The sequence below is a fragment of the Gossypium raimondii genome, chromosome 12 (genome assembly GCF_025698545.1).
Source record: "Gossypium raimondii isolate GPD5lz chromosome 12, ASM2569854v1, whole genome shotgun sequence".
Taxonomy (NCBI): Eukaryota; Viridiplantae; Streptophyta; class Magnoliopsida; order Malvales; family Malvaceae; genus Gossypium; species Gossypium raimondii.
Window position 1 is genome coordinate 50809401 of NC_068576.1, and position 71255 is coordinate 50880655.

Genomic DNA, 71255 nt, shown 5'->3' on the forward strand with positions numbered 1-71255 from the left:
CCCCGACGGCCCCCATGCGACCCTCCTCGGTGATGGCCTAGTTATCGGTGGTCCGCTCGGCATTACAGGAAATGGAGCTGATCCAGGCATTTGGCTCCAACCTGCCATAGGATTCGGAAAAGGATACATGTATGGGTTAGGGTACATATAAGGGCTAGGAAACATACCTGGCATCATAGGGAAAGGCGATTGCGTGGGTATCATCTGTTGAATTGCTGCATCAGGTGACTGCGTTGGTGCTCTCGTTGGGGACGCTGCTTCCATGGCCGCTGATGATGAGTCGACTGAATGTCTGGGCCTTGTTGATGGGCTGCCCTCGTATTGTTGTCCCCTTGGATTTAGAGGCCCGCGCCTTTCCCTTCCGACACGTAATTGCCGTTGCCTCTCCTCTGGCGTAAGTAAATACGACTTCCCATGGATCCTAAACCATGGCATGTATTCTAGAACGCACGCTAACTTGGGAACGATGATTTGTTCCCGAGCAGATAGATAGTCATGCCGATTTTCCCACATTTCCGTGTAGTCTGACCAGTATCTAGGCCAATCCGTACCTAATAGCCGAAGGTCGATTTTGTGGTGCTCGTCAACCACCTCAGGGTCCGCAGGGATCGGTTGTCTACATCCAAACTGTCGTAGGACTCTGTCTGTCTGGTGGGGCTCCACAGTTGCGTAGTTGATCAACACCACTTTCATGTGCCAAGAGTTAGGGTTTTGTAAAAACTCTTCCGGGATTACTGCCCGGATTGCCGGATCCTCGTATGGTGTTGAAACTACATGAACATGATAGAAATATTACTTATATACATAACCCTAAATATCAATCCACTAGCGAATGTATGGAAATATCTATTTGCAATAATACTTAGTTCTGCTTCCGACTGTTGGTCCAATAGAAGTCGTATATCTTCAAGTTCAGACGGTAATCCAGGATAACTCGCCTGATGGTTCCACCTAATTAAATAAATTTTTAGCATACTTTTATTCTTACAAAATCTACATAACAATTTCAAAATGTAATATAAAATTTACCTCGTTACGAGTGGGAATGTATATGGGTGGTTCACTCGAGGACGAGAAATGGAAATCAAACCGTGCCCATGATTGCAGAGTGATGGCATCCTCCGATTTTTGCTCTCCTCGGTTTGGTCGCCCAAGACATCTCCCGATATAATGTTGCCAAGACGGCAGACCCCAACTAAATTCGCGGCCCTCTAAAATCAACGAGTTTTAGCAGACCACCTTAGATGTACACTCTCGTGACGTGTCGGCCATGAGATAGCCTCCAATTATTTGAAGAATGTATGCTCGAGCATATCGGATTCTTTCAATTTCGGATGAATTTTCATTCAGATCGGGAAGGTCGCACGTAATCAAATTTCATCTCCACCTTACCTCCATCCATTTTATCCTAACGGCGCCCAAAGCTCGTAGCACACCGCCTCCCAATTGCTAGATTGGGCGGACTGGCCACTGGGTGCCCGCCCACCGCAATCCCAAATGCAGATGGACATCTTCTAGAGTGATAGTGCACTCTCCACATGGAAGATGAAATGTAAAGCGCTCGGGTCTCCACCTCTCGATCAACGACCGATCGGCTTGGCTCCAACTTGCATCCCCGGCCTACCATCGCCACGTGCAAAATCCCGCTTCCTGAGGTAGTTCTCTACTAACGGTGATGGAGGAGCATGCATATTCAATATTGCATTCCAATACGCGATCTTTAGCCTTTTATAACAAAAAATAAATTAATAAATATCTAAAATATATAAATAAAAATATCTTAAATAAAATATAAAATTTAAATTTAATACTTACCATGTTCATTTGCTCCACCGATATGTGATTCAGATCAAGACGAATCAATGATCCTACCATTGTTGAAAATATTAAAATTATTTTTAAAAAATAAAAATTGTAAAATTTTCTTTAAAAATGAAATTTAATGGAAAATAAATTTAATATGGATTTGGAGATTTTTGAAGGAAATTGAGAGGATTTTGGAAGGAATTTGAGAGTTTGAGAGAATTTTGGAAGGAAATTGAGAGAATTTTTTAAGGGAATTGAGAGAATTTTTGAAGAAAATTGAGAGAATTTGTTTGTGAAAATAAAAGGGTGGGGGTTTATATAGTTTAAAAAATTTTACCGTTAGGGGGCAACGGTCAATTTTTTGACCGTTGAAACCGTTTCACGCTAAGGGTAATCGCTTCCGTCGTCAAGCGACTGCCGACGTGGAAGGAAATCGCTTCTCAAGGACGCGATTTCCTTCCACGTCGGCAGTCGCTACCGACGTGACGCGATCTCCTGTCAAGTTCCCCGACATCACGCTGACGTGGACGCGATTTCGCGGAAAATGACCCATTCCAGTAAATAATTAAAAAATCGACCTATTTCTGTAATTTAAAAACAAAAAAGCTTTTTTTGGTAATTTGGCCGTATTCTTTAATGTAATCCACAGCAATTAATATACTCGACGCGACTCTTATTAGCATAGCTTTACTTTTACCTCGCTCTCGCAAAATTTCTGAGAGTTTTTTTTCAAATATATCCCTCCAATCAATTACTTTATTCATTTAATTTGCTAATTAGTTTAATCTTTAGCTAGCACAATCCAAAGACATCATTTGCTTTTCTATTGAATTTTGTCAAGAACCAAAACAAGCAAATCTCAACTGGTAAGACCAGATTCAATATGTCTAAAGCTTCGTCGACGGTTCCCTCTGAAACTCCCAAAGACGGTGACCGTGCAAATCTGTCTCGTACTTTGAAGTACTTATTGGGTTCGTTATTTCAACTTTTAATTCTTTCCCTTTTTATTTATAATTGTAACGCTAGTTAGTTGTGTTTATCTGTTTTTCCTTTTCTAATTTTTTTGGGTTGAATTTCGTTTGGGTGATTTAGCTACACAGTTTTTGTCAAGAGGAATCCCATTCATATTCAATTCATGGATAGTGAGGCACCTCACCCAGGAGGACTATGCGGTAGCAGCAACTAATGCTCTTCCCTTCATTTCTCAATCATTAGAATTCACCTTCACTTCACTATAGATTGATTTCTTCTTCTTTTGTAGGTGTATGCTGTTCAGTTCCATCTATTTGTGACGTGTATTTTGTTTCTTAGCCGCGAAGGATTCCGGCGAGCCTGCATGCGTGCTGATATTAAATTGTGGTTTCTCTCTCCTTTTTCATTGATTTCAGTATATGTTCTTTCGTTTATTTGCTTCGTTATAGTAAATTTTGCTTGTTTGTTATATTCTTCATATAATGCTTCATATGCAGGCAGTGGGCAGTAACTTAGGTCTTATGGCTTTACATGATGTTATATAAGAAGTAATAAGGTCATTGTTCTCTATTTAAGATTTTTTTTTACCCCTTTTGTTTAAGCATCAAATTTTAGTTTGTCTAATTTGTATGAACCCTTGTAATAATCTTATTAAGGACAGGGATCAATTAAGAGTCATAGCAAAATGCAATTAATTGAAATACAAGTAAATCAATCAAATGCTTTTAAAATTTTGATAATATGAGAGCAATTTGATCATCTTTTATTGTCTATATAGGCTTGATTTTATATCAAACTATATTGGGTTCAGGAGAGATTAGCTCTTGGGTCTCATCTCATCCTTTTGATACACTGCGAACTTCAGTGATCTTTTAGCTTTATGTATTCTAGCTGTTTGTTTACGCCCAGAATCCTTGTCTTTATCTACAGTGAAGGTGCTTCAGCAAAAGACAATGCTGCATTGTTGAAAGTGGCCTGGATGAGTTTCCCACTTGGTGTGGTTATCACAATTGCAGGATGTGTCTTTGTCTTCTGGTGGCAAGGGTTACAGCATTCTGACCCTTATGCTCAAGCTATTTTGATTAATGGTATTTCTTATAACTGCTTCCAAACTTTCTACTAGTTCTTGTGGCTTTCTAAGTGCTATTCATTGTGAAAAATGTCAATTCTTTTCACTTGTCTCTCACTTTTTATTACTTGTGAAATTGCTATTTATAGCAAATTTCTTTTGTTGATGACCTTCAGTTTTATGCTTTTGGCTTGTTTAGATATAGCCAGTATAGAATTAGCTCTGTGCTTGCGAATGTTTGCTCTTTCAGTATATTCCAGTGCTGCAACTTCTAGTGACTTTAAAAATGTAAACCTCATTGCAAGTATTTTGTTGAAAAAGAAGTGAAAAGGATTTTCCCTTCTATGGATCACTGCTTTTGCCCAAATCTGTCTGAAAGCAGAGTATTACATCTTAAATGAACCACGGAATTTCGTTTGGAGTCTGCATGAGATCAACTTAATTGTAATCAGCTGATTATTCTGTTCACTACTGGAAACATTCCTTTTAGAACAATTTCATTCACTAGCTTATTTTTCTTTGGCAGGTTTTGCATGTATATTAGAGCTCTTGGCGGAACCTCTATATATCCTTTCTCAGACATTGTTTCTACTCAAACTGCGCTTGGTGGTTGAAACTCTAGCTACGTTTTCACGCTGTGTAACAATGTACATTCTAATTGTGAACCTCACTAACATGGTAAAGCTTTTAAGGGAATTATGTTGCGAGTACTAGTATATTCATGTTGTGGATCTGCCTATTGGCAAGGTGTGTTTTGTGTCTGTTTTTAATGGTTGCATATAAGTTTAATGATTCTTGGGTTAACTTTCTTAGATGAAATATATTGTTCTGTTCTGGTGTTCTAATTTTACCAAGCATGTAGTGTTCTTGTGAATGATGGTTAGCCGCTAAAATGTTGTTGCTTCTGCTTGTGATGCATGTGGTTGACTGCTTCTGAGGTTTATGGTGATTAGGCCTTTGATTATGAACTGATGCACTTAATGTGAGGAGCTTTCATGTTTACATATATTATGAATTGTCCTTTTCTGCTTCTCTAATGTGTCTCTGGTTTTCTTTATATGCATATACTTTTTTATTGTTTTCATAGATTTTGTCAGTTTTCTTTTGATTTATGTGGGTTTGCTATGAGATCTTCTTTTGTAACTTTTTCATGAATATGTTTGAACCTGATTCTTACAGGAGAAGGGAATTGTCTTTGCGTTGTCTCAAGCAGCATATGGAGCCTGCATATTTCTGGGCTATTGGAGCTATTTTCTTCTTTTTCGTGCATATAGGAGTTCTGATCTTATTCCTTTCAGGTACTGGTCCTTTTATGCTTGACCCCATTCTTTTGGGGTAATATGTATGCTTGAATTGTTAGTCCTCCTTTCCCTTATTTGTGGATAAAATTTAAAGAAGACTTGAATTAATGGTAAATAAGTATACCCATCCACTTTTCTCGACATTGACCTGATGGAAATTTAGGTTTCCACATATAAATTAACATCCTGATGCTACCTTAGAGCTGTCGTCGTAACGGCTTTATCCGAGTACCATGAGAATCCTATCCATGTATTGGACTTCAACCCTGTTTGTCTGATTCTATACATATATCATTGATTCTCCTAAATACATCTCTTTTATTTTATTTTTTTATGTCTAAAGAACACATTTATTTCCTGAATTGTTTGGTAGCTACTTGCTCTGCCTTTTAATTACTTTCTCCAGATTATCCATAAATAACGCACAACTTTTGCAGACTAGGACATATGATGAATTTTGATAAGCAGCTCTCAAACATGTGTATGTTGTTTACCCTTCAATCCTTTCGAAAGTTGATCCTTCAAGAAGGAGAAAAGATCGTCCTTGTATGGTTGGATACACCATATAACCAAGCCGTATATGGACTCGTGGACAAACTAGGTGAGTAATCAGCACACTTGCTTCATACTTTATAAAGTTTTAGTTGGTAGGTTTCTAATGCTGGACTGTTTTGTTGGATATAATGCAATGCCTCTTATAATTTTCCACTACGATCGAGAAGATGCGATTATTTTTTCAAGGGCTAATCTAAATCATTCTTTTTTTCTTTTTTTTTAATTTAGGGAGCTTGGTGGTCAGGTTGGTGTTTCTTCCTTTTGAAGAAAGTTCATATTCTACATTTGCCAGGTCTGCATCAGGTTTATTACTGTCCTTTTCTTCAGTTGATTTTGTGAGGTGTTTAAACTTGTTTCTTAGGATTCACATATCTGGTTAACATTAATTTTTGACTACTTTTCTTTGTATTTGCTGACCCAACTCTCAGAATTGTGTCCATATTTTTGTTTTACATCAAGTATAGCTCCCATATGAATAGGATGAAGTCAGATTGCTATAGGATGTCCTTCAATTAAATTAAACAGGCACTTTTTCTTGAAGAGAGAGAGATAAAGGATAGGTGGATGTTAGGCGGTGGAAAAGAAAGTAGCACTCTCCATTGTCCATAAATTACAAGAAAATTTCCTTTTTGTTCAGCATTTGTACAGTGAATATGATTGCATGTGTTTGGGAGCTTGGATTAATTTAATGCTGCTGGCACAATATACGACAGATGTATTCTTCCCTGTAGCTTGGTGGTTTTTGTCTATGTTGTGCATGAAACGAACATCATATTATATGTTTGAATCACATTTTATGTTACTAATCCAATTGTTTTCTGGGAGTTATTTCATGGGAGTTAGTGTGAAGGTGGTAATTTATGGTGAATCTTCAGCCTGTTAATCTAGCTTCCCCTATCCCTGTTTTTTTTATATTCATATGTTGCATCCTAAGGCCTAAACTAATTAGTGATCTTTTTATTATTATTATTATTGTTATTATTGTGAAAAATGTTTATCCACGCACTAGAACTCAGCTTCCTTTTCCTTCAGACAACCTGCTTCTTGCTTCCATGAAGATTTAACTTTCTAAATGAGATATTTTGTTAATTAGTTGCCTTTGAATGTTTATGCACACAGATGCTCATTCTCCATAATTAAGATGGTGCTTCCTAACTTGTATCATATTGATAAAATATCTCTGGACAGGACAGTCTCCAAATAAAAGCAAGAACTTAGGAAGGCGCCTTACTGAGGCCATGAAGCTTGTTTTACTAATCGGTATGTTCTAAAGTTTTTTGTACTTCTTGATGTTTCCCTCTTTTCCTAGGATCAGTTTTCTAGGCATTGCCAACAATATTGTAATATAATGAAATTCTTAATTGGTTCTGGAAGTAATATAGGAATAATATCATAATTTTGGGACTTACAATAGTAATACAATAGTTCTAAAATTAGAGACTATGATTTCTATTGGCTGATTTAGAATGCTTCTTAGTTTGAGTGATGATAGAGTACAGTACATTTTAATCTAAGGAATTAATTTTGTTCTAATGATAATCTCTGTTTTGTTTATTTTTATACTAATTGGCACAACCTGCTTCCTTTCGATCAGTTTGATATGCCTTGGCATACCACTATGTTCTTGAAAATCTTTTTTCTTTTAAAACATAATGCTCTTTTTATGTTTTCCTCAAGGTGCTACTTATTTTGTAGGTCTCTTATTTTTGGCTTTTGGCCCAAGCTACTCCTATTGCCTAATCAGACTGTTGTATGGTCAAAAATGGAGTGATGGAGAAGCTTCCACAGCCCTTCGTTACTATTGTCTTTACATCATTGTTTTGGCTATGAATGGTTAGTAAATTTGGGTTTTTTTGCTTGTTAATATGTATGGGGCTGCCTAACATTTTCCTCAAGTGTCATATTGAGCACAATCAGTTTCGTCATATTCTTTCTCTTTTTACTTGTTTCCTCAAAACCTGGTATATTTGCGAAGGTGCTATGACATCACACTGAAGTGGCACAATTCTGGATTTTTTACCTCTTGTTATTAACGTAAAACTATATGACTTTACTGGATGAAAGTTACATGCTTGATGTGACATTATTGTATAAACCTCCTGCTGATGATTGAGTTGCTATTGCTGGATTTTATTCTTATATTTGGTTTTGCGTCAGGGACCTCTGAAGCATTTCTTCATGCAGTTGCAACTGAGAACCAACTCAAACGCTCAAACAACTCATTGCTTGTATTTTCATTGATATATGTAGCATTGAATGTCCTACTGATACGATCTGTTGGTGCCATTGGTTTGATTCTTGCAAATTCTTTGAGTATCCTTATCATATTAAGGCGAATTTCCTAGCTATGAGCCTTTGGTTTCAGTGATTTAATCAACTAGGTGCCATAGAACATCTTAAAATTTTGAGAAGTACTGCTGTTGAGCTATATGGAGAAAGAGATGAATATATTCGATTTATGCTAAAGCAGTGACATTACTGTAAAGGCAAAAAAATGTTTGTCTTGAGCAATTATCTTTTCAGCAATGTCTGATATAAGCTTTTACAAGTTGATTCCCGTCCTTTGTGTCAGATATGTTACTGGCTGGCCTTGTAACAGACATCCTTATAGACCTTCTCAAATATGTCTCTTTCTAGCAATAAGGATCATGTTAGATTAAATTCATTGGTTGGGTTTACTTAACAATTAAACAGATATGATTTTGAGGATTATCTACTCAGCAATTTTCATCAAACACTTTTTTCAGGTATGACTTAAGCTTGTACAAGTTAATCACGATGTTGTACTAATTTCAACTTTATACTGAATCACATTTCCTTGTTTTCCACAGGAGTCTTCCTCATTTTCTTTCTGCAGCTGTTTACCTTCAGGGTGGACAATCCTGTTGCTTTCGGGTGTAGCTACTCTTATTTCAGAAAAAGTATTTCTTGACCGTGAAAATTTTTGGTCATCCTTTTTTATTCATTTTTGCATTGGGTTCGCTTTCTTCTGCACCTCAGCCTTTGTCATGTAAGTATCATCCTATCCTATGCTTTCAAGTTCCCTAAACTTCTTAAAACTATTATCTGTTACAAACTATTGGTTTATACCATATCCTGGCATGCATGCTTATCATTTATAATATGTTTTATTTTATCTCCGTGAGTAGTTATCGGCGTGAGAGGCCTTTTATCAACAAAATTATCCGTTTCCGCGACCATTCAGACTGAAATCAAGAAGGGCCATAACTGCATTTTGAAATTGAAGGTGGGATTATCTCCCTTTACCTTATTTCTAATATTCCCCTTATGTATCATCTATTGAACGAGTTGTGACGGGATTTGTGGTGGTGATTATGAAATTCATTCAATTGACAAAATTTAAAGGAAATTCTTCCTAGCAATACAAAAATAGTAGAATAGAGTTGTCAGAAACAGGAGTTGTACCTTATAGGTATAGTGAAGGAGAACTTCAAGAATTTTGTATTGTTCTGAATGTTAAACCAGGATAAAGCTGAAGATATATACAGCAGTTACAGTGTTTTCAGGCCAGAATATTCTTGACTTGGTGCTTTTGAATGACATTTACCTTTTTTTTTTGTTCTTTTAAAATTTTGAATTGTGTCCATTGAACTATTCCTCTTCAAAAAGTTCAAACTTTTGAAGTTATTATTACTGACAATTCCTGTTGATGTCCCCGAAGGTAACAATATTCGATTAGCCATGAAAATTAATAGACAAGTGAGGAACTGTGTTTAAAACTGATAGATTAGAAATTTCTGCAGATTCAATGCCAGTGTGTTCACTCTTTTCTTTGCAGTTTTATCCGTGCCTCTTCCAAGGAATCACCAAAGCTTTTATTCCTTTCTGCTAATAAGTAGAATGGGCCTACAGTTCAATTTCTGATGGACCTAGAGGACAAGACAATATAATGTATGTGTGTGTGTGTACTTTTTTTCTTTTTCTCTTTTGGAGAAAGGGTTTAATAAAACAATTCTTTTTGTGTTTTTTATCCTTGAAAATTTTCTTCATAAGAATCATTGTGAAATTTTTCCGGTTAAATTTTGTGAGAATTATTTGATATATTAGGAGTGAAGTTGTTAGACTTTTAAAAAAATTGAAGTGATACGTATCTAATTTAAGGTGTAATAAAAAATAAAATAAGTACTAAAATTAAGATATTACTGTATTTGAAATTTACTTGAGGTAAAATATTACACCGATAAGATATGATATTTTTGGTGATGTATGAAATACTAAAACCATTTGTCTTTGCTTTTACAAAAATGCGATAAGAGAGAGAAAAGGGTTATAAACGTTTAAGAAAAAACCATAATAACCATTTGTGATGAGATGAGGCCCCATTATTGTAAGCAAAAGTAAATTTGATATGATTATATATTAATACTAAGCGTGTTTTGAAATGTTTTCTACAACCACATAATTAAAAAGAAAAGGACAATTTATTTTGTATATTGTTAAAATAATATAATTGAAGGAAATTAAGGCATATAGGAGGCAAAAAGAAGAAAGTGATGATTCATATAGGAAAGCTACGGGGGGGGGGGGGGTTCATGGGCTGTCCTCCTCCATGAACAGGAGGCTACCACATCCGCCACCACCACCTTGTAACTTGCAATTATAAGATTTGAAAAGCTTGAACCAAACCAAAGAAAAAAAAAAGGGAGAAAAAAGCGGGAGAAACAAATAGGAAATTGATGATGATGGAGTAGACCAATATGATTTTAGGAGTGCAAGTATCCAATTCCAACAACCCCCCCTCCCCCAAAAGAAAAAAGAAAAATCAGCTTTGAGTAGTTCAGTTGGCATTTCATTCACATTATCTTCTAAAACAAAATGATGGTGATTTTTTGAGTTTTTGATACATAGGAGGCACTTGGATTCCATCCACTTTCCTAGTGGAATTCATTTTTCATGCTTACCCTCCCTTTTGCTTCAGCATGCAGTAATGCTTAATTGATTGCCCCCAACCCCCCCCCCCCCAAAGAAAAAAACCCTTCTTATTCATATAAAAAACAAAACACATATAAAAACAGAATGTGAAACAGCTTCAGAGTGAGTGCAAACCAACATCACTCCAATCCCCAATGTTATTGCATTTCCTTAACAAAAACATTTTGAGTATCACATTAACCATATAGCTAATATTCATGACTGAATCCATTTTTGAAGGGAAGAGAAAACCCCATTACCCATAGCCAATTTGACCACCAAAGCTCTTTTTGCATTTATATTCATTTGAGTTTCTAATTTGGTCAAAAAGCTTTCTGTCATTAATATATTTTTAATTATAGAGAAAGTTGAAAAAAGTGAAGTCCGTTGAGAGAACTGCCTTAATTAGTCAAATGGGTTTTGAACTAAGTTTTGGTTTGGCATCTCCCTAGGACCTGCAAATTAGGGGGTCACAGCAACTTCAGAATTCAAAAGTTTATGTTCCTAAAATCATGCTTCAAAAATAATAATAAATAACAATCGAACCTAACCTAATAACCACAGGACAGCAATATTCCTTTTCATTTGTTTGTTTCTCCAATAACCTTCAGATATATGTTACCAAGTCACTCATTCCATTTAGTATAATCTAATCTCCCTTCTTCCTCTAAAACTAACTTCACACATGTATGTATGTATGTACTTACAAACTACTTTTTATATATCATAGCAATTAATTTTAGGGAAAATTCACAAAATTTCAGTTCCAATATTACAACATTTTCTTCCTTCGGAAGGTCTGAATCATTAGGTTGTCTATTCTTACGTCGCCCCTCAAAATAAGTAGCGGTGCTCTCTCATATTAATTAAAGCACCTTTTATTTATATAAAAAAACAAAGCAGAACGTGAGATGTAATGATAATACATGGGACAGCTGCGCCAGTCCCGTTTCAAAATCCTCTTTGCTATGTACCCCCCACCACTTTTAATTATTCAATTTCACATCTCAATTATCTTCTTTTAAGTTTTAACCAACTTTCTCCTATTTACCTTTTTAAGTTTTAGTCCCTACCCTCTGCCTCTTTCTTCATCGTCATAAATAAAACAACCAACCTAATCCCATTCCTCTAATACATACAAATATCAATCTCACTACCACTTCAATCCAAATTTTGAGTTGCCTATTGAAAAGCTTCACGCATGTGTAATTTGAACTCCTGACAGCAAGTATAGTGTTACGGATTATTTACGGGCTTACCCATTCTAACATCCAAAACATCCTTAACAAAATTGAAAAAAAAAAAAAACATTTCTATCTAACATGCGATCAAAATCAGACATGATGGCAACACACGTCTTGTGTTAATGGAGACGTTTGAGCTTAATTAAGGGAGTGATTAAGTGTAATTATTAGTAAAGTATTGATGAGTTGCGAGTAAGATAGATGAGGTCTCACTCTCACATGCCGATACTTCAAACATCCATAATTTTGTTGTCCACTTTGGGACACGAGACATATATTGTTATTATGTTTGATGTGGAAAATAAAGGCCCCCATCCAATCCCAGCAAGAGGTTACTGTGAATTAGTCAAATGCAAAAGATGGGTGCCAAAGCCACTGTTCTTCTTTTTACAAAAATAGCTCCTTACTTTTTCTCCTCACACAATCTTAATTAATACGGTCATTTCAATTCTTTCATCATTCCCTTGTGGAACCCTTCTTCCTTTCTCATTACAGCAGATATTTTGGATCAGTCCTCGTACACTCCTATACCTATCTGCATTCTCATTCGTTTGCTTCCTAACTACATATCTCTCTTTACACCATTCATATTCATCCATCAACATGTATTTGTGTCTCAATTAAAATATTATACTCCACTTTTAATTTATTTTAATATTTTAAAATATATTGTATTTTTTTATTAATACTAAATTTTAAACAATCAGTTAAATTTGAATTTTTGATATATATGGGGAGGGATCTGCTTACATAGATGTAAAAATTCAAGTGGTTTTACACTAGTTCATAATCATTTTATGATTAAAATTTTAATATTTCATTTTCCATTCATGTAGATCATGCATGTCAAGTCATCATATATTAAAGTTTTCTAACTATACGCTTTATGTAAAAATAATATTAAACTGTTCAATATATATTAATACTGATTATATTTTTCACCAACATAATAAAATATTTTTAGCTTTAACCCAAATTTTATAATTTTATCTCAATTTAAAAAAAATTCTAACTTCCCTAACTTACAACTCTCCTTGCATCTTTTCTCATGCATCCTTCATCTAATCAATAGTCGAGATTCATTTACCTCTCTATAAAGTGCCTAACTTATTATCAAGTATTTATTATTTTGAGGATCATGGTACCTTTAGAGGGTCAGCTTAAAATAATATAAAATTCGAAATATTTTTTTAATTCAAAATTCAAATATTATCTTAAATCAATAATTTTTTACTTAAACCGAAATAATAAATAACGAATTAAATTCTTCATTTCTTAATATAATTTTAAGTAAGTTGTTGTCTATTATATTATGTTTTATCTTATTTCATTATGCATCAAATGTTACATTTATAGTAAATTTACTATTCCTTGCTTATAATTTTAGTCAAATTGCCCTTAAATCATAACAAGTAACTTGTTTTAATAAAAAAATGTAATTTTCTTTCTTTTTCGTTTTACATTAATAAAATAGAAAAACTAACTACTTATTATTTTTCTCCAATTTAATTAATTTATTAGAGAAATACATTATTTTATCCATAAAATAAAATACTATAAGATTAAAACATAAAAATAGAAACAAAATGTATAAAATAATTTAGTAAAATGTGGTTTTAATTAATTTTACAATCTATTCACTAAATAGTAAAATGTTACATCATGTAATATACTGCATAAAATGTAAAGTAATCTTATATTATTACTAAAAATATTTCAAACATGAATATCACCAAATCTTTTAATATTTTGTTCAATTTATAATCTGACAATCTCGTCGTGTTATATGCCAGCAATGAAATTTTAACTGAAAAAATTATAATTATGATTTTGACGATGCAAATGGGAAGTGCCTTTCGTAAAGGCTCTCGGAACTTGGGCACTACAAGTTGCAGGCAAAAGGGGAATGAGAACAGTAATTAATTCATTCTTGTTCCAATTTTCGTATACTCCATTTGGTAATAAAATTTGAATGAGAGCACATGTATGAAATTCCTCAATCCCTAGTCCCTACACAATACCTTACCCATACGCACCACTATATATTAACTTACATTACTATGCTTACTTGTTTTTTTAATTAAATTATAGATTAACTTTTAAATATATTTTAACTCTTTTTACTCTTTATACATTTAGAATTAAACTCTTATATTTTTACTTTTCAGAATTTAGTCTCTCTATTTTTGAATTTAAAATTCAACCCCAATAATTAACACCAATAAATTTTTCTGTTAAATTCGTTGAGCAACATTTTAATTTTTTTTAAAGAATACTTACATGGTAATCATGTAAAAAAAACACATTGCAAAGGACGTGAATTTAATAGATAATTCTAATGGTGTTAACGACTCTTAAAATTACATCATCATTTTAATCAAAAGGCTTATATGTAAAGAAAAAAAAGCCCTTAAAAATTGCAAAAATATCAATTAAGCCCCAGTATTAAATTTTCACACAATTAAACCCCTATTGTTAACTAAATAATCAATTAAGCCCCTTCGTTAACAGTTTCCGTCATTGACCATTTCAACAGTTAAAATAAATTGATAGACCAATCAAATGGTGACACATGGCAACTTCTGGTCTAATATAATATTTTTCCCATGATTAAAAATCATAAAAATAGAAAAAAAATAAAGATTAAAAAGTATTTAAAACATTAAAATTTATATAAACTTATTAAAATTATAAAAAAATATTAAAAACTTATAAATATTAAAAAACTCTAAAAAATATAATAAATTCAAAAAATTATAAAAAAATTAATTAAACTTATTTAATATGTTTAAAATTAAAAAAACGTATTAAAAATCTTAAAAAATAAAATAAATATTAAAATTGAAATAAACTTATACAAATTACAAAAAAATTAATAAAAACTTGAATTGGACCGGTTTGCTTGAAATCGGTAAGGGTACCAATCCGAGGAAAGCCATTAGATCAGTTGACTTGGGAATCGGGCAGTTGAACCGATTTTTTTTATTTTTTTAATATTTTTGTCAAACCAAAATTCTATTATCCAACCATTAGCATGTGCCAAAATGAAATATTCTAACTAAGGTTTTCAAAATCATACTGGTGGTCAAATCGCTCAGATTACCAATTTGCCAGTTCGAATGATTCGTCTAGTTCAATTAAATAATACATTAAAAAATATAAAAAAAAACGGTTCAACCATCCGGTTCCTAGGTCAACAGGTCTAACGACTTACTTTGGATCAGTACCCTTGCCAATTTCAATCTAATTGATTCAACCGTCTAATCTGATCCACTTCAAGTTTTTATGATTTTATTTTTATTTTTATAAGTTTATATCAATTTTAATACTTTTTATAATTTTTTTATGATTTTATATAATTTTAATATGCTTTTTAAAATTTAAATATATTTTATTAATTTTATATTTTTATAATTTATTTGATTTTTATATTTTATAATTTTTATAAGTGTATATTAATTTTTATTTTTATATTTTATATTTTATTAATATTTTTATTTTTTGATAATTTTATGAATTTTAATCTTTTTATTGGAAAAATATTAGATTAAATTAAAATTTGTCACGTGCCACCTTTTAATTGGTTATTTTAATAGTCAATGTGGTTAATGATAAAAATAGGGGCTTAATTGATTATTGTAGTTAATGGTAGGGCTTAATTGGGTGTAAATTTAATACATGTGCTTAATTTTATTTTATTTTATTTTGTATTTTCTTAAGGGTTTTTGACATATAAGCCTAATCAAAATAAAGCATTTAGCCTAATCAATGACCTAATAAAGTTAAGGTGCCAAATTATGTCGAGAAGTTAAAGTATAAAGATTAAATCTTAAATTTGAGCATTTTATAGAGACCAAAATTGAAACTTGGTCATTGTTATATAATCTATAGAAAAAATACGTGTCATGCCACTTTGCCACGTTCATAATTTTTTTTCCAAGACATATTTATAAATAGTTGTAAACAATCACCTTTAGCCTTTCAACTACAAGTAACTTTTTTATTCTTAGAAACTTGTCAACGTACAAAGGATATGATAGTATAATAAAAATATATAACTAGTATGTATAAGTATGCAAATTATTTGGACTAGTTAATGCATTGTAAAAGTAAAGGACTAAATTATGTAAAATTAATATATATATATATATATATATTAAATATCATATGTGAACATAGTAGAGACATCGAAACTGCAATTTTACTATTATATTATAATGACTAAAAAGGGAAAAATCATGTCATTAGTTAGTCCAAATAATTAGCAATGTTAATAATTTTAGTAGTTGATGCGGATTTAAAAAAATTTATTTCAACTCATCAAGCCAAAATGTTTTTTGTTAGAATAGTATTTTGTTTAAAAAATTTACGCCAAAAAGTTTATCAAAGTAATAAAAATATTAATTATTTGGACTAAACATTATAAAAGAAAAATAGGACCAAATTTTTGTAGTAATACAAGTATAAATATTCTTAATTTTAGGTCTAGTAGAGGGACTAAAAGTGATATTTGATCAATTTTATGTAAAATGCAAAGAAGAGAGAATGACTGAACATTTGTGAAGTAGAGGGCGAAAAGTGATATTTGACCAATATTGTATAAAATGCAAAGAGAAAAAGAAACTGAACAGGTGTCAAGGTCCTTTTAAATATGTTTACTTATGGTTCTAAAATGCAGTTTTGAAAAATAATGAAAAATAAATCCATAGTATATAGATCAGGACAGCTCTAAAAACTTGTTTTTTAAGCATTTAAAGAATTTATTTTGATTTTAAAATCTAATTAACATACAAATAAAAGTAAAAAAGAAGAAGTAGTTAGTTTAAAGTGTGAATATTAACATTTGTCATTATACTTTCAGAATATAGGTAAAATATATGAATAAATTTTGCTACTAAACTTTAAATTTTAGTTGATTTTGTTAATTAAAACTTCACTCCTCAATATTGGTTTTCATGATTTGAAAATAAAATTTAACAACAAAATACTCATTCAAATATTTAATTTTAATAGTTAACATCAAGCTCACTTATAGTCGCCGGTTGAACCCTATCTTAATTGACATTACTGCTATTACGATTACATGAAGGATGTGGCTTCAAATGTACCTATACATGTTTTTCCTCCGATTTAATAATATGAGGTTATGAGTAGATGAGCACTTGTATAAACAAATTTTGTTTAAAAAATTAAAAATGATAAATCAACATGAAATGTTTATTTAATGAAAGAAAGACTTGAAAAATAAAATACATTAAAAAGAAAATACCAAAATTTTATTTTATTAAAAAGTTTTATTAGTTTTTAATATTATAGTGATTAATTTATTATTACCAATTAAAATAAAATATTAAAAATAATTTTTAATTCAATTTTGCCTTCAAATTCTTTTAAATTAAATTTGAATAGTAAAATTCAATTAAATATCAAACTTTAGTGGAGAGTTTGTTGCAACACAAAGTTTGGGGGTGATTTGTTATGACGGCCCCCGCTATGACAGATGCGAAGAGCTACTAAAATGAGGACAGTTCACACCTTAAAGAATATAGAAAGGGAAGTTGGACATAGACCCTAACCATTGAGTTCCCTACCCCAAGGGTGCCATAATAAGATGGCCGGTGTTAGCTTAAGGCATTATTGGAGTCGACTTGAAGAGATTAGATATGGCATCTTTTAATTGTAATGAATTGATAAATGTCATCACGTGCTCTTCTCAATATATTTTCTACAGATTGTGAGGACCTGTTAAGTGTGATATCTAAGTGAGACTATAAAGGTGAGTTTTCTCAGGGAACCTATGGCAAGGTTATTTGTCGCATGTTCTTCGTAATTTTCAATTGTTTTGGTGAGAGAGTTTAAGGCAAAAGTTTAATTAAGTTAAAATATAGTGGTAAATTTACTTTATTTCGAAAACAAAATGAAAAATAAAAATAAAATATAATGAGAATTTTTACCTAAAGTATAATGACAAACTTGCATATCAACCTTCAAAATAGTAAACCCAAAATTATAAGTCAAAAAATATAAAGCCTTAAAACCTATTCTTAAACAAAATCCAAAACTTTAAATTTTAATCTAAACCTTCAACATCAACATCGAGCCAAAGCTATGAACCTTAAATTCTCAAACAATAAATCTTAAGATATACTTTTAACTTCAAGACCTAAAGCTCAAATCGTTAAACCTTGAGTCTTAATACCTTAAGCCCTAAATTTAAACCAAAATTCTAAATTAATATCCTCTTGAGTTTTATATGTTTGCTTTTGTTTATGTACCAACCTCAAGCCAAAACATTAAACCCTAACCTTCTAAATAATAAACCCTAAGATCTCAAACCTTAAATCATAATCCAAATTGTTTAACTCCTAAGTCGTAAAAACTTAAATTCTAAATCTTAAGAGTATATTTAGATGAGGAATTTAGAGGAGGAATTTCAATTCTATAAAAAATTTAAAATTTAAAAATGAAATTACTTGTGAATTTTTAAATTTGCAAGGAATTCCAAAGATGATCTTCTTGTACATACTACTCTACTCCCTTATACTATTGGCTTAAAAGAAGATTTGAATAACTTAAATTCTTTATTCAAATTCCAACTAAAAATTTGGGTTTCTAATATTTCGCAAAATCTTATTCCATTTAATGGTCTCATTATAAAATACAAACCTAATGATCCATTTACATCATTTCTACGCTATTTACTTTAATATTATTTTTCTTTTATATGTTTTTTACTCATGAAATTCTAATAACCTAAATTTCTCAAAAAATATTCAAAAATATTAGTATTTTGAAAACGATGCATTTTAAAATTGTAATTGCATTTTGATAAATAATTTTTAGAAATAAATTTTCATTATTGGAATTTGATAAAATAATTACAAGAGAAATAATCAAATATAGCATGAAGAAATAATTTTTGATTTTCTAAAATGAGTTTTGCAATTATAATTGACAAAAAAATCCAATAAAGAAAAATTATAATAAATGCTAATATGTTAAAAAAATTAAGGACTTTCAAACTTCTAATTTAAACGCATGCACCCTTATCCAAAACACCTTAAATCTTAATAACAATCTTAAATTGTAAAATTTTAAGTAGTAAACCTTAAAATCCTAAGCAAAGTATAAATCTCAAACCCTAACTCAAATTTAACACTAACTATAAACCCTAAATTTTAGGATTGGTTAATTTTTATTTAATTATTTAACACAATATTTAGAAAAAATTAAAGTTAAAATATTGTGAAAGAAAATTAAGGTTAAATTGGCGAGGCTATGATATTAATTAAAAATAGTTAAAAAATATATAGTGTGATTTATGAAATCACAACGAAAAATTGATTTTTAAAGATCCTCGGACTTCCCTCAATTTCTTAACAAATCAACCCCTATTCCTCACAATATCCGTCATTTACTTGTTTGACCAAAATTTTTTATCCATATTTACTTGTTTAACCAATTACTTCCTGAAATTTATGGGTAAATTTTTTGAGAATCACGTACTGATATAATATGTTCTTTCCTCTAAATAAATGGTTCCCAATATATTTTAGAAACAGACCAAGAAGCACGAGACTGTTTGCCAATAGGCAAATGAGTGAAGAGGGTATTAATTATTATGAAGATAATAGAAATATGATTACGGAAAACAGCATCAATTAATGGGAATCCAGAGTAGATATTACAAATGGTTGGCTGCCCAATCTGCATGTTCAACTTAAACAGACAAGGGATGGTTTTCCGTACGAAATAAATGGGGAAAACCGTATGGGGAAAAGGCAAAGAGTTAAAAAAAGAGAGTATTAAATGTTTCAAACTTTAAAAAATAAAAAAGAAAAAGTCATTAACCTTGAACCAAGTTAGCGCATAATTGAGATGATGAATTTGGCGCAAAAGCAAGGCATGCATAATCCTCATCATCGTCATGCCACAAAATAGGTTGCACTCTGGTGGTAGGAGGATCATTTCATGCCTTTCACGCCAAACCCCGGCCTTCCCCCGCCCACCTCTGCACATGACAGGCACGTGACCCCCTCTACTACGTAATGCCCAATGGGAATGTCATGACTAGCCATTTGCCATCCATCCATAGGCCATAGCCTTCCCTTTTACGAATGACTGGTATGAGGGGGACAAAGTGGAAAAGGGATTTGGACCCCACCCACCATTCCCTGGCGTGCCCTGGCCAAGCCAGGCCGCCATTGCAATGTTGCTGCTGCTCCTCTCTCTCTGAGTCTCAGGCCTCAGCTCTGCCTTCTTTTGAGAGAAGCTGAGAACTGTAATGTTGTTGGGACCCCATTAGGGGTTGTATTGTGCCCATCAGCAATCATCAGCCTAATGTAGCCTTTTTCTTTTAATTTTTTTTGTGTACCTTTGTTTTCTTTCCCTAATGTTTTTTTTTTCTTTCCATTTTTTCAAATGTTTAAATGTTTTTGTGCGGCACTTGTATACGTGTACTGTATTATACCCACAGTCTTGTAAATGGGTATTTTTGTACTTTGACTTATCATTTGATTATTTCTTTTTGTCGGGATTCCAATAATCCATGATTTTTCTTTTTATTGGTTTAAAACCATCATCACAAATCCATGTCTTTATGAACGTACAGGATATACCCAAACAATGATACCAAGTCCCTTTCGAAATTCAATATCTAGAATGCTATTTAACATTTTTTGAACTACATTAATTAAATAGAGAAAATAGATTTCAAATATGCAAAAAAAAATATAGGGACCGAGAGAGAAATTAGACCTAATATCTATTGCGCCTGCCTGTTCAGCTTCGGGTGCCATTGATCAAAGGCTCATTTTGCAAATATAAAGTCGTAAACTTATTATTACGAAATGCAATATATATACATATAGCAAAGCAATTTAATTTTCTTTTAAGCAACAACTTTATCATTATCAATAGTTTTAATTAAAATAAATTATAAAAGCAAGAAGTGAACAACTCATTCAATAATTAATTAGAATAAATATTTAGAGGAACTTACATATCTATACAAAATAAAACTGAAATGAAATTTTTAAAATTTCTATTTCAAATCTAATCTTAAGTAAAAGCGTGAGTAGCATTTATTTTAATTAATTAAATAATTAGCTAAACCCTAAATTATAACGAAGGATGGGATTTAATTTTAAAAAATCAAAATAAAGTGATAGATGCAGCGTGGAACATAAAAAGACAAAGCAAATGGGAGGAGGAAGGCATGCGCGCGGTGCAAAGAAGGAAAAATGATAGAGAATGCGACTACTCCTACGTACATAATTCATATATTTTTTCCTACCTTATACACTGCAACCAAACGAATCCACGGTCCACTCACTTTAATTCTATTTTTTTGGTCCACTTTTATTTTGGGTTTTTTTTTTCATCTCATTTAATTTGGATTAATATTTTATTATACTGAACATTTCTGTAGGGAATGAAGCTGGGATGCCGGTTTTATTGTTGGGTGACGAAAGCTTTGCTTTCGCTTTTGCTTTGCTTGCCTTGTAGTTCTCGAAACTGTGGAACTGTCGTTCTCGTGTTTTGCTGTGCGTGTATGTGTTGCGAATTCAATATATAACTTTTTTTTCTTCTTTCGTTTTTGTTTTTACTTGCTGTGCATTAAATTATTATTCTTTTTCAATGTTCAAATAGATTGGCTGATTACCAGTTTCGCTACATAAAATTTAACACATTCCACTTCACTTAAAATGAAATGAGTTTCATGGAAACGACAAATTTGCACTTTTACAGACTTCTAGTGATTTATCTACTTAAATTCATAATAATAAATATGAAAATAAACAATTGTATTCATCATTTTCAACTTTGTTTCCTTTTTATGTGTATATATATACTCTTTTCTCTTTGTATTTTTAGGGTATGAAGAAATTCCTGCTATCAATAAAGTTTTAACATTTGTTGAAGGTAGCTTAGTTTTTAAGAGAATTTATAAAGTCTTTATAGTGAGACTCAAACTTGAAATTTCAAATATCATAAGGCATCAATTTTACCATTAAATCAAAATTTATTGATTAAGCCTAATTTTTATATAGTTTTAAATTTATCTATAAATCTCTTCAAATCTTTAAATTTAAAGTTTTAGATGATTGATGTTAATTATCGAAAAAATTGATTGAGTCTGAGTTCAATTAATATTGACAACATTATTAGAAGAAAAGAGCATGAATTTGATTACAAATAAAAGAAAATTATAAGTAAATAGAAAAAAGTGAAATAGAATATTGCAAAAATCCAGAATAAATAAATGAAAGGAAACGGAACGTGGGAGTGTTGCAAAAATTAAATAAATGAAGGGAAAGGAAACGGAATGTGGGGATGATTCATGAATCATGATTGTGTTCCTAATCTTAATAAATGCTTTACCAGCATTAATTATAGAAAGTAAATATGGGGATGATGGAGAAACGCTTTATCAAAGTCAAACTCAGTTCACAAATTGAAATTTTAAATATATATTCATCGTACGTATACATTTACTTTATTGAGGAGAATTTTGGGTGAAACATTTTAATAGTTTAGAGATGGTCCCGGTTTTCACAATATTTTTATACTTTTCGTTTTATTTACAATTTTAATTTTGAATTTAATTTTAAAAATAAAAGTCCAACTTCCATTTGATCTAGGTATGATATAAAGAAATTTTGAAATATTATATTAATTTCTACAAATTAAATAAAACATGCCAAAATAGATAAAATGAAGAAAAATTTGTAATTAAATTATATATAAATAAACACAGATTTTTTAATAATTTCTTTTAAGTGGTATTGCAAGTTTGATCAAAACCCGGCTCTAAAATTTCAATTCAAACGTCCAAATCCATATCCATCACAACTCTAGAGATTCGGTACCATAAGGAAACTCATGAAATTGGATTCCCCACAGAATTGGAAATATTTTATCATCCATAAATTTAGATAAAGATGCGCAAACATTCGATTTAAATAGCCCGCTCTAAATGCATTTTTATGTTTTTACATCATAGTAAGATTGACGACAACTGATAGTGTTATATTTGATTCTGATGAACACTGCCAGTCTGCCACCGCCCGATTTATGATTCCACAGAATTTTGCTTGTTGGACTTTTTTGTTTTTCTTTAAATGGTTCATTTATATATGTGTATGTGTATATATATATATATGCACTTATTTCGTATATTATTAATTGGATTTTAAGTTATCTAGTAGAGTCCCTTAAGAGTCTAATTTTATACTATTTTATTACCAAAAAATTATCATTGACCGTCGGATCATCATTGTTGTAGCCATCGTGCCTAACGGTGTCATTGCCGACGCGACTCCTCCTGACACCTCGAACTGTCATCGCTTTGCTTGAATGGGCCTGGCCGGCTCGACACCTCGTCTCGAGGTTGCCGGTGCTGTGGTTGGAGCAGGTGCTAATCGTTAATTTGAACAATGTCGCACCAACCAGGCATGTGAATGGCCAGTAGCTGATCCAGTTGCTGTCAGTTCAGTTTGAGCTAGTGGTGGCCTAACTAGTCCGATCCAACCACCGGTTGGACTGTCAACCCAATTTCATACACCTAACTCGATTCAACTAGTTTTGAGTCTCGATCTCGGTTTTTGGTTCTTAGATCTAATCTTTGATCTTCGATTTAATTTTTCAAGTTCAATTACATATTGAGCTAATTGTCTTACTTGAAAATTGATTTCCAAAAATATCATACTTATTTTAACTAATTTGATTAATTTAATTTAATTTTATCATAATTAATTTTCCGAAAAATCACTGAGATTTTCTAAATTAATTTTTCAATAATATTCTTTAATCAAATTCTTGAATAATTCACAAGACCACCTAATTTAATTTCACATCGAATAAATTGACTCAATTAAATTATTTCCAAAGTCATAAATTTTTTTCTAATTCAAATGCAGTCTGATCAAATTTTTGTTGAGCTAACGAAGGAACCAATCAGACATTTACAATTGGGCTCGAGCAATTACAATTATGTCCAGAAGCATCGTTCCAATAATTCACAATTTACTTAATTATGGAGTCAGCCCACAAGAAGTACCATAATTGAAAACTCCTTATCGTATACTTTTTATGAAAGCAATTTATCTAGCTGCTTTGTCTATTAACCTCGACATGTGTGTGCTGCTCTCATATAATATCATTAATTCATTTGAGTTAAATCTGTTCACTCAATACAATCATATTTTATCTCATTGTCACCCTCGTATCTTCTTAATGATTAATATGATCACTGTCAACCAATAATTGTAATAAATTATTTGTTCAATAATAAGCAACTCATGGTCACGTTCCATATTTATCAATCCACACAATCCCAATGAAAGGATATCATTAACTCTTTATTTGGGCTATGGATTTCATCGTTGCTAGTAAAGTTATGCCATACACAAGTCATGTACCCAACATATCGACTATAGGTTTGATCATTTTTAGAGCATAAGCCTCCATTTATATCAAAGCACATGAGTTACATACGCATGCCGAGTGACTAATTCAAGATTTAGGTAAATCACACCATGAACGTCACAAGTGAAATAATTAATAAACAGATTAAGAATTAATTCAAATTGAGTCCAGTCCAATGTATCCTTCTTCTAATAAGTACATCGATGTCTCTATCCGTGGAGTCAGCTGTTCAGATAGTCAAGACTAGTGATCTCCTTAATTTGGAATTGTAAACGACATAATAATCCTTCTAAGTATTTGAATCAAATGTTCACTTTGACAAATTGGTTTAATTTAATGTTTAGAATCCAATTTGGATATTATATTTTAAATGGAACAATTTAATTTAATTTTGGAAAATTATTGATTGGATGGGTTTGATAATTTGAATATAACCATTATTGTTAAAGATAACTTTAAAAAATTAAACTTGAAAAGTAGGAGATATAATTACCATGCCTTATAGCTTTAAAAGTAAATTATTCAAAGTATACAAAATTATAAGCAATCATTATAATAATTAATAGTGTTTGTTACTAGTACTAGTAAAGCCACAATTATATCTTTGCCAACATGTTTAATAATGTGTATAAATAAATTTTATTTGAAAATTTCAAAAATCAGTGCAGTGATTGGGATTGGATTTCCGTTTATGAAAATGGAACATCTTATATAATTAATCGTTTACCTTTTCGAAGGATATATTCGTAATAAAATGTAAATATATCATACTTTAAACACAATATTATATTTTCCTAAAAATAAATATTATATAATTTTGTATTTATATTAAACAACAATTTTAATACAATATTCAATATGATTTGGATCAATAAATTAAGGATAAACTATAGTAAAGGTCATCTAATTATGTTTTTTTTGTCATTTAACTATAAAAGGTTTTAAAATAGCCATTTAACTATTAATAATTTTTTATCTCCCAACTTTAAAAGCTACAAAATAGTCATCTAATTATTCGATTTTGTCTTTTTATCACCAAATGCCTAACTTAAAAATGAAAACATAGAAAATTAATCCAATAAAAAATTTAAATAATGAAATCATCGTTTTATAACTTTTCGTAATTAAGTGAAAAAAACATAATTGAATGATGATAAATTAAATTCTCATTAGCATTCCAATATCAGTTTATTTGTAAAAAAGAACTCAATATACGACTGATATAACCAAAATCTGAAACGTAAACACCAATTATATCCAACATCAAGTGGTTGTTGCTTTTGCAAATATTAATATACACTCTACCTTTAAACCTGAGACCCTGGATTTTGTTTGTTTTTGTTATAATATCCCTTTCAATCATTTACAGATTACAGAATGAAGGTATGTATACATGTTTATTTTGATATAATATAATATCTAGAGGTATAAAAAAATAGGGATTTGTTTTAAAACAACAAACTGGGGATATGGTGGGAAAATGAAAGGTGTGTCTTTTCTTGGATCCTGTGAGAGACATTGCTTACTGTTACAGAAAATTATAATCTTGTATACCCAAAGATAAAGGAAACAAGGAATGATGAAAAAGTGGTTGCAAAAGAAAAGGTGGGAAAAAAAAGAAAAAGAAATCCCAAGAAATTAAAAAAAAAACATATTATATTTATAGTATTTATATATCAAAAAATTATTTGATATTCAAAATTCTTTGAGATATTATTACAAAAAAATCAATTTCTATTATTCAAATATTTTTATATAATTTAATCGATTCAACCAATGACATGTACTCAACACTAATTTTATAATAATTAAACGAAAAATCAAATATTTTCGATCCTATTCTTATGATAAATCTAAAATTTTCAATATATCAAATATAAATAGAGATAATATTTTAGCAGACAAAGCACAAATACAGAGAAGTGAGGGAGAGAGAGAGAAAGAAATAAAGAGAAAGAGATATTGAAGTTGTTGCAAATAAAGAGAAACATGTAGCAGTAGAAAAAGCAGAAAGAAATTGATTATATAGTATACAAGGAAGTTGAAGTTGTAGTTTCTCTCATCTCTTTCTTTATTTCACAATTTCTTTGCTGTTACCAATCAAGGAAAAAAAACATAAGTAAATGATAATGATGAAACCTCCCATGCACCCAGCAACCTGAGAGAGCATGAATCTCTCTCCATCAAACCCTCCTTTCCCTTAAATTTACCTTCTGTAAACACCAAGCTTCTCTAAAACAGCTCCATATGTCTTTCACTTCCCTATTTCACATAACCATGAAGAAACCTCCTTTTCTCCCATCTCTGCTCCCATTTTTCTTGTATTTACTGACATCATCTCTGCTTGTCTTCTCGGCTTCTGCATCACCACCTCCACTCCCTTTGGTTTCTCTTCTGTCGTTAAAATCATCCCTCAAAGACCCTCTTTCAAGTTTTGGAGATTGGGACCCTACTCCCACGTTTTCCAAGCCTAGTTTTGAAGACCCGGTTTGGTGTGCATGGTCAGGTGTCAAGTGCAATCCTAAAACAGCTCAAGTCACGTCTCTTGATCTCTCTCGTCGCAATCTCTCTGGTGTTATTCCCCCGGAAATAAGGTATTTGACTGGCTTGGTGAACTTGAATTTAAGTGGGAATTACTTTGATGGGCCTCTCCAACCAGCTATTTTTAAACTCAGTGAACTTAGAACTCTTGATATAAGCCACAACTCCTTCAACTCAACGTTCCCGCCCGGGGTTTCTAAGCTTAGGTTCTTGAAAGTCTTCAATGCATACAGCAACAATTTCAGGGGTCCATTACCGCAAGAGTTTGTACGGTTACGGTTCTTGGAACAGCTCAATCTTGGGGGCAGCTACTTTGAAGGTGAAATACCAGCTGGTTATGGAAGCTTTACCAGGTTAAAGCTGCTTGACTTGGCAGGGAATGCACTACAAGGCACTTTACCGCGTCAACTTGGGTTCTTGACTCAGCTTGAGCGCATAGAGATTGGCTACAATGCTTTTTCAGGCACCATACCAGTAGAATTTGCACTGTTACCCAACCTCAAGTACTTGGACATCTCGAATTGTACTCTTTCAGGTTCACTTCCGAAAGAACTCAGCAATTTAACTAAGTTAGAAGTTTTGTACTTTTTCAAGAACAGCTTCACAGGTGAAATCCCGGAGAGCTACACCAAGTTGAAAGCTCTCAAGGTCCTTGATTTATCCGACAACCAACTCAGTGGAACAATTCCAGAAGGGTTATCTTCCTTAACGGAGCTAACATGGTTGAGCTTAATTAACAACAACCTTTCTGGTACAATCCCAGAAGGCATCGGTGAGTTAACAAATCTCAGCACTTTACTTCTCTGGAACAACAACCTGAGCGGCATTCTCCCACAGAAACTAGGTTCAAATGGGAAGTTGCTAAGTCTTGATGTCTCGTCGAACTCTCTCACGGGTCCAATTCCTCCAAATCTTTGCTATGGAAACAGGCTTTTCAAGCTCATCCTTTTTAACAACATGTTCACGCATGAGCTCCCGGCAAGCCTTGTAAACTGCACGTCACTCTCAAGGTTCCGAATCCAAAACAACCTTCTCAACGGTACCATCCCATATGGCTTCGGACTCCTAACAAACCTTACGTTCGTGGACATGAGTAAGAACAACTTCACCGGTGAGATTCCTCATGATCTTGGCTATGCACCAACTTTACAGTTCCTCAACATCTCCGAGAACTCTTTCAACGTCGCATTGCCGAGCAACATTTGGGGTGCACCGAGCTTGCAGATTTTCTCGGCCAGTTCAGCCAAGCTAACAGGCAAAATCCCAGACTTCATCGGCTGTAAAAACGTGTACAAAATCGAGCTCCAAGGTAATTCTCTAAACGGAAGCATCCCCTGGGACATTGATCATTGTGAAAAGCTCTTGTCTTTGAATTTAAGCCGCAATTTATTTACTGGAATAATTCCATGGGAAATATCGACGCTTCCTTCAATAACTGCAGTTGATCTTTCCCGTAATATGCTCACTGGAACTATCCCTTCGAACTTCGAAAACTGTAGCACTTTAGAAAATTTCAATGTCTCCTATAATTTGCTAACCGGCCCGATCCCATCGTCCGGTCCAATATTTCCCAACTTACACCCTTCCTCATTTTCCGGCAACGACGGACTTTGCGGCAGAATTTTAGCGAAACCGTGCCCGGCTGAGGCGTTGGCCTCAGGTGACATGGAAGTTCGTAACAAGCAGCAGCAGCCAAAGAAAACGGCTGGAGCTATCGTTTGGATTATGGCAGCCGCTTTCGGGATTGGTTTGTTTGTTCTCGTAGCTGGGACCCGTTGTTTCCATGCAAATTACAGCCGTAGGTTCAGCGACGATCGCGAAATCGGTCCGTGGAGATTGACCGCTTTCCAGCGGTTGAATTTCACGGCTGATGATGTGCTAGAGTGCCTGTCCATGACGGATAAGATCATAGGGATGGGTTCCACGGGAACAGTGTACAAAGCAGAGATGCCAGGTGGCGAGATCATAGCGGTGAAGAAGCTATGGGGTAAGCACAAAGACAACATCAGACGGAGGAAAGGGGTGTTGGCGGAGGTGGACGTGCTGGGGAACGTGAGGCACCGTAACATAGTGAGGTTGTTAGGGTGTTGCAGCAACAGGGAGTGCACGATGCTGCTCTACGAGTACATGCCAAACGGGAACTTGGACGACTTGTTGCATGGTAAGAATAAAGGGGAGAACTTGGTGGCGGATTGGGTGACAAGGTACAAAATCGCTCTTGGAGTGGCTCAAGGTATTTGTTATCTTCACCATGACTGTGATCCGGTGATCGTCCACCGTGATCTCAAGCCCAGTAATATTTTATTGGACGGTGAGATGGAGGCCAGAGTGGCAGATTTCGGGGTTGCCAAGTTGATCCAAAGTGACGAGTCCATGTCCGTCATTGCTGGGTCCTATGGCTACATTGCTCCAGGTGCGTTGTTTAATTTGGCTCATTTTTTAGTTTAGCACTATGGAATCTTGCTATCCTGCGCGTAATATTTGGTGCACGTTAGTAAAAGATATTAAACATTAATACATTGTTTGGGGTGGTTAGTACATAATATGAATTTTGTTTGTTAGTTTGGTAGACTTTTTCGCTTTGTATGTCCATTAAAAATATTAAGCCCCGAGGATAATGCCAACTTTTTCAGCTAGAGCTAGGTTTGGTGAATCTATCTTATTCTTCCCTTTTGTTGATTTACCATAACTAATGGGTCCATACTAGCTATCACCATTATATTAACTAGTCAACTTTATATTTTAGCTAATAATTAACAGCGATCTAATGTAAAATAAATAAAATTAAATCATTAATTTAAATAATGATGTTTATCTTGATAAAACAACATGATTTCGTCATTGACCTCTTTTATGATTTGACAACATATAGTTAAGTGATTGCATGAGTTAGAATACTAGAATTAAAAATTGACATTGACACACTTGTCATATTGTTGGGTGGGGTTAGTGCACTTATTACTATTACTTTTTTGGGTCCAAAAGTGTAGGCATTAACCTCACTTTTTTTTCTTACTCTGATATCTTTACTGTATCTTCCCATGATTTGCTTTCTCTTTGTTGTTATTGAGTGCATACTTTGCTTTTACAATTCAAGAACAAAAAAACAAGTGCTTTAATCTTGTTCTGGAAAAACCTATACATTGTTAGCTTTCCATTCCAGACCATACAACACCATAAGTTTATAATTAATAATAGACTTTTTATGTGGAGCTTAGTGCGCACAACAAACCAACCCTAAACCAGCCAAAGTCCCTTTCGGTTTCGCTTCTTTCGGCACCGCGCGGTTTCTGTAACTTGTTTGCACAGCCGATGACGCACTTGTGCGCGTGACACTTTCATTTCTTTTTAAAATCCTTGTAATGATGCTTCTTATAGAATGGGCCCCGGAGAGAAATTTGTCAAACCCTTTGATTCGTATCATTTTCCTTAGCATTACCTGTTTGACTTTCAGCCTTCGTTTTGGATTTTTGTGGCTTGTGATATGATCATGTTTGTTTCTCGGCTAAATCATTAACGTTTGCTTTTTTTTCTTTTTTTAAATTTCAGAATATGCTTATACTCTCCAAGTTGATGAAAAGAGTGATATCTACAGCTTTGGGGTGGTGTTGATGGAGATTTTAAGTGGAAAAAAATCGGTGGATTCAGAATTTGGAGATGGGAACAGCATTGTTGATTGGGTGAGGTCTAAAATCAAGAACAAAAACGGAGTTATTGACATTTTGGATAAAAATGCAGGGGCATCATGTGCATCGGTGAGGGAAGAAATGATGCAGATGCTTAGAATTGCATTGCTATGCACCAGCCGGAACCCGGCGGACCGGCCGTCGATGAGGGATGTGGTGCTGATGCTGCAAGAAGCCAAACCCAAGAGGAAAATGCTGGAAAGTGTAGTTAATGGAGGCAATGTGGTTCGTGTTGGTGCTGATGGGACTGACGATTCTTTAGCACAAAAGGCTACTGTCGAATGTTAATATATGATTATTTTTACGAGGGTTTCTTTCTTTCTTTCTTTCTTTTTTTTTTTTTTGTGGCGGGGTTATTTTTAAAAATGGTGGGGAATTGGTATAGGAGAAGCGATTTTCTTTTTTCATTTTCCTTTTTATTTTAATGGAATTTTCAAGTGTTATTGCTCTAATTTCTCTGGTGTTATCTTTGAATCAGTACTATTATGACATTGATATTGCAGCTTAATTATATTTGAAGAGTGCTAATGATGTTTACCACTAAGTAAGGACCCATAAAATGAATTAAAAAGACAAGTTTTTGGACTAGTATGTGAAATGACATCAACTTTGAAGTTAAAAGGAAAAAATAAAGGTAAATTTTATAAAGCAAAGGTTCATTTCTCCTATAAATCTTATGGTTGTTCTCCATCATAAACTCCCAAATAAATTATTTGGATAAAATATAAGTTACTTCTTTCGTTTGAAGTTTACTTTTGTATTTTAGAACTTAGTTCTTTAATAATAATAATTTAAGTGTTGACATTTAATTTGTTCTTTGATTAGGTCAAGTTGGATTGGAAAAATATTATGGGTATTCCTAAATTAAAAGTTAATTTATATTTTGTCATATTTATTTTAAAAATAGATAAATTAGTCGTTATTCGTTAAATTAAAGAGTAGATTGATATTTTTATTAAAATTTTTATCTGTTTCTATTGTTAAAAATTGGTGTGATTGATGAAAAACTAGAAAGTTTCACGTGTTTCTCATGTTGACATACATAGATTAATTTTAATAATAAAATAGATGAAATTTCAATGAATGACTGATTCACTGTTTGATTTAACATAAGTAGATTAATATAAGAGTTTTCGTGGTACTTTTATCAATAAGACCTATACAATGTTGTTATGTACATTTCCTTTGCCCAGGCTCAATCCAATTTAAAATATGGGTTCAATTTTTATCCAAATCCAATCTAGGCCGTATTTATTTTTTTTATAAAAAGTTGCATATCTCTATGTGAATAAAAACTGTATAACTTTATAAAATACACAAATTATTTTATAATAGAATCTTTTAGGATTCATAATATTAAAAGATTTTGATCATAATCATCTCAAACACGAATACATATATTCATGCTTATAAGAGAATTCTATAACTTGTATAATTTAAAAAAATAATTTTGAGTGTTATTACCGCATAATTATTCAAATTATCGCACTCTCCTAATAATGAGAGAATTGGAAAGTGTAATTGAGATGCTCTAATTACATCAAATTCAGTGAGACTCATCAATTGATATCATTGTGTAATTACAAGCAATTACATACAAATCCAATTACTAAATGGATTTCAAACACCACCTAAATAATTAATAAGTTTAAAATATAAAATATATAACTAAGTTGGATCTATCCTATGCAGATATTTTTAAAGTGCAAAAGGACCTTAAATATTGTTCAAATCCTTTTCCGAACCTCATATTTTTTATCTAATTTTTATATATTTTAAACGATTCTTTAAATTCAGCCGAATAATCTAACCTTTAAACAGGTTTAATTGATAATATTTTCAATTAAAATTTACCATAATACCCTAATATAATGATGCTAACTTAAAAGCATTTCATTATGTACCGAGTAAGCATACTTTATGCTAAGCACTACTCGTGACAATATTGGTTCGGAAATTTTGCCTTAAAGGTTAAAAAGTCATTGCATTAAGGAAAAAAAGTTAATTTCTTGTGATTTTTTCCATTCAATTAAGACATCAAATTAAGAGGAACCATTACTGAACATTAAATCCTAAAACGACTATGATAATATACGATTTAACTAATGTTGATGATGTCGCATATCAAGTGTATATGATATTGATATGGTAGTATTTTATGTTATATATTATTTTAAAATAATTTAAAATTATAAAAAAGGAAATATTTTTTGAAGAATAAAAATATTTAATTTTAATATAAAGCTTGTCAGGAACTGCAACATATTTACTTAACACTTAGTTTGGATGGGCGATGAGATTAATTTCAATGAGATTGAAAATAGGAGTGACAGTGAGATTAACTATTATAGTAGAGAGATTGAAAATCAATGATGAGATACGTGTTTAGATAACGTGGTGGTGATAATGAGGTGAAAGTAGAAAATGATTTAAAGACATTAGATAAAATAAGTGTATGATTAAAATTATATTTATATATTAAATTATTAAAAGTTTTTTACTGATTAACCAAATTTATTAAAATTCTATTATTTTAAATAATAATTAAAATTACATTTACATTAAAAATTAATATAATAAAACTAATATTTAAATAGTGAAAATGGAAAAAGGTCCTATTCACTGAAGGTCTAGTGAATTCATTAAATCTCAACTTCACTAATTGAAAATTACATATGAGTGTGACCAGTTTGTAAAAAAATAAAAATAAAAGTTTCACAAAATCTCAACACATCATAGGTATGTTGGATCGGAAGGTAACCTAAATGCATCAATGTAAAAATTTCACAAAATCCCAACACACTATAGATACGTTGGATTGAAACGCAGACTAAATGCATCAATGACAAACTCACAAGCATGATGTTCATCCATAGTACCAAAAAATATACATGCATATCGTTTTTGGGCAAAACACTTGCTATGAAAATATTTGCTCAAGGGAAAGCTCATATGCAGATCAGCGGATCTGAGCCCATTATTGTGAAAAAAGTTTAGGGTTCAATATCAGGTCCACCTTTAACTAAACCGGCTTAAAATCTACTATTAATGTAGGCATCGGGCCTGGGCTTCTTCATTGTCAGATAGACGAGTGGTGCACCCCCTTTTCTTTCCCGCCTTAAACACCTCCCCATTTCAAGAGTCAAGGGCAAGTTTCCTTGTACTGTCTTCGTTCGGAACTTTAATTTTTCCGTTTCTCGTGATTCTAGGGTTTTGGTGGTCGGGAGACCCCAGGATACAACCATGAGTAGTTCTAGGGTTTTTTCCGGTCAGATGTATGGAGCTCAACGATCCGGGGCGGGTACCATTAGGAGGATCCGGTTAGAGAACTTCATGTGCCACAATAGTCTCGAAATCGAACTCGGCGAGTGGGTTAATTTCATCACCGGTCAAAACGGAAGTACATATCACTTCCTCCCTCCCTCTCTCTCTCTTTATATATATATATATATATACATCTTGCGTCTTGAATTATGTTGCGTGAAAATTTTGTAATACGAGCAACATGTTTGGTTTATGTGTTCTTAGGCGGGAAGAGCGCGATACTGACCGCTTTATGTATCGCGTTTGGCTGCCGCGCTAGAGAAACTCAGAGAGCGTCTAAGTTGAAGGAATTCATAAAAACTGGTTGCAGGTTCCTTTTTTTGCCTTTAATTTTTCCTTGGTTTAGTGACGGGTAATCTGTGTGATATATATCTTATATACATTTTAATTCTCAGTTATGCTACTGTTCAAGTGGATATCAAAAACGAAGGAGTTGATTCTTTTAAGCCAGAAATTTTTGGTGATACCATAATTATTGAACGCAGGATTTCTGACACTACGAGTTCCACTGTTTTGAAAGATCGACAAGGTTTGGATCATTTTCCCTTGTGATATCAATTTGCTTTAGGGCTATTTTTTGTATTGTTGTTGCAGTGAAGTGTTTTTGAAATGTTTGGTGAAAAAGTATGCCTCTTCATTTCAAATGTTTAGTATTACTATCGAAAAGTAAGTGAGATTTAAATGTATGTTTTAGATATACTCTTGAATTTAAAAAATTAATTAGTTTAAATATTATTTAAATTTGTTAATTTATGATATATGAAGTATAAATCTAAATTTTTTAAGCAATTAATATAAACTGTTTTAAAATTTAATTTGAATATCTAAACCATATTTTAAGTATTAAAATTACATACAAACATAATCATTACAAATTTAAATATAATACTATATATTTCATATTATCATATAAATTTTGAAAGAGAAAATAATTGTATATTCAATATAGATATTATAAGTACTTTTTGTTCCCTGAATGTGTCACATTTTAACTTCTAGCGGTAAAAATTTTCAACTTTGGCTTCTCATTCGTTAGAAGGGATAAAATTTAAAACCATAATATAAAAATTTTCAATGAAGTATTTTTTAAATATAGTTTTTGTAAAATTTAATTAACTAAGATATTTAAAATAATTTAGAAGTTTGACCCCAAAAATGTCACCTACGATGTACGATGTTTCAATTGGAAAGAGGGAGTTTTTAATGTTTGAATGTAATTGTATGCCCAACATAAATGAAGAAGGTGATTTTATAATTTCACATCAAAACTACTTTTTCAATAGCCAAAAGCACTTAACTTCAGCTTTTTGGTTTGGATTGAAGAGAGCATTTGAAAAGCCGGTTTAAAGCTAAAAGCTGATTGTTTAGTATTGCCTTTACTGTTAAAAAGTGCTTTTGGACAGCCGAAAGAAATGCTAAACGTGGCCTTAGTGGTTTGGTGTCTTAATAGTTCCTTTAATAGCCGATGTTTTGTATGTGTTGTACTAATCATCTCATGAGTTTCTTTTGTTTAGTGTTTTTGTTGCAAATGTGATGCTAAAGTGGTTATTGTATTTGCTCTATCTTCTCTTACACCTGAGGCATTGGACAGGTAGAAAAGTTGCTAGCCGCAAAGAGGACCTTCGTGAGCTGGTTGAACATTTCAATGTGAGTGTTTTGCCTAAGAAGTATGCTTTAAATTCTTTATCTGCATCATTTTGTTGTTTTCTTGATAGCACATGGTCTGTCATTAATTTGTTTGGTCTAAGATGTGACATGATGAAATCTTAATTGTCAAATGGGGTTGCATTTATGACAATGTTTGATGGTGCAGAACACCGGACCATGATCGTGTTTTTCCTCCTAACAGTATTCTCCATGTCTATCAATTACTGACAACCATTTTACTTTGATTTCACACTTAGTTTGAAAACTATACTCTCTTTTGAGCCTAATTACACAGTTATTTGAAAATTTGCATTCTACTCCCGTAGATTGATGTCGAGAATCCGTGTGTTATTATGAGTCAAGACAAAAGCAGGGAGTTTTTGCACTCTGGGAATGACAGAGATAAATTCAAGGTAATGTTACGAATTTTATTCTGAAATGAACCATTTGGGCAACATGCTGACACTATTTATCACTCAGTTCTTTTTCAAGGCTACGCTTCTTCAACAAGTTGATGAGCTTTTACAAAGTATTATTAAACAATTGAAGGATGCATGTGCTCTTGTAGATGAGTTGGAAAAATTGATAAGACCTGCACAGCTTGAATTGAGTGAACTGCAAGAAAAGATTGAAAACATAAAGCGTGTAGAACAGATTTCACAGGAGGTGCAGCTGTTAAGGAAAAAGCTTGCTTGGTCATTGGTGTACGATGAAGATAAGCGATTACAAGAGCAATCAAAGAACATTGAAACACTGAAAAAGCGCATTCCCACTTGCCAAGCTAAAATTGATTCAACATTAGTGAGTAATAATTTCTTGTGTCAAACATGTCATAACAACTTGTCCTTGTTGTGCTATTGTTAGAAGTCATTTGTTAGTCTTTAAATACATAGCAAAAGAACAACTTTGCGTATCTGTTGGTTGGTTACTAGTCTGATATTCTCTGCCCGAGTCATGATAATGAATGTTTATTATTGTCTTTAATCTCTTACTTTAAGCTAGTCTTCCAAAAGTTTAGCTCTCATTCATTGACAATGGAATTCTTTGATCACTTGCAGGATAAATTGGAGAAGTTGTTGGAACGCCTTTCGAAGAAGAAAGTTCAAGTTGCATCTTTGGTGGAGAAAACATCTGAAGTGAAAAGAAAGAAAGATGAATTGTGGGACGCTCTTTGCTCGGTACATGAATAGTTTTCAATCTTTGTTCTTTCAAAAGACAGGTTGAATAATTTGTGTGTGCTGTAATCCTTTGGGGATTACTTGATTAGCCTTTATGTTGTTGCTGGACTTATTATCAGTTTACTTTTTTAATCTTTAACTGAGAGTGAAAGTTGTACGACTTTTTATTTCAATTGGTTTAGTCATGGTTTAATAGGAATAAAAAGCTGAATTTTGAGTTTTCATAAAGAACTCTTGTTATTTCTTGTCTGTTCATTTAATCTGTCATCACATCCTATAATTTCTGCGTAAGCTTTCATGTGTTTGCTGTGTAATCATTGGTCTGACTATAATATTTATAGAGTTCTGTTCACTCTTTATTTCTCTTAGGCAAGGAAAGAAAAGCTTGAGCTTGAAGAAGAGCATCGCCGCGGCACTAAGCAAATTCGCAAGATGAGGAATGATGTTAGGAGGCTTGAAGAGCAAGCCCGTGATATTCAGGATAAACATATTAGAAATACACAGGTCTTTCATAGTTTTTTCTTCCATGTGACTTGTTAAGTTGTTATTTTGACTACTGATGAGTTATATTCATTTTGAAATAAAATGTGTAAATTTTATGGTTTTTCTTACATAATATTCGAGTATTACATGCACTTTTTTAAATTTGATATCTTTTGAAGGATATATGTATTCTGAGTTCTAAGTACATGCCCATACTATGTTTTTGTTAACTTTGGCCTCTATTTCATGATAACCTTTCTCATTGGTAGCAATATAAAAGTGCAGTGATTAATGCTTTGCAAGCTTTTGTTCTTATATTCAACCATTGTAAGTATGAAAGATGTTTGGTTCGAGAAACATTGCCTTTTAATGTACTAATTTTTCGAACAGTTAAAATGGGGTTGTCTTTGGTGTATTGCTGAATAACATTCCCCATCCAACTGAAGAGAGTACTACCATGATGCTTCTGTTGTCTGGGTCTTTATTTGATTATTCTTAGGGTGAGTTTGGATGGGCGGTGCGTTTACTTGCGGTTAGTGTAAAAACAGCGGTGGCGGTGAGATTTATATTTTTACTGTAGCGTGAGACAAAAAGTAAGCGAAGCGCACCGCACTCAATCGCCCATCCAAACCCACCCTTAATCTAGTTATTATACAACTAGTTTGGTCTCCTAATATAGAGTGGTAGGTCAATGGTTGCTTAATTTTGGCATAGTTCATTGGGTTGGGGGATTTATATTTTTACTTTTCTGGTTCTGCAGGCTGAAGAATCAGAAATAGAAGAGCAGATTAAGGAACTGGAATATGCTGTTGATAATGTCCAGTCATTGCTCTCTAGGTTATCCACTTTTTCATTTCCTTATTCATTATGCTCCTGTTACCACCTTGTTGTTTTAGATCTGCCTTGACCCTTAAAATTCAATTACCTTACAGTTTGAAGGATGAGGAGAATACTTTATCAGAACAGATTTCAGCAGAAATGGATGCAATGAAGAAGATTAATGATGAGGTAGGGGGAAGTTCTGAGATTATTAAGTTTTTTATGAATGTGAGGTTGCTTTTCTGTTTTGACTCTTTGGTAGTGAGTTATGATTTTACAATATGACCCCAGAAGAAGATTATGGTACTGATTTCGAGTATCATGCTCTATGCTTGATATTCTCTAACCTTACTCAAGTTGTACCTCTTAGCTTGCCGAAGGAAGAGCATTCAGTCAATATTCTTTAGCCTTGATCAATTTTGTTATTGGTCTTTCTGTCAATGAGTCACTCTAATTCACTAATGCTCTTCCCAGTAATGCGGTGTAGCTCAAAATTCAGGGAACAACTGCAAACTGTTTGTGGGGTTAAACCCTGCCCCCCCCCCCCTCCAAATTTTTTTTTTCTCTGGAGATTCATTTATAAGTTTATTATATTGTTATAGCTCCTAGAAGTCTCTCTGATTTTGGGACAGTTCAGCTTCTGCTTGTACTTTGAAATGGCCACATGGAGTTTGAATAGTTGTGAAATGTTTTAATATAAGTTGTAAAATGCAATGTTTTATTTTGTGGTGATATTAGTTACTGTTGCTGTTATGTTTGATAGCTAGACATCTGCAAAGTATAACCTTCAATGGTGTCTTTAGCTGGTAAAGGTTTTAGAAGATAAGTGACTGTGGAACATAAGTAGGTCTTGCATTTTAACATGCCAAGTAAGGGTTTTGGAACATTCTCAATTTATTGCTTCAAAATACCCTTGTCTTATTACTCCTGACTGCAGTTAATTTTTTAACCTGTTCAGTTGTGTGGAGAGGAGTTATTTTTGACATCTGCAAATTGCTTTTATTTTTCTTTTGTTCCAGATTTAGTTCTTCTAATTTCATTCTTAATTTCTCTTAGCCTATAGAAATAGTTTCCTCTTGAATTACTTCACATCACTGATCCTGTTTTCCCTTTTATAGATTAATTACTACGAAAGAAAGCAGCGTGAAGTTCATCATCAAATTTGTGAGCTCCGTCTACATCAAACCAACAAGGTCTGGGCAACTCTTTGTTTTTTATGGTTTTAGATGAAACAAATGAGGATGGATGTGCTTTTTTCCCCTGAACATTTTTAAGAGCATCTTTCAACTGTAATTCTATTCCATGTTTCTTTGACAGGTCACTGCCTTTGGTGGTGACGGAGTGCTACGTCTTCTACGTGAAATTGAGAGGCATCACAAGGCATTTAGCATGCCACCAATTGGTCCAATTGGTGCTCATGTGGTGAGTAATGGAAAATTGCTACAGAAATTTTGTATGCGAAGGAACTAAATGTCTAGAGCTTTGTTTGATAGTATAAGATCTGCTTGTCCATTTGGTGTTGGCTGCAGAATGCTGGATCTTTTTCAAGTTTTCCTATCTCAAGAAATCTTTGAACATCATTGAACTTTTCTTTTGCCATGTTAATGGTATAGACAATTTAGGATTTCATACCTGAAAGAACAATTGCTTGCAGGAATTGTATTGAAGCTTTTGCTGGAAAAATAAGTGGGTTTTTCTTATCTGAACCTAGTTCTTTTATTTTCCGATTTCAGAGGCTTTTTACTTTCAAATTTTTTCCATTTTTGTTTTTTGCTATAAGTACAACCATAGGCATCACTGCTTCCATAATGTGTAAACTCTGGACAACTTTTTGGCAACTGTTAGCTTTGTGGTTATTGCATTGCAGACATTGGTCAATGGTGATACATGGGTTCCTGCTGTTGAACGAGCTATTGGGAAGATGCTAAATGCATTCATTGTTACAAATTCTGAGGATGCTTGTGCTCTTAGAAAATGTGCAAGGGAGGCAAGATATAACTTCTTTCCAATTGTCATACAGAGGTTTTCAAGACCAAGGTGAAAGGATGAGAATTCTAATTTTCTTAAAAAGCCTCCTATAGCACTGGTGTTTTACTACAGTTTCCGTCTTGATATTTGGTTCTGCTTTCATTGTAGGTTGATAATACCAAATCATTCACTCCCCCAGACGAGCCACCCAACTACTCTATCTGTTTTACATTCAGATAATCCTACCATCTACAATGTCTTGGTAGATGTGGTAATTTTATGTCTCTCATAAGTTTCTGTTTTTAAGAACCTTCTCTACCTATTTCATTTCTTTTAGGGCTTCTATTACCTTATTCACAATGCAGAGGTTTGTTAGTTTGGCAGGAATCAATGAGCTTGGTCCTTGAATCTTTCTCATACTTGTTCTTAAGGAGCTATTACTGCTGGTTTATGTGTTGCACTTTCTCTGTATTTTCAGTGTAAAGCTGAGAGGCAAGTTCTTGTCAAAGATTACAATATGGGAAGAGCTGTCGCATTTGATCAAAGAATACCGAATATGTTGGAGGTTTTTACCCTAGATGGGTTTAAAATGTAAGTCGAACTAATTTTATATCTTTTGCATGTTCTCATGTATTATCTTTTTTATTTACTCCTACTGTTCATTAATGGTCATTGTTGAACCAATTTTTGATGGGAGTGAGGGTTTAATTTGGATTGTGAATCTAAATATATTGTTTAGGAGGATTTAAAGCTGTGCTGAATATGGAAGGCACAAATCTAAGATCTTAGATCATTCTTTTATGTTGGTTCTTGTCAAATTCCAACTGAAGAAAATTAGTTCCGTTCTCAAATCTTAAGATTGTTCTCATCTTTAATTCAAAACTTACATTTATCCTAAAAAGCTATTTTGAATTCATAAAATATAATTGAAAAAGCTTTGAGTTTAAGAATTTAAAATAACTTGATTAATTAAAATTCTATGTTGTTGGATGTGGTTGAATGTTCATTTCTGATTTTGCAGTCCAATACATTTTCGTTATATTACCTAGCCAAACCTGCCATCTCATGTGTCAAACAATCCCATCCAGATGTAGTTGCACCAAAAGATATGTATAAGAAAAGGTTACAGGAATGACCAAGTGCTGGCTTTATTACTGAAATTGACCTAGCATGGAATTGGTTACAGGATGTTGTAATTTTGGATGCTTTATGTGATTGTTATAATTCCCACCAGCTAAACTTGCATTTTAAGTGATTTAGTTGGATTTTTTCTGATTTCTCAGGTTTTCACGGGGTTCAGTCCAGACAGTTCTTCCCATAAACAAAAATCTTAAAATTGGCCGTCTTCGGGGTTCTTTTGGTGATCAAGTTAAGGAGTTTGAAAGTCATGTGTCAAATATTCAACAAGATATTGATCAGTGCAAAAGTAGGAAGAGGGAGCTAGAGAAAAAGGTTCAGGATTTTAACAGGAAGCTAGATAATAAGAAGGTAATAATGTGTTAAAATTTGGGTGCCGATATTTTTTCCTTTTTGAAATTTATTTCATTTCCTTTCCCTTCTTATTAAGTGGTATTATCCCACATTTATCAAAATTTGGGTTTTCTTTGCTTTTATAATGATGTTTGCCCCTCCAATCATTATCAATTGGTTTTGGTTGGATGCTTCTTAACGTGGTATTAAAACCTAGGTGTGTTATGTTATTCTTGACTAATCCTGTATGTGGTTGATGACCCCTTGTGAGGTTACCCTTGTTTAGGCCCTTTTTGAACTTGAGTTACAAATGAGTGGTAGTGTTAAGTGGTGTTATTTCACATATATTAATTATTGGGTTTCCTGCTGTCTTATATTCGAGTCGAGCTCTACCGGCCATTACCAATTGGTGTTAGGTTGGATGCTTATAATTTTTTCGCTTTTATTTAAAATTCTATTTGAAGCGTAATACTAGTCTAAAAGCATGTTGCAACTTTTCCTTTGCATTGCTGTTTATTGGAAGCACATGGACATGAGTCTGATTTGCGATATTGTGCTGTCTCAATAAATTTGTCCCTCAGGGGGCTAAACACAATTCCAGCTTTCTTGGCTTCATGATGTTATTGATTTCGAAGTTACATGTCTTTTAATTGCATGTGATTTTAGACCTGTAGACAGAATTTGAAGGATATGGCATCCTCATGCCAGTGTCCAACTTGGCCATACTGCTGGAACAGCAGGATTCATATCGGACATGCATGAACACACCAAAAAATAATTCTTTAAAAAAAGAAAAGAAAATGGTCATGGTCAATATACAAACAGACAAGGTGGGGTCACCAAAGTAGAAGGGACTTTTTCTCAGATTTTTCTCTGAAACATATAATTGTGAAGTCTACAGAGTTTAATCAATTGAGGAAGAATAAGAAGCCACAGTTTATAAAACCAAACAACTAATGAATTCCATATTAAGATTCATTCATTCCTTGTTAATTTGTTGAATTATTGAAGGTTTAAGAAGATGAAGGATAGAGGCAATGGTAGAAGGTGAAGAGTGGAAACCGAGTTGCATGAAATATTCCTTATCTGTTGCAATCTAGATTCATTACTTTTTACTTCAATATCTGTTACCTACGTTAGTTATTAAATTGGGCCATGAATGAAGAACGTCACTTAATCACTTCATTTTACTTCAATATCTGGTTGATATTACAAGTAAGAGCCTTTAACTACAATTTTGAGAATCTTTAAGTTGACTGTTGTGTCATGTCCTATTAGTGTATTCAGTTTTTAGATGTATTGTTCTCAAATTATGCTTGTATTAGTGCTTAACTATGATGTTTATATAGTTTGTAGAACATACATCTATTACTTAAAATAGATTAAAATATTTTATTTCTATGGTTTCATAACACTTCTACATAATGTCTTTTACCTTGAAAAGTAAGTTTGCGTCATCATTGCTGACTTTTTGCGCCTTAATTCCTTGCATAGGCTCCTGGGTGTAATAATTACTAATGGTGGGAATTTCTTTCTTCTTCCTTGTCGTATCTTTTAATCTTTCTCTTTGTTGTCTGCATCTCTTTTTGGGTTAATGTGTGCTAGTATGCTCTGTGTTGCGTGCTTTACTTCTTTGTGTTCTGCAGAAAAGGCGCTTGGATGTGGAACGAGAGTTCATGGCTAAGAGAATGAAACTGCAGGATATGCAGAAGTCACATGCTGTTGATGCTAGTCTGTTGCCTGAGTCAACTACTAATGAACTTCTTCAAGAAATTTCAGTTTGTTCCATGATTGACTTGGCTTACAAATCATGCTTTTATACTTTAATTCTATTAATTTATAAACCTTTTCTAATGATATCTTCCTCATTAAATTGTATTTAGGATGGTAAAATGGTGATCAACAAGAAGGAAGCATTGCTAGAAACACTTAAAGATAGGATCAATGAAGCAGAAGAAAAGGCCAGAACTCTTAAGTTATCATTTGAGGATTTAGGGGGTATTATTTCAATGATATTATGTTAAATGCTTACTTCAATTCTGAACGTGGCGTTACCTGCATTTTATTTACTCCTTATGTGTATTATAGAGTCAACAAAGGGGGAGGTTGAAGCCTTTCAGAAAGCAGAGGAGGAGTTAACAGAGATAGAGAAAGAAATACACAATGCAGAAGCGGTTTACTTTCCTTCTCAGTTAATTTTTTATTCATTTACTTCTATAACTAAAGTGTAGAAATTTGAATTAATCAAATTTTCTGTTTCAGAATAAGCTCCATTATGAAAATATTATGAACAACAAGGTTCTTCCTCAAATCAAGGAGGCGGAGGCAAAATATCTGGAACTTGAAAAGGATCGTAAGGTTGTTTTTTATGTCTTTCTAGATATAGAACCAATCATTTAGAGTGTCTTTATAATTTTGTAGTCCATGTTATGTCTTGGCGACATTGCAGGAGAGCTATAAAAAGGCTTCTGTTATTTGCCCTGAGAGTGATATTGAAGCTTTAGGAGATAGGGATGAAACCACAACTGAGCAACTGGATGCCAAGCTGAAGAGACTGAATCAGAGACTTATGCATGAGAGCCAACAGTATGGGCTGTTAATTTTCCATTTTTCACTCGTAAAATACCCTAATATCTGCTTGCAGTTAGATTCTATTTTTACTTTTTATTTTCTGCAGATATTCGGAATCGATTGATGACCTTAGGATGTTGCATCAGGAGAAAGAGCGTAGAATTTTGAGGAAACTGCATACTTATAAAGCTTTTCGAGAAAGATTAGATGTAAGTTCCACCTGTTGTTCAATTTGCTCCAGAATTTGACAGTTGGACTCTTATTCAATGAAATTGCTAACCATGATCTGAGCTTTTACATTTGTTTTACGTGATGTACTGTGGTTTCTGTTGGTGTTCATTCCTAATTACTTCAGGGTTATCCCCTTCTATCTAGAGGATTTTGATAATTCTGTTTGCTTCTTTTTGCCATGGCCCTGTTTGTTTCGAAATGAGTTGTACTACAAAGGAAAGTTTTTCAGAGTGGATCAGTTCCATGGCGTCTAGGGCATTGTAGAAATTCATTTGTCATAGAATATTCTTGTTGTTCTCTCTGAACATGCTGTAAGTAAGAAAGAAACCAATGGAAAGATGATCGTTTTGCTGGGGAAAGATGCTCTAGAGGCACTAGGTTTTGCTGCTGTTTGTCATTTCTGTGCAAGCTTTTAATGGTCCACTGCTCTTAATATCAAGTGCTTCTCTGCATTATGTTGGTTAATTTTCTTTCGTTACTTCTTATCTGCAATCATAAATATTGCAACATGAGGAACAAATTGGCAGTGAAAGAGGAAGATACCTGGAAAGAGAAAAAGAAAGAGGGAAGCTATGGTACTTTGACTAGGTTGTGTGTCAGATACGGATATGTATCCAACATGGGTATGGTTAAGTTTTTTAAAGAATTTTTTTGTCTATTTAAGGATCCTTGGAGGTAACATCCTTGTATCCATGTGTTGGACATGGGTACTTCAAAAAATAACAGAGAGTCCGGACAACAAAGGAAGAGAAGCTTGTTCTTTTGGTTTCTTTTTGGTTGGGGGTGGGCAGTGATTCCAGGGAAACAGTACCTTCCATGAAATCAGTGTAACTTTGATATAAAAACTGTCTCTTTTAGTGAAGACATGTTAGTATAGTTTCTGTGATTTGGATGGCATTATTGTTGTAGCCTGCTCAGTGAGATCAAAATAGGTAACCCAAATTGGGTGGGGAATTTTTGGATTTGTTTCAGTTTTGATTTTGTCACAGCCTTCGATTTAAGTATCCATATATGCTGAATGGAGATGACAATCTGTTGCTTGTCTTTTGTTTGAATTAATACGTGTGATAGAAAGATTATAGAGTGATTGACATACAATATAATTAGCCTGAGTTAGCACATAACAGTTAGACATTGTTTTGTAGATCTTAGGAGCTTTAAGGTTGTTGTCTAATGTACTTCTATGATGAAGATTATATTCTGTAGAATTCTTTATTTAGTAATGTCAAATAATCTTTTCTAGTATTCGTGAATCTGGATTGTGATGTGAACCTTTTTTTAACCTTTTCGTAGGTTATATGGCATTTGATACTTATTTTATTTTAAAGTTATTTCGGCTCATTGTAAATTCTTAAAGAAATTATTTGTGCGCTGTTTGTCTACTTATATAAAGTTTTATTTTATGTTGGTAAATGTTTCTTGCCTTTTTCCTTCTGTTGTCATTCTTGTCTTTTAGGCTTGTCAAAAAGCTCTCGACTTACGTTGGAAAAAATTTCAACGTAACGCATCACTTCTGAGACGCGAGTTGACTTGGCAGTATGTATTATGCTTCTTGCAATTGTTAAGTTGCCTTCTTTAAGAGTATATATTTTATTGCTTCTTGTTGGGGGAGTCATCTAAACTATTTGGTAATGGCTAATGCCTTGTTGGTTAATCCTCACAATTAGATTTAATGGCCATTTGGGAAAGAAAGGTATCAGTGGACAAATTAATGTTAGTTATGAAGAAAAGACCCTTTCAGTAGAGGTAAGTATATCAAACTTCTATTTTTCTTTTAGGTGTAATTTCAATAGACTACTTACGTCTTTCACCAGGTCACCGTGCCAGTTTAAAGTTCTCTGCATTTTATTATGGAATTTTCTGATCCTGTTATTGGTCTAACAGGTTAAAATGCCTCAAGATGCATCAAGCACCATCGTTCGTGATACAAGAGGGCTCTCAGGTTTTATATTTCCGTTCCATATACCTTTTAGAATGTGTTCATAAGAGTTTCAAGTTCACAACACAATATAGATTTATCTGCTTGTGGCCTCATTAATAGTGTTTAATCCGGCATAAATGTATCTATGTGGAAAATTTTTACTCCCATGTCATCCAAATTAGCAGTCAGACATTTTCATAATTGATTAATGTTAACTCTAGTGTTATTTTGATAATTTGTTGATTAGGAGGAGAGCGGTCCTTCTCAACATTATGTTTTGCGTTGGCTCTTCATGATATGACTGAAGCCCCATTTCGAGCTATGGATGAGTTTGATGTGTTCATGGTGAGATTTGGGTTTTCTTTGGGGTGTGTGTGTTATCCCTTGGGGATTGAGGTATATGTGATCGTCCATCAAGAAGCATAAAACTATAGACTGAGCAGATTCATATGTAGCGGTGTAATCGAGCTGAGCCTGAATACTGCCAAGCTCGAGCTTGGTCAAACATCTTTTCTTAAGCTCGTTTGCCGATGTTTGTACTCGAGTTCATCTCAAGAATTAAACTTAGGATTAATAATATATATTAAAAGAAATAACGTAATTTAATAATATAAAAATATGAAAAGCTTGATAAGGCTTAGAAGCCGTTGGAGTCAAAGTATTACTAAGTTCGAATTCGGTTTGACCGATAGATTGAGTTGCTCGAGCTCGGCTCTATAATTACTGTATCAAGTTTGAATTTTTTTTCGAGTCGAACTGTAATAGTGTGCGAGTACTAGTGTCTCATTCACACTCCTATTCATATGTATATTTTCCTCCAGGATGCTGTTAGCCGAAAAATCAGCCTGGACACGTTAGTCGAGTTTGCATTGGCTCAAGGATCCCAATGGATATTTATCACACCTCATGATATCAGGTTATTGTTTATACTTTGTGTATGCGTGTCCGTTTTCTCCTCTTTCTGCGTACGTGATGCTCCTCCCCCAACCCAGTTCTTTTTCCATCTGTTTATTTTTTTGCACAGTTATGTTCCCAAGTTAAATTGATAATATCCAGCAACAATCTGTTCAAATTCATAGACCATGATAATGTTATGAAGCCAGACTGATCGTCTTATTTACTTGCCACTCGGCCAAAATATGAAGTTGTGATTATGTTGTTGATATTGAAGAATATGAAGATTGTGATTGACAAATATGGATTATTTTGATTCCTTGTACAGCAATGTGAAGAATGGAGAGAGGATAAAGAAACAGCAGATGGCAGCTCCTCGCTCATGATTGTTATTGCAGTAAGACAAAGCTAAACTTATATCTCCTTCCCTAAATATATGTATGATTAGTATTCATGTTTTCTCTTTCTTCCACCCCCTTCCCTTCCCACTTAAGAAGCTTCTGTTTTTCGTTTTTGTCGCGCTTCAAGCACATGTGAAGTTAAATGAATATCAACACAGGGGAAGGATGTATGCATGTCTCAATGTAGATTTATCTTTCTTCTTCATTAATCAGTTATAGGTTCTCTTTTGGGTTATGCAAATTGAGGTAATCTAACATGGATGCTCGGCTTACAGTCCGGCAGAATTTGCAGACTTTAGCAAACTTAATGTAAATTAATATATTTATATACCCATCTCTATGGACTTTTGCTTTGGCAAGAACAAGACAAGCTAAATTTCTGGCCCGGCCCCGGTAACCTGTCTCTTGTTATGGAATATCATTTTACTTTTTCATACGCACGTTTTAGTATAATAAATAGCAATAATCTAATTTTACTCAATTTTTAGTCACTCACTCATGGGCCATGGCTTCTTTTCGGCACAGGAAAGGGTATTTTTTTTGTTTAATTTGGAAACTTTTTACTGAAGTTTTATAAGTTTAAATTTATTAAGTTTTGACGGTTTAATTTTGGTTTTTCTGTGTTAATTATTCTGTTGTTTTTATATTTCGTCAAGTACTACTTTTTATACTCTCTTTTTCAATTTCCAATATTTTAATTTTACATTTTGAGAGGAACTATGTTGTCACATGCTTTGTTTTTATATCTCTGTTGGTCTAATCTTACATTACGGTGGTTTAATCTTTGTAATATTATATTTTAAAATAAGATTATTTTATTTAACTTTTGGTCATTCTATAATTTTATATTCTCAAATAATTTCAAGATATTTATATCTTAATACAAGATGTAATTTAATTACAATTTATATCTTAAGTTATTTTAGTTTATAGGTGTAATTTTCCATTTGCATTTATTATTATAACTAATTGAGGATTTTTTCAAATAAAATTTATGATTGAATAAAATAAAATTATTTTTATTAGTGAAATAACTAACTCTAATAATAAAACCGATCTGATTAATCTAAAAAAATCACTGTAACTTTAATGGTTAAAAAATCATGGTGTCTGGCGGAAGTTTTCTTCCTTTGTCGAGTTATTTTTAATGTGGAATTTTTCGGTTTTAATTAATTATATAGAGGTCTGTAGTTTTAATTAGAAGTTAAAAATTCTCACGTCAGTATTCCGTTATTGGTTAATAATAATTTTTTTGATTAAAGTGATTAAATTAATAAAAGAATTAGAAGTCAAAATAGCAATTATAAGGTTTTTACAGTTTACTCTAAAATGGACAAAGAATATTTTTATTTTTAAAAACAAAACGAAAATTAATATATATTTATATATATTTCAAACATAGTGATGCGTGTAAAAGGAACTTACTGGTTGAGGTTACCAAATCAACATCTTTCTCACAACGTTAATGTTTTAGGTTTATATGTTGAACCATTTTTAAGTTGTGAATCAGAATAAAATTTAGGTAAAAAGTAGATTTAATTGTCAAAAGTTTATAGGGGCAAAAATTAATTAATTTTATTCATTTGGGGTTTTTTTCGAGTTTTGGTCCTTTGATGTTTGTAAGCCACAAGGGTTCTAACTAAATTTGAAGTTGAGTTGGATTGTATATGATTTTAAACGTAAGTGTTTTTAGCAATTTTTGCTTTGACAATATTTGAACACATCTGCCACCACCGTTCGTCGTGTCCCATCCCCCCATACCCTCTGCCTTTGTAGCCTGCCACCAAACACCTGCAAACAAGAAAAGAAGGGACAAAAACAACAGTATAGAGCAATAACACAATCGGCTATAAAAGCCGAAGCAAATGTAACTTCTTTTTCTTCTGAATACACGAATATTTGAAATAACAAAAGAACAAGTTAAAAGGTGATTTTTTTTCTCTGGATCCATTTCTCATTTCTTTTTTTTTTTTTTTACATATATAAAATAAATAGATTAAAAAAGGGAAAAGAAAGTGTACCTGAATCGCCCGGCCAGTGCCGTCGCCGAAGTCCTCCTTCGGGTCACCGAAATCGGACTAGGAGGGTGGCGTTTGGGGTTCCGCTCCATAGTCCTGAGGCCACGAAAGTTGGGCCTTCAGTTGGTCCCTGAAACGGGGTTGAAAAACCGACCGTAGGGAGCCTCTGACCACCGCACACGGCGGGGCCGATGGTGGTTCGTTCGGCCAAGGAAAAGGGAGCAGAATGTTTTTTTTCTTTTCTCTGAGATTTTTTTTTAAAGCAGTGAAAGAATGATTTTTTTTAGAAAAATTTATTTAAATATGGGATATTAAACGGCGCCGTTTTGCCATTGGGGTCAGGTGACCCGACCCTGGTGGGAGGATCCGCGTGTTTTCTTCAAAGGGGATATTTTCGCGCGCAGTCCCTCCAACTTTGCAGCGCGTTGCAATTTGGCCCCTTTTTCGTTATTTTCTCTTATTTTAATTTAGCCACATAGTTTTATTTTTATTTCATTTTGGTCCATTGCAGCGCTGCGTTTTGTGTCTTTGGTTTATTTTCCGTTTTGGTCCCCCCTCTTTCGACGTGTGTCGCAATCTAGTTCTTTCCGTTTTTTTCTTTTATTTCAAATTCGCCCAGTATTTTTTGTTTTTATTTCGATTTAGTCTGTATTTTTAGCAATTTCATTATTTAGTTAATTATTTTAATGTTATTGTTATTATTATTATTATTATTATTATTATTATTATTATTATCATTATTATTATTACTATTAACTATTATTAGTTTTTTTTCTATTTATTCGTTACTACTTTGTTAATACGTTAATTGGTTTTGTATTATTTTTAGCTTTATTTTTATTCTATATATATATATATATATATATATATATATATATATATGCATTATGCACTTATATATTTTTATATAACTTATTTTATATACATACAAACGTATATATATACACATATTTTTATATTCTATAATTTTTATACACATATATTTGCACATCTATATATCTATACGCATTTTTTTATAAATATACGTATATAAGAACATACTTTGGTACACCTCTTATAATATATATATATATGTATACGCATATGTGTGTGCATTTGTTTTTACAGTTATATATATAATAATTTTAAAATATATACATATGTATGTATCTTTTACATTGACATCATCTTATTAATTTTTGTTGTTTATTTCTTTATTTGTATTCATATTATTTAAAATGAATGCTTTAATTTTATTGTTTGTATGTCTGCCATGGTATGCTATTTTAGTTTGTCTCTTTATTTATTTTATTTTTTTATATATAGCCTTTGCTTGTATTATTTACTTGCATTACCATCATTATTGTTACATTACATCTTTTTACTTGGATTTATCAAAAAAAAAAAGAAAGAAACGAAAACGAAAATTTTAAAATAAAAGCAATACTCGGTATTTGGGATCTTCGAGAGAATTGAACCCTAACGTTTGGGTTCCAATTTTCTTCGTTGAATCTAAATAACCGAGAATGCTCTTTAAAACAAAAACATAAATAAAAGTTCATTATCGAGAATTCAATATGTCTGTCCTAATGCATTGGATATGACACGTTGTTTCTCGAGACGATGATTTTTTTTTAAATAAATGCAATATTCAATGTTTAACATTTTGATAAATTGTGTCCAAACGCATTGGGTTGTAATTTTTTTATATGACTTAAACAATTGAATACCTTTTTAAATTTTATTGTGCAAGTTCTTAGACAAACTCATTTCTGAAGAGGTAAAATATCGTGTCCTAACGCATTGGGTGTGATGTTTTCTCTTTCTGAAATGAGAGTCTTAACGAGTAACTTGATCATTTATATAAGTTTTTTAAAAATAAAGGATCATATTTTAAATCTCTTCAAAATTTTCAATTTTTAACATTAAGACTTTAACTAATCAATTAGGTACCAATTTTGGGCGTTATGAGGGTGCTAATCCTTCCTCGTATGTAACCGAATTCCGAACCTGTTTTTTCTGAATTTCGTGGACCAAAATCGTTGTTTTAATAAAATCAAACCGTTTATTAAAAACAACCACTTTTACTAGGTGACTTGATCACACCTCATCAAAAAAGGATTGGTGGCGACTCCCACATTCGATTTCATTGTTCAAAACTCAAGTCAACCCCGTTTTGTCAAAAAAATGGTGTCAACTACAATAAGATAATTAGTATACGTTAAATGTAAGAGAAGAAATAATCAAATAAATATAGAAGGTTAGAGCAAATAGATAAAATTTTTATTTATTTGTTATTTTAATGCTGTTAAAGTAATTAGTATTTGTTAAACTGTTATTTAATTGTACATATTTAAATAATAAATATTTTTATATGTAATATGAAAATATAAAATAATATTATATAAATAATTGTGTTATGAAAATTAAATTAAATTAAAATTTCGTCAATATAATTATATGAAATCACAATATTGGAATCTTGATTCATGAATGAATAAAAGATTGGCCTAACAAACAGATGTGGGTGGGAATAAAAAATCTGGCAAAGACTTCCAACTTAGATCTGATGAGGTGGCCTTCTAATGCTGTTTACTATCTCAAATGGATGAATCTATAGTTTAAATTGTGTTTAAATAGAAATTCCGATTGAAGAAGAAAAGCTGTGTCTTTAATCTTAAAAAAGCAAAATGTAATGTGCTGCCCAGAATCCTTGATGCGTGAAGATAACAACAAATTTTCGAATAAAAACAAACAAACAAAAAGAAAAGGGTATAAGCGCCACAAAAACAGAAAGCAAAGTTTAACATTCAAAAAATCCCGACCCCACCGCTTCAAGAAATCCGTTAGGCGCATAAAAGTCTTGGCCTTCTCTCTTTACACTAAACTGTAACTCAGAATATCTTCGCCCTTTCTCTGCCCCAAAAATAAAACCCCCAAAATCTCCAAATCCTTTCAGAGAAATTCGAACTTTACGCTTTTTTGCAGGGCAAGGATCATCCAAAAGATTGAAGATGGTAATTTAGTGAAGTAGGCAAAAACAGTGAAAGAAAGGTCAGGGTTAGTGGAAGAAGTAGAGTAGAACCGGAGAAGCAGAAGGCATTGACTGAAACGATGTCGGCTTTGGCGGAAAAGGCAGATTCGCCATTGAAGAAGAAGCCACCGAGCTGGTCGGACATTTGGCTCAAAAACACCAAGCCGTTGAAGCATGTGGTGTTCACTATGCCCCTTCAGTCTTTATCTCCGAAAGACCCCAAATCCCAAACCTTAATCCCAACTTTCGCCAACATTGATCGAACCCTTCTCTTGTCCGACGAGCTCCTCCTACAAATCCTTCCAAAGCTGCCGCATTTGCAACGGAACCCTAACTCCCTCGTCTGCAAGCGGTGGCTCAATCTCCAAGGCCGCCTTATACGGTCCTTAAAGATCCTGGATTGGGATTTTCTTGAATCTGGGCGGTTATTCACGAGGTTTCCCAACTTGACCCACGTGGATTTGCTCAACGGCTGTTTGTTATCGCCGCGAGATTCTGGGATTCTGTTGACTCATCGGCTGGTTTCTATGCAAATGGGTTCTGGATTTTGTTCTAATCGCAAGTTTCTGGAAGAAGATCTATTGCCTGTCGAAGTTGTTGACAAAGGGCTGCAAGCACTTGCCAATGGCTGTCCAAATCTTCGAAGGCTTGTGGTGATTAACGCCAGTGAGTTGGGACTGCTAACGGTGGCCGAAGAATGTTTGACTTTGCAAGAATTGGAGTTACACAAGTGCAACGACAACGTTTTACGTGGGATTGCGGCGTGTGAGAATTTGCAAATCGTGAAACTCGTTGCCAACGTTGATGGACTCTATAGTTCGTCGGTTACCGACATTGGTTTAACCATCCTAGCTCAAGGGTGTAAAAGGTTGGTTAGGCTTGAGCTTAGTGGATGCGAAGGGAGTTTTGATGGGATTAAAGCGATTGGGCAATGCTGTTTGATGCTTGAAGAATTGACTATTTGTGATCATAAAATGGATGATGGATGGTTGGCTGGGTTGTCTTACTGTGAGAACTTGAAGACTTTGAAGTTACTGTCTTGTAAGAGGATTGATCGGAGTCCGGGCCGCGATGAGTATTTGGGGTTTTGTCCTGCTCTCGAACGGTTGCATTTGCAGAAATGTCAGTTGCGGAGCAAGAAGAGTGTGAGAGCACTGTTTAGAGTATGCGAAGCTGTGAGAGAGATTGTTATTCAGGACTGCTGGGGATTGGATAATGATATGTTCAGGTTTGCAAGTGTTTGCAGGTAATGCATTGGATTGTTTTCGCATTGTTCTTTATGATTTCCCTTGCTTATTTGTTTTGTCTCATCTCGTAGTTTCATATAAGTTGTGTTAGAGTTGTTCAGGGAATCATTTAGTTTCTATATTTCACTTCTGCAGTTCCTTAGTGCCTGTTAACATGGCCTGAAATAAAGGGGAAAAAAGGGTTGCTTTCTGTCGCAATGATGAGTCTCTGTCTGGCCATTGATTTTGAAATGCTGAGCAATGTAATGAAGTTCAAATCATGGTGAACAATTGTTGATTGTTCTAGTAATAAGTTATCCGTAACACACCGGTATGCAGATAGATGAGATATGACTGGTTATGCTGGACTGGATCAATGCAATTATGATATATGTCCTGTTTTTACTTTTTACACCCAATTTGCAGGCTAACTAGTTATTGAAATGTATGATAAGTCTGTCATAATTCTTGTTGGGTTGCAATATGATGAGCATCAATTAATTTACAATCACTTGCATGGATCGTGAAGTTGACATGTCTGAAATGATGGCATGCTGAAAGTTTTACAGTAATTAGTTTCTTTTGTGACAGGAGAGTGAAGCTGCTATCTTTAGAAGGATGCTCGTTGTTGACAACTGAAGGTCTGGAAGCGGTGATTCTTTCATGGCAGGACCTTGAAAATCTTATAGTGGTATCATGCAAGAACATAAATGAAAGCGGCATATCTCCTGCACTTGCAACTTTGTTCTCCATTCTGAAAGAGTTGAGGTGGAGGCCGGATGTGAAATCACTGCTTGCATCGAGTCTTGTAGGAACCGGCATGGGAAAGAAAGGTGGTAGATTTTTCAAGAGGACATAAGGTGCAGAATTTCACTGCTGATGTTACTCTACTTCTAACTTTGTAAGATAAAGAGTTTCTGTAAGACCAATAAGGTGGGGTATTAACTAGGTTGGCCAACAAAACAGAGGGTGCTCATGTGACTCTCAAATGTGGATGTACTCTTTTATTACGGAAAACACTTCATTATCTGCATTCTGGAATTTTAATGTCTGTACCCTGTAAACAGCATTATATTTATTCTTTTCCTTTTAATCTTTCCTTTATTTCGTACCTTTTCCCTCGTCCTTTAGTTTGGGTTTACCAATTATTATGACCTCCCACGGTCAATATTGATTTGATCTGGTGGCCAAAAAAAAACTTTATTTTAAAGAAAATGAGATTTGATACGGGTTGGGTTTGAGGGAAATTTGTCTGTCTCGATATATTTATAAAATATTAAATTTTTGCTTTTACATTAAAATTTTAAGTCTAAATTAAAAAAAGTATTTGCTTTAAAATAAAATGAAACAAATAAAAATGTAATTTTACTTCAAAATAAAAAAATAAAACAATTAAATTAAATTCTGGACGAGTCGAAGTCAAAATTGGCTTTCCCATTATTAAACTTCAGGTTTAGGTTTGGACGAATTTTGTTTTAAGAATCGAGGTTAGGTCTGAGTGGATGGGTCAAGCTTCATACCGGGGTCGGGGTAGACAAAAATAGGCCCTACTCTATTCAGTTGCCATCCCTATGTGAACTCTAAATTTTGGTTTAATCATCTTGAATTAATTTGATTATTATATCCTAAAAAGTTAACAACTTGAATCTTTCAACTCAAATTAGAACGGGTTTGATCCAGTGGCGAATCTAGAGGGGTGACTGGCATGGGCCAGCATGGGCTCCGGCCCCCTAAAATATAAAATTGTTATTTAAGTCTTTAATTTTTTTTTAAAAATTTAAACTAGTAAAGGTAAAATTGTATTTTGACTCCCTTAAAATTATAAAAATTTGATTTAATCCTTTAAAAATTATAAATATATAGACTATAAAAAATTAAAATTTCATTCGCCCCTAAAAGATTATTCTGGCTTCGCCCCTGATTTGATCCCAAATTAATTTGAATAAGTTTGAAGTTATTTAAATTTATATTAATTTGATCACAACAACTTAAATTTTAAGTCAAAACAATTAAGGCTTAAAATAATTTATATTTAATATTCACTTGAATCTAAAATTACTGAACCGCAAAAATAAAAACCAAATTGACAAGTCTAATTGGGACTCCCCACAATTCTGCATGTGAAAATGAAATAGTCGTATATTAATATAACAAATAGTCTGGGAAATGATTTTAAATTTATCACAACATGTTACGCTTTAGTTTGTTAACTAAGGGTCTGTTTGATTGACGGAATTGATTTTCCGGAAAATTATTTCCAACTTTTCTAGCGTTTGATTAGCGGAAAACATTTTCCATTTGGAAAATAAACTCTAAAACAACGGAAAATGGGTTACATTTTAGGGAAAATGTCTTACCCTTTCAATTTCCGTAAGACATTTTCCGTGCTCTCCTCTCTATCGCCTCCTTCATTCCTTCCTTCATTTCCGGTAGAAAATTGCTTCTGTTTATCGATTTTCCAAGAACTTGATTTTTAATTATTTAATACTTGTTTTTTAACACAATTACAAATAATTTATTTGATATTAGTTTTTTCAATTTATAACGATTAATATTGTAGCTTAATAATTGAGTATTATTATAAATAAATCATTGCAATATATGTAAAAATAATTTAAAATATAAAATTTATTAATATATATTAATATATGTAAAAACAACTTTTCCGAAAAATATTTTTAAAAATCACCAAAGAAAATATTTTACACAGATTCAATCAAACACCAGAAAATATTTTCCAATAAATCATTTTACAGAAGAGTAAAACATTTTCCAGAAATCATTTTACGGAAAATATTTTACTGGCAATCAAACAGACCCTAAGTCTAAGCCTCCTCACCAATAAATGGTAAGTTTAAAAATTAAGAAAAGGGTAAATTGTAAAAGTAGTCACTTTTGTTTGCCTTAGATTACATTTTAGTCATTTATGTTTGAAATGTTACGTTTTAGTCACTTACGTTATTGTTTTGTTACGAAGTGGTCACTTTACTGTTAAGCTCCTCTATCTCCCTAACGACGGTCCTACGTGGCAGTCTAAATGGGTTTTAAATGCCAACTTGGATGTCCTATGTGGCAGTCCAAATTAAATTTATTTAATTAAAAATCTATTTTCATTCCAGTAACTGGACATCCAAGTTGGCATTTAAAACCCATTTGGACTGCCACGTGGGACTGGCGTTAAGGAGGTAACGGAGCTTAACTATAAAGTGACCACTTCATAACAAAATGATAACGTGATTAAAACGTAACATTTCAAATATAAGTTATTAAAATGTAATCTGAGGTAAACAAAAAGGACCATTTATGTAGTTTACCCTTAAAAAAACTACAGAATATAATCAACATTATTTTTTAATATTTATATAATATTATTTTATATTTAAACAAATTATATGTTTAACAGGAAAATTTAAAACCAATATGGTATTTAAAATTCTATATCTAATATAAAACCAGCTCTAGAAAGAGTCATAAGAAGAAATAGGGTTATAATAGTCTTTTTCCTTTTATATTTTTATTTACTTTTGTATTATTAATAATTAAATCTTTTGAAGTTAAATCTATCATTTCCGATTCCTAATTTTAATAAATAGGGATTGATTGAAACCATTCAAATTACCCACATTGGCTCAAAATGAAAGTGAGATGTGTTTATCATCTAACATCAAGCAGGTGATAAATGGTTTGTTTTGTAGCTTTTCAGAAAATTTTTCCTATCACAAAAAGAAAAGAAAAATATTCTAAACTTAGTTAAAAGTAAATGAATTAAGTTAAAATTTAAATAAATAAAAAAACGCAAATTTAAATAAAGTCTCTAGTTGGTTTCCATAAATAAATGATAAAACCTTTAAAACAAAGACAATCTAATTAGTTTTTATATATTACGAAACTCTAGCTTTGAAAGGTGAAGAAGGAAAGGACACAATGGTAAAAACAAAGATAGTTGATGATGACCAATTAGAGAAGCTGCTGCAATTTATTGGAAGTCAAGGCCACATTCTATGAATTGAATCTGACTGCAAAAATGATGTGAATAAGATTATTGCAAATTGATTGCTGCAAAAGTATTGTGGAGTGAGGCATTGCATAACATAGAAAGAGAGGAAGCACCTATGCAGATATAAATTAGCAAACCTAACTCTTTTCACTATTCTCCATTCATTTTTTAAACTATGTGAAGAAAGTTGATCAACAAAACTTACTTGTATACAAATTAATCTTGTAATGGTCCTTGCTTAATTAATTTATAACATATGAATTTAATTATTTTTATTGCTAATTTTGAATAAAAAGGCAAGAGACTGTAACATATGTATCACTAATTGAAGGGCAATTATTGATAATTTAAAAGACTAATAGAATGTAAAGATTTTCTTTTCTATTTTAAAAATATAAAATAAGAGAAATATAATGTAAAATTTTCAATCAATATTATTTTGACTTGTAACCTAAGTTTATCATAATAATTTGTAATAGAAAGTAAAATAAAATAAAATAATTACCTGAAAAGAAGTAATGTTTTTATATTAATAAAAAGTAAGGATTTTGAATATTAACTTTATTATCTGTTCTTTTTATACCATATAAAAACTATTTATAACCCTCCCCAATCCTTAAATAGCAATACTATTACTGAATTATCATTTACATGTATAATACTCATTGAATCACGAAGGAAGATGCTCTAAAGAAGATTCGGCAAGTCTAAAAGAAGAAGTAAAGTAATTGATAGAAAAAGTTAACAGAAAATTAAAATGGATATTAAAAACTAGTATTTTCTTAAAGAAAAGTCATAATAAGTTAAAATAGTTTAATTAGCATAATACTTTATAATATTCACAAAAATCAATATAAATATCATAGTTTTAATTTGATACATCACTTTAAATTTTTTGTCAAAATTATATCCTTTAATTTTTTAAAGACTTTAAACAAACAAATACAACCTAAATTAAAAAGAAAAGAAAACAATCAAAAGCACAAATAATTAAATAATAATAATTAGCTTTAGTTTAAAAAAAAACAACTTGTCCTCAACTTTTAGGACTTAAATTACCTTCTTCTAATTTTTAATATCTAAATTTACTCTAAAAGAGTTGATTTGATATAAGATATAGATTACAGCAAGAATAGGTGTCCTCTCATATCCTGTAATCAAATAATAACATAAGCGTTAATTGTTGGTATTGGCTTTTTAAAAGAATTTAATTATAGTAACTATATTGGTGATAGAGGAATAAATGTGCTACTAGCACTTATTATTTGTGATAAATATAATTATTGGTACCATAAAGTAGTTGATTTTTGTTAATTAACGGTTTTTTGGAGTTTTGGACAGCTTTTTATTTTAATTCAAACAGAAAATTAATAAAGAAAAACGAAGCGAAGCACCAGAGATGCTGATTGCTGAGATGACAAAGACGCGGTGGATGCCCGTGAGGTAGACAGTAGCAGAATTTTAACGCAAGGGAAGGACGTTCGAAGCTTGGAACCTTTGAAATCCAAAAGGAAAATAAAAAAAGAAAAATGGGAGAGTATGAGAAGATGAACAACAATAACAACAAGGGGAAGGGAATTGCAGTGAAAATAAGAGTTGATAACAATCAAAGCGACACAGGTAAAGGCGACGACAGGATTACGAGATCTATCGCCACCGCCAAATTCAGTCCCCGCAACGCTTCATCCAAATATGACTTCGTCAAGGTTCTCTTTCGCCTCTCTTCTCCATAATCCGTTTAGACATATCTTTTTTTTTTATTAAAAAATAACAATTTTAATATGTTTTTTCGTTTATTGGCGTTGTAGGTGAAGGTCTGGTTGGGTGATAATGCCGATCATTATTATGTTTTATCCAGGTTTTTGCTTAGCAGAATGTTAACCGTCACGAAGGTATCTATTCCATTTTTTGTTTTCCTTTTATAATTGCTTAATTGAATTGCTTAATTTTTCTTAGGATATGCTAACTTGAATTGCTTAATTTTTCTCTTTATTTTTTAATTGATTATGATATTATCTTCCTTCTTTTATTCAGATTCCGAATCATGTTGCAGTTAAAATCTCTCTTGAGCTCAAGAAGCTGCTTATAGACAACAGCCTTTTGGATATGTATGATTCCCATCTATTTGTATTTTGGTTTTAATTTCATGATTAATATCTAGTAAACTTTTTTATTCATGTTCCGTTCATTGAATTCTTCTGCAGCTCGCAGTCCGATTTAGAGGCTAATCTTTTTAAGGTATTCTTCATAAATTTGTGAATTTTTCGTATGGATGAAACTTAGAGGGTATTCAGACTTTTTAGGAGATTGAATGTACTTTTTTGGAACTTTCTAATCAAAAGAAGAAATACTTTGCGCAGCTGATGGAGTGGCGAGGTTATGGACAGGAGTACATAAGCCGGTACAAGATGATGACCAGGTCAGTTAGCTTTTCAAGTTTTCAATATGATGTTAAACAATTTTATGGCGATGATTCTGGAATCAGTTTTTTATCTCGAACTTCTTTATCACATGTATAGCGTCATCCAAGCTAATTCCCCTCTTCCAAGTGAGATAATTGTGGTTGCTTGTTTCTTATAACAGATTTTTCTCCTTTGTGAGTAAATATCTTAATTTTATTATGCTAGGGAATTTACTGGTTTTAGGTCTGGGTTCAATGTATGCCTTCACCCTAATATAATGATCATAAAGACGCAATTAATATTGGAATAGCTTCAATTTTGATCATGCATGCAATATTTTCATTGATTCAGAACTTGCTATTGACTTGGAGGGAAAAACTTATTAAGAGCTTCTGAGTGTCTCAACACTTCACTATTAATTGCTCTTTCTTGTTTCTGACTTTCAGATTTCACCATCAGAGAGTTCCTTTGGTAATTCTTGTTTGTGGAACTGCTTGTGTTGGGAAGTCTACTATAGCTACACAACTTGCACAGAGGCTAAACTTGCCAAATGTCTTACAGGTTTAGCATTCTGTTTATATCTTCTCCTGAAAGTTTTGAGGTTTTCTTTTATCATATTTTCTTTCATTGACTCTGTTTCTGATGCAGACAGATATGGTTTATGAATTGCTACGCACGGCAACCGAGTATGTCTAAAATCTATTTCTTCTTATATTTTACAGTAGATTATTTCACAGTAGATATTTTTTGATCATACCCAATCAGTCCTTCAGACTAAATAAAAGGGTGGCTGATGGCCGTCAGTAAGGCATTTTCTGGTTTCAACCAGTAATTGGTTGCTCTAGTCATAACTCATATGTTATCAGTTGGATTGCTTTATGCATGATAGTAAGGTGTTGAGCTTTGGCTAAAAAATGGGGCATTATGGTTTTCAAGATAGAAAAGTGTCACCTTAGGTTACAAGATTTATCTCCCTAAACACTTGGTACTCTGGATAAAGGTAGAAGAAAACTTTTAATTGTATACTTTATTGGATTTAAAATTTGGAGTCAAATAACAATTTCCATATCCGCTTTGACTTGTGTGAGCTCTGAAGACTGGAGACTTTGATTCTTTTTTTCTTCTGAATTGTCTTCTTGAATCTCTTTCCCCAATCTTCAGTTTTCTTTCCCCATACTGTATACGAAATGGCTTTGAAGAGCTCCCTTTAATTTTACCTCTAAATTAGTTTAATTTAAATAGAGATAAAAGATTATGGCTCATATTCTTTAAAATTCTATTGATCTAGTTTAGATTTGTCTTGAAATCATTTTAATCTAATTTAGAGATAAATTGAATGACTCAGATGAATTTTGATTGGTCGAACTATGAGTCTTTGAAGTTTGACTGGCCACTTCACATGTTTCATCTTGATTTCCAAATGACTCGATAAATCTTCAATAAATTTATTTAGAAACTCATAACAAAATTTAATTGGCCAAAATAAAATTGGAAGAAAATTTTGGAAGGACATCTACCCAATTGTATTTGGTAGAACATTCTCTCCTACTACACTAACCATGTCTACTAGGAAGCAGATTGTCTTACTTTTAACAGATTGACCGGTGTTCAATATATGTGTGTGTACTGTATATCATATTAATGCTTGCTTCTCTTATTTGTTGCAGTGCACCGTTAGCATCTACTCCTGTATGGGCGCGGGATTTTAGCTCCTCTGAGGAGTTAATTATTGAATTTTGTCGTGAATGCAGGATAGTTCGCAAAGGTAGTTTCTAAAATTTCCATTTTGCTATTATGAGAAGTTTTTTCCTTGCTTTATTAATGCAATGCAAAACCAGGATATTGCCTAGATATACATAAAATAAATTCTTTCTTTCTGGATTTGTTATTATATTCTAAAGGTATGTTCATCATTGGTGTTGTATTATTTTGTTTGGTTAGGGTTGAACGGGGATCTAAAAAAGGCAATGAAAGATGGAAAGCCAGTAATAATCGAGGTATGGCTTGACACTAGATTGCTGGTTACTATCTTCTTGCGACTCCCTCCTCCCTTCCACCCTTGAGCCCTTCCTTCTTACTCTCTTTTTTATCTTTGCGGTAAATGTTGATACCATCCACTCTTATGGGCACAAGGATTAACATCGTGATATGTGCATGCCTATATGGTGAATTTTTTTTGAGTGTTTGCGGTTTATATTAATTCTCTCTTTTCCTGTATTTATTAACATATTGTGGTTCTATGTCGGAAGTAGATTTTCTGGTGTTGTCTGTTTTTGAATCATTGGTCAAGAAAGGTGTGGACGTGAATTTCCATGAATAGCAAGTTATGGGCTTCTTTTCCATGAACATGTTCAGTACTTGTTGCTTCTGTTGTATTTTCAGCTATTCTGTATCAAATCTGAGCTTCAACCCTTATATGTCTGCTTACTTTTGGGATTATTGTTGTCCGCGGATTGATGGATGTAACAGTTAAAATAAGATGATCAGCCACAATGGGTTTCTAGTGGAGTATGGCTGTATGTCTTTGAACACACATGCATGCCACACACTTGATATGTTCATGGGGATGAAGTTTGAGGTCGGATCTGCCACCATGTTGTACCCTTGAGATTGCTGTTATTTCTGGAATATGCAGACTGCCTTTAGATCTGTTCATTTTTTAACTGCAAATCTTGAGGAAGGTTATAATCTGCTTAAGCATTATATGATTTCCCCCCGCCCTCTGGTCATTGCATGAGATCGGGAAGCATTGGTATGTTCTTGTGCAGTTTAACGTGTGTCACTTTGAGTTAGTGGGTTCCTTGTTTCTGATGACAATTACAGGGAATACATCTGGACCCAAGCATCTATTTAATGAATGACGAGCTTAAAGCTCCAACCTCTGTAGATGGACCATCCCAGCAGTCCGTGGCATCGGATGATAATTCTTCAGTTCAAAAGGAAAATAATTTTATTACTACATCTCAAAGTAACACAGAAAATGGTAAAAACCATCCTGTGCGTTTATCTGAAGGCGTGTCAGCCGACAATGTGAACAAAGTGTCGGAATCTGTAAAGTCCATGTCTCTAGAAACTGCTTCTGACAATAAAGGTGGATTTCTGCTCTAAATTCTTTTTATTTGGTATAGCATCTCACTCCATTTTAAGCATTGTGTATGTGTCGGTTTTAGAGGCTATGTGAAGGTGCAATACGACAGTTTATTTATTAACAGTGTTTATGTGCATGCAGGTGAAACTGTTAAGGTACCAGAAGTAAATGGAAGTACTGCTAGAAAAGAAAAATCTGGCCCTAAACCAATAATAATACCCATAGTTCTGAAGATGTCTGAATTTGATCACAAGGTATGGGTGCTTTCTCATTCTACTTTTATGCATCCAGCTTTAACTAGTAAAGCACATGAAGCTTGTAGGTGAGTTAAATTAGTTTTAGTAAATAAAGCTGTCTCAAATTGCTAAAATTTGAGCAAATGGAGGAGACACCTATTCATATTCACATTTAGCAAAGATCCAATGTTGGTGATGGTTCTGCCTGACTGCTTCCCATTCTAATCTTTCTTTTCTGGTAGAGCCTGTACTGTTAGAAACTTTATTATTACAGAAAGTCCTTGTTAAGTATTTTGAATTCTCAAGAGTGAAGATGGTTTATTTAGCGAATTGTGGAGATTAATAAGAATTTTCATTTGGTGGATAGGCTATTCTAAATGTGAATTTATAAACAGATGGGCCTGCTTCTGTTATATTAGGCCATTAGACAAATCTAAGATACTGCCACATCTTTTGTTTTCAAAAAGGTGTAATCAGGTTAGTGTAGAGTTATTCCTGATAGTATGAAGGTGGCTTTGTTTAACTGGGACTCTATTTCGCCTGCTCCCTCATAATATCTCTTTTCTCTATCTTGTATGATTTTCTAAATTCGGACCAATGTCTATATGCAGGCATTACTTGAGGAGAGGATCACTACTCAGGCATTAGCTGGTAAATGTCTAGTTCAGGTATTAATAACAATTTTTTTCCTTGTTCCATTACAAACTGCATTGCTTCTTTTAAGGTCAATTAGATTTAGCTATGTCTTGGCTGCAAGGTAATATCATTTGACAAAAGGCTTAGTCGGGGCACTGCATTTTATCATTAAGAATATTTAAATAGTTTTGTTGATTTGAAGTGTTCTTTCTCAATCTTGAATGTTAATAGTTGTTCTGTAACCAAGGACTACTGTTAAGTACTGGGTTGTACAGCTTGATTCTATGAACATAGAGTAACCATTGACTTCATTGGTGTGTGGAAAATGGATCTCGGAAATTTTGTTGCTAATATTCAAATTCATGTGCTTTTGTTACAAATCATTGTGATTGATAGTTCAGCTCATCAAAGGGAGACTGAAACCTTTCAGCTCATTAAAAGGAGACTAAAACCACAAGACTCATTAGAGAGAGAGTTAGATCTCTCTAGGGTTTTTGGTAGAAATTCTGCTTGATTTTATTATTCCATGCCCCTTTAAGTAAGGACCAGTCTTATTACAAAAATAGTAAGCCTATTCTAGAAAGGAAATAAATCAATTGAAACAAAAGCATAACAAAACCAAAGGAAAGAAATAAAATTGCAACCTAAGCCTTAATTAAATAACCAAAATTAATGGTTACTAACATATATTCGGCCCATATGCTTGAATTTTCTGTTAATAGTATAATCGTCGAGTAGATTTGTTAAAGCTTTACTTTTAGCTTGCCTAGAATACTGTGACATCTCAAGTATTTGATTCTCCAAGGACATGGAAAACCTTAAAAAAGTATTTGACATATCCATTTTCGTCACAATTGTATGACATAGGTTTTTTGATACCTTTGTCAAGTGGGACTGTCTAACGAGGCAGTCTAAGCATGAGATGATGCCTTCCAACCATGTCCATGTCTGCAGAACTTTTGCTTCAATCTTTGTGGTCAAAAGTGGGTGTGCTGACATCTTGAATTTTCTTTTGCTCACCCTCAGTTCCTATTTCTCTGCGGTGATGTTTGTCATTGTTTATTCCTTTGATCAACTACTTAGTTGATTGACTTTTCTGTTTCAATTTCATATGTTATTTTATCTTTTTCAGGATACAGATAACTTAATAACGAACTTGAAGACTATTCAAAACTATCTTTGCTCTTTCAAGTCACAGGTATGCCATTTCATTTCGTTTATTGGTTGTTAGGATGAAATGTTTGTTCTTATTGTCTTGTGTGTTCAATGATTTTTTTTTTCTATCAAAACTTAATATGTAGCAAGTCTAGTGCAATACAATGTCATATGGAGGTATCTTAGATTTGATAATAAAACCAGCTTTAGTTGGAAAGGGTTACAACTATGGGGTATTTACTGTTGTTAGTACCATCTGGTTGTATGCTTATTCTTCAAATTTCTTGGGTTGCCCCACCATTTTAGGTATTTAAAATTTTTAGTAAGGTATTTAGTGTGGAGTAATGAGTCGCCTTGTTAGAGGAAGCAAACCAACAGAGATTACAGAGATTTTCTACACCCTACTTGTTTTAATTTCAGAGGTGTAGTCTGACTCATCTCTCTAATTTTCTTGGGTCCAAGTTGTTTGAACTTTCTGTTTTTTCTATTCATACATCTTTGTCCTTTGGAACAGGGTTTAACAGTTGTCAATTTATCTGCGACTACATTTTCACAGACATTAGATTGGCTACATGGATATATTCTTCAGGTATTGTTATTACTAGTTTTTAATGGAATGTGATTTTTTGTATTTAATTTTTAATTAGTTTTCAAATGATATACTTTTAATTATTGTAATTAATTTTTAATTCGTTATTTGAATTGTTAAATATAATTAAAATATATTAACTTATTTAACAAATCAAATATAATAAAAGAAAATTTTAAATATCATATTAAAATAATGATATTTTGTAGATCAAATGATTTTTTAATAATATTAGAACATAATTAAAATATTTGTATTATTTTCAACATACAATATAATTTTTACTTTTTATGTAATCATTATTAAAATAATAACTAATAAGCGTTATTGAAATATATTAATTATTTTAATAATTCAAATACAATACTAATAAAAATTCCTATTATTAAAGCATTTGTACAAACAAAAAAATTGTAAAACAAACTCTTCAACTTTCATTTTATTTTCTTAATTATCAATAAATTGATTATAATAATTTATAAATAATATGTAGAAGAAAATGTATCAAGTAAAAAATATTTATTTTAAGATGATTGTAATTGTAAAACTTTCTTACCTTAAGTTTTACTTAAATTATAATTATGTTAACTAAAATTTTTAAGTAATAATTATAAATTAAATTATAATTATTTTTAGGGTTAGTATTTGGTACAATATTTTTTTATTCTAAATGGTTTAAAAAGTTATCATGTCTTTTTTTAATATTTTACTATAGGATATTTGCCAAAACTCTCTAACTCTGTTTGGAGAGTCTAAAACTCCACTAGCATTGTACCAAATATTATTTTTATTTTTAAATGTATAATTATTACCAATTTTATTTTACATCTACTTTTTAATTAATTTTTACATTAAATACTAATTACTTTTAAATATCAAAATTGTAATATGATAAAAAATAAAATGTAATTTTGTTCAAAAAATTTCTAAACTCGTGATTTTATATATATTAGAGGTTATAAATTATTATTATCCAACTAATAGTAAAAGCCAGAATTGATCTGCCATCTAGCAGCTTCTTGAACCTGGAAAACATTGATGATTTTCCAAGTTGCACTCAAACACATTACTGGATCATTGGTACTTTATTGTCATTGATGATTTTGTAGTTGGAAGCAGTGTTTTTATGTGTTTGTGCAAGCAAGCAAGCGCGTGCATTCATATTAATTTTGTCATGGTCTATACGCAAATATGAATGATGAATCCTTGTTGAGTAGTTTTATTATATGATCATAAGCTGAAGCTTGTTTTCGGTTTTTCCCTTTTGTTAATGATGTTTCCAGAGCTGGGATGAAGGAATGAAATATTATGGATCCTGAAAGCAACTCCATGGATTAAGCAAACTGCTTAACATTTTCAGCTCCATTGTTAAAAGTTATGCTAAGGCCAAATTATTGCAAATACTTGGGACTGAAATTTCCTGGAAAATGGAGTGATGGAAAACATTGTCGCCCCCACAACAAATTCGTTGCAGGCAAACCAAATTCTCAATCTCTTGTTCAATCAAAGCCTTTATCGCACTTATGCTTTATGTTTTCTTTTTTCTTTGAGGATTAACAAAACTCAAAACTGAGCTAGTCGGGTTCAGAACATTGTCATCTTAAATCTACTAAAGAACTTGTATAGTGTACTTGAATCATCTTTTTTATTTCTTACAGATTTTGGACCATCGGCTAAACACCTATAATGGATGACGGAATAAATAATTAGCGTGACAATTTGACCATTACATACTCCATAAGAATATCTTAAATCGATAATCTATACTTATTTATTAAAATAAGGTCCAAAAGATCTTCCTCATACTGACACATGACACACACCCATTATGTTTTTATTTTCTTTTACATTTTATAAAAGTGGTTAACTTTTAGTTTTGGTTTTCTTTTAATATTCTTAAATTCGAGATTTAATTCTTATACATATAAAAGTGGTTAGTTTCCAATTTTGGTCCTAATATGCTTAAATTTGAGATTTAATATTTATACTTTAATTTCTAACATAGTTTGTTCTTTATATTTTTATAATGTTATTAATTAGTTTAATGTTTTTATAATTTAATTAACTAATTCAAATAGTTAAAATCGTTAACTTTTCAATTAAAATGTTACATGGTTATATATAATTTGAAAGTAGATTTATAAATCTAAAAAGTAGAATGATTAATTTCTTGAAATTAAAATAGGAGGACTATATTCCAAATGTATGATGTGTAGAGACTTAGAGTCATGATTGTTTGAATCAGTTAGGATATCGGTCCAAAGAGAGGCATCAAATCAGTTGTTCTGCAAACCAATACGGGCTGCTTGAACCAAGCTAAAAAAAATTGATTGGAATTGTTTTTATTTTTTAAACATTTATTTATTTTTAAATAATTTAATCAATCGTATCATACAAATCAGTGGACTAACCAATTTGACCACCGGTTCGATTCTGAAAATCTTGCTTAAAATATATTTTAATTGTCAAAATTTTACTTTAAAATTTGATATAAATAAATAATCCAACGTGAAGCATTCGACCATACTAATAAAATATTATTAACGGCTAATTTAGGGATTAATCATAATACCATTTTATTTTTAGATGATGTAACATTCCATTCACAATGTGACTTCTATATCCATTTAATTATGTTATGTTCTAGTAAATTTTACCCTTAAAAATAAAACATCTTTAAAAAACTATACATGTTTGAATTTGATCTCTTTGTATATAAACAATTACGTAGTGTTTGGTTGGTTATACTTTTTTATATAAATAATTGCGTTGATTCTCTTTTATATAAACAAAATAAATAATTAAAACAGTCCAGCGGTGTATTTGAATTGTTATTCGACGTAATAAGGAATAAAAAATTATTCCCTCAATGCCCTCATTTATTCACGCTTTCCCCACATAACTAATCCATAACCCACCCACCTCATTCAATTTCAATGAACCAAGAAATCTCTTTCTCAAAAAGTAAAGCTGCAATGGTGTTTTTTGTTTCAATCTAGCACTTCGTCCTAGGTTTAGATATCTCATATTCTCTTTCTCTCTATTTAGATTACACATATTTAATATTCATCCAAATGTTCGGACAACATCTAGAAATTAATTGGACTTAAAAGTTTTATTTGTACAAATTTATGTTAGTTTTGCATTGTATTAGATTTGTGTATTATATTATGTTGAACAAAATTGATTGTAGTTGTAGTAATTATGAATAGTATTTTCAATATAAAACCGTATTGCTTTATCAAATAGTTATGAATAGGTTTTTCTATTAAATGATATTCACAATTTTATTTAAAAGCATGTCAGGTTTTTCACAATCGACAACAATTTCTTTTCAAAATTCTAGAAAAACCAAAACGAAATAGATTCCAAAAGAAAATGTTGCATTAATTTCATGTATGTTAGGAGTTTTAATGCAAATATGAGATTCAAGGTTAGCTACTTGGGTGAATTAGAAAGAACGATAGCAAAACTTTTACCTCGTACAAAGTTAAAGGCTAAAACTAATCTTGAATAAATGATTAGGGCAATCATTTATGATATGTTAAGAGGAAAAGACAATAGTAGCTTTGGTTGGGGTGAACATTGATAGAAGTTTGTTGCCGAAGATGCAATGTGAGATTCATATATAGGTGTAAGATTTATTTAGTATTTCTCTCCATTTTTTGACTTACTTATATCTTTATAGTATATATTGTTAACGAAATCTTTATTTTAATAAAGTCATAAAGAAGTCAAGCAATTCAAGACCCAAAATTTTCCTCATCATTAAAAACTTACTGTCATATATGCAAAAGATCAAGCCATAAGGAAAGATGTTCAAATTGATGTTAATATAGCTAAAGAATTACAAGTTCAAGATGTTGTTAATGAAAGGATTCGTGGAGAAAGAAACAATGGCAATTGATGTGAAATAGATCTTTCCCTAGATGAGATGAATGTCTCTGCTACATAGTTACAACCGTTTAATCCAAACATAGTTGATTCTACATTTTCAAAGAAGAAGAGAAAGAGTTCTGGGGTAAGTGAATCAATTTCTTCTAATTCACTTATTGATATTGTCACGTTGCTCAGGGATAATATTAGACAAGTTAACCTTGAATTAAGTAAGAGTATTAGCCCTAAAATGTTCATTCAATAAAAGATCCAAATATTATATGCAGCTTTAGGTGAAATAGGAGGTTTAATAGAGAATGAACGAGATGTTGGGTTAAGTAAATTATTGATCATTCAATGCAAATGCTCATTGTTCTTGACTCTACCACCTCCTATGCGATTAACATGAGTGAGAAGATTTATTTCTATCCATTAAAGATTATGCTTGTGGTGGTGGATTAATATAGTTTTTTGTATATGTATTCGTAGGATGAGATTAAGACATAATAGTATGTCATAAAGGGTAGTCACTTTTTGTATGTGTAAATTATAAATCAAAGATTAAAATGGTGGCAGGGACGAAAACCTTTTTTTTAGGGGCTGAAATTAAATTGTAATTTTTACGGTAACAAAAATACAATTTTACCATTTTAATATCTTGTATATTTATAATTTTTAAGGATTAAATCAATTTTTATCATTTTTAGAGGGCAAAGTATAATTTTTCCTTTACTAATTTAAAATTTTAAAAATTTAAAAGGTTTAAATAGAAAAATTTTCATTTTAGGGAGGTCGGGGGCCCTAGATGAAATATAACTTTTTGTATATGTAATTGTAGGATGAGACAACGACATGAAAGTTCACTATTTAGTGTTGTCCTTTTTTATATGTGATAATTATAAACCGTTGATTACGGAATAGAAGCATGTCGTATTAAATTATAACTTTTATATTTGCAACTATAACTTTATCCGAAAATTGTATTTCCTTGTATCCTAGTTCAAGTCTTTATTTTACCATGTTATATGTGTTATTACGTGGATTTTAGTGTTATGTGAATTAACGTCTTGTTCCCATATATATCTAACAATTTAGAAATTTAATCTGTATGAATATGTTCTCATAATGTTAATTCATTTCACCTCTGCATTTTATTCTGATGTTTCATTCATTTTATGCACCATCCTCATTGTTAAACTTTATCAACTTCACCATGGTCGTGATGATTTATATAATAGAAAAGGAATGTCAAATTAATTGGATTTCCATTATGACAAAGCAAATATCATATTTTTCTTTTGCTATTTTGTATCAAAATTCATATTACAGGCAAATTTTAACTTAAATTTCATAGCATTCTCATGAATCCAATGTGAAATTATTAAGTTTGATAATCTATTAAAGGATTTTTCATTGTTGTTACATTTTGGGGTTTTACCAATAAAAATTTATTAGGGAAATATTGATTATTTCAATATTTTATCATTTTGAATATTTTATGTTTCATAGAAAAAAAAGTTAGTAAAGGGTATATTCGCCATTCAAGTATTTTAACATTTTAGGATATTTTATTTTTT

General features: G+C 32.3%; 5 protein-coding genes and 1 long non-coding RNA gene across 12 annotated transcripts; 5 read left to right on the top strand and 1 right to left on the bottom strand.

Moving 5' to 3' along the window:
- The first annotated feature begins 2485 nt into the window (after positions 1–2485).
- Positions 2486–9237, top strand: LOC105764886 (uncharacterized). 4 transcript variants are annotated; one of them, XM_012583669.2, is made up of 14 exons: positions 2486–2777; positions 2899–2978; positions 3068–3165; positions 3709–3866; positions 4374–4525; positions 5027–5145; positions 5586–5749; positions 5932–6006; positions 6892–6963; positions 7399–7536; positions 7861–8016; positions 8398–8450; positions 8535–8713; positions 8853–9237. In XM_012583669.2, the coding sequence occupies exons 1-14, from the start codon at positions 2690–2692 to the stop codon at positions 8911–8913; spliced, it is 1593 nt and encodes a 530-aa protein (XP_012439123.1). In that variant the 5' UTR covers positions 2486–2689; the 3' UTR covers positions 8914–9237. The 4 variants fall into 4 exon arrangements, with proteins under 4 accessions (XP_012439123.1, XP_012439124.1, XP_012439129.1 ...); XM_012583670.2 differs by having other exon boundaries at positions 2487–2777; positions 3068–3162; XM_012583675.2 differs by lacking the exon at positions 2486–2777 and adding an exon at positions 3276–3334 and having other exon boundaries at positions 2952–2978; positions 3068–3162.
- Positions 9238–26249: 17012 nt separating this feature from the next.
- LOC105764887 (leucine-rich repeat receptor-like protein kinase TDR) lies at positions 26250–31079 on the top strand. Its single transcript, XM_012583676.2, has 2 exons — positions 26250–29262; positions 30399–31079. The coding sequence occupies exons 1-2, from the start codon at positions 26556–26558 to the stop codon at positions 30821–30823; spliced, it is 3132 nt and encodes a 1043-aa protein (XP_012439130.1). The 5' UTR covers positions 26250–26555; the 3' UTR covers positions 30824–31079.
- A 2572-nt stretch (positions 31080–33651) lies between these two features.
- LOC105764888 (structural maintenance of chromosomes protein 6A) lies at positions 33652–47818 on the top strand. Of its 2 annotated transcripts, XM_012583677.2 has the most exons (28): positions 33654–33935; positions 34064–34169; positions 34255–34388; positions 35451–35506; positions 35833–35919; positions 35987–36307; positions 36565–36684; positions 37054–37188; positions 37928–38004; positions 38100–38175; positions 39105–39179; positions 39304–39408; positions 39854–40023; positions 40123–40225; positions 40433–40545; positions 41238–41442; positions 43071–43202; positions 43308–43422; positions 43513–43598; positions 43687–43782; positions 43874–44010; positions 44102–44204; positions 45683–45762; positions 45894–45972; positions 46111–46168; positions 46395–46492; positions 46969–47063; positions 47370–47818. In XM_012583677.2, exons 1-28 carry the CDS (start codon positions 33779–33781, stop codon positions 47425–47427), a joined length of 3177 nt encoding a protein of 1058 aa, XP_012439131.1. In that variant the 5' UTR covers positions 33654–33778; the 3' UTR covers positions 47428–47818. The 2 variants fall into 2 exon arrangements, 1 of the variants encoding a protein (XP_012439131.1); XR_008192060.1 differs by lacking the exons at positions 45683–45762; positions 46395–46492; positions 46969–47063; positions 47370–47818 and having other exon boundaries at positions 33652–33935; positions 46111–46169.
- A 1264-nt stretch (positions 47819–49082) lies between these two features.
- Positions 49083–49747, bottom strand: LOC128035297 (uncharacterized). Its single transcript, XR_008191660.1, has 2 exons — positions 49464–49747; positions 49083–49233 (listed from the first exon to the last, which is right to left on the bottom strand). It is a non-coding gene; the product is annotated as an uncharacterized LOC128035297 (long non-coding RNA).
- A 2503-nt stretch (positions 49748–52250) lies between these two features.
- On the top strand, positions 52251–54810 carry LOC105764889 (F-box protein At5g07670). 2 transcript variants are annotated; one of them, XM_052625739.1, is made up of 2 exons: positions 52251–53719; positions 53856–54282. In XM_052625739.1, the coding sequence occupies exons 1-2, from the start codon at positions 52554–52556 to the stop codon at positions 53881–53883; spliced, it is 1194 nt and encodes a 397-aa protein (XP_052481699.1). In that variant the 5' UTR covers positions 52251–52553; the 3' UTR covers positions 53884–54282. The 2 variants fall into 2 exon arrangements, with proteins under 2 accessions (XP_052481699.1, XP_012439133.1); XM_012583679.2 differs by lacking the exon at positions 53856–54282 and adding an exon at positions 54291–54810 and having other exon boundaries at positions 52268–53719.
- Positions 54811–59004: 4194 nt separating this feature from the next.
- On the top strand, positions 59005–67441 carry LOC105764890 (hypothetical protein). 2 transcript variants are annotated; one of them, XR_008191624.1, is made up of 15 exons: positions 59005–59402; positions 59505–59588; positions 59731–59804; positions 59901–59934; positions 60057–60115; positions 60545–60659; positions 60747–60784; positions 61766–61863; positions 62040–62095; positions 62922–63189; positions 63328–63440; positions 64034–64090; positions 64926–65041; positions 65191–65256; positions 65728–65802. XR_008191624.1 is itself a non-coding variant. In XM_012583681.2 (15 exons), exons 1-15 carry the CDS (start codon positions 59226–59228, stop codon positions 67119–67121), a joined length of 1350 nt encoding a protein of 449 aa, XP_012439135.1. In that variant the 5' UTR covers positions 59007–59225; the 3' UTR covers positions 67122–67441. The 2 variants fall into 2 exon arrangements, 1 of the variants encoding a protein (XP_012439135.1); XM_012583681.2 differs by lacking the exon at positions 64926–65041 and adding an exon at positions 67086–67441 and having other exon boundaries at positions 59007–59402.
- The last annotated feature ends 3814 nt before the right edge of the window (positions 67442–71255 follow it).

Bases quoted from the DNA above. Each gene is read 5' to 3' on its own strand.
- LOC105764889 (XM_012583679.2), top strand. From the start codon at position 52,554: ATGTCGGCTTTGGCGGAAAAGGCAGATTCGCCATTGAAGAAGAAGCCA. The intron at 53,720-54,290 runs GTAATGCATTGG...CTTTTGTGACAG, and splicing joins AGGTTTGCAAGTGTTTGCAG to GAGAGTGAAGCTGCTATCTT.
- LOC105764886 (XM_012583669.2), top strand. From the start codon at position 2,690: ATGTCTAAAGCTTCGTCGACGGTTCCCTCTGAAACTCCCAAAGACGGT. The intron at 2,778-2,898 runs GTTCGTTATTTC...TGGGTGATTTAG, and splicing joins TACTTTGAAGTACTTATTGG to CTACACAGTTTTTGTCAAGA. The intron at 2,979-3,067 runs GTAGCAGCAACT...CTTCTTTTGTAG, and splicing joins TCACCCAGGAGGACTATGCG to GTGTATGCTGTTCAGTTCCA.
- LOC105764888 (XM_012583677.2), top strand. From the start codon at position 33,779: ATGAGTAGTTCTAGGGTTTTTTCCGGTCAGATGTATGGAGCTCAACGA. The intron at 44,205-45,682 runs GTAAGTTCCACC...CTTGTCTTTTAG, and splicing joins CTTTTCGAGAAAGATTAGAT to GCTTGTCAAAAAGCTCTCGA. The intron at 45,973-46,110 runs GTAAGTATATCA...TTGGTCTAACAG, and splicing joins AAAAGACCCTTTCAGTAGAG to GTTAAAATGCCTCAAGATGC.
- LOC105764887 (XM_012583676.2), top strand. From the start codon at position 26,556: ATGTCTTTCACTTCCCTATTTCACATAACCATGAAGAAACCTCCTTTT. The intron at 29,263-30,398 runs GTGCGTTGTTTA...TTTAAATTTCAG, and splicing joins CTATGGCTACATTGCTCCAG to AATATGCTTATACTCTCCAA.
- LOC105764890 (XM_012583681.2), top strand. From the start codon at position 59,226: ATGGGAGAGTATGAGAAGATGAACAACAATAACAACAAGGGGAAGGGA. The intron at 59,589-59,730 runs GTATCTATTCCA...TCTTTTATTCAG, and splicing joins GAATGTTAACCGTCACGAAG to ATTCCGAATCATGTTGCAGT. The intron at 65,257-65,727 runs GTATGCCATTTC...CCTTTGGAACAG, and splicing joins TTTGCTCTTTCAAGTCACAG to GGTTTAACAGTTGTCAATTT.